General features: G+C 32.2%; 7 protein-coding genes across 7 annotated transcripts; 5 read left to right on the plus strand and 2 right to left on the minus strand.

Annotated features, from left to right (window-relative positions):
• Nucleotides 1-3,335: 3,335 nt before the first annotated feature.
• On the plus strand, nucleotides 3,336-4,508 carry TRIADDRAFT_59002 (uncharacterized protein; the record flags this gene model as incomplete). The annotated part of the gene is made up of 1 exon (XM_002114925.1): nucleotides 3,336-4,508. The coding sequence occupies one exon, from the start codon at nucleotides 3,336-3,338 to the stop codon at nucleotides 4,506-4,508; it is 1,173 nt and encodes a 390-aa protein (XP_002114961.1).
• A 4,793-nt stretch (nucleotides 4,509-9,301) lies between these two features.
• On the plus strand, nucleotides 9,302-21,121 carry TRIADDRAFT_59003 (uncharacterized protein; the record flags this gene model as incomplete). The annotated part of the gene is made up of 27 exons (XM_002114926.1): nucleotides 9,302-9,568; nucleotides 10,090-10,266; nucleotides 10,376-10,513; nucleotides 10,804-11,149; nucleotides 11,235-11,431; nucleotides 12,059-12,100; nucleotides 12,300-12,362; nucleotides 12,459-12,526; nucleotides 12,997-13,078; nucleotides 13,941-14,080; nucleotides 14,562-14,673; nucleotides 14,758-14,897; nucleotides 15,075-15,231; nucleotides 15,382-15,477; nucleotides 15,962-16,107; nucleotides 16,526-16,604; nucleotides 16,735-16,884; nucleotides 17,133-17,251; nucleotides 17,463-17,610; nucleotides 18,465-18,576; nucleotides 18,678-18,894; nucleotides 19,056-19,200; nucleotides 19,319-19,439; nucleotides 19,830-20,073; nucleotides 20,351-20,561; nucleotides 20,737-20,961; nucleotides 21,074-21,121. 27 exons carry the CDS (start codon nucleotides 9,302-9,304, stop codon nucleotides 21,119-21,121), a joined length of 3,990 nt encoding a protein of 1,329 aa, XP_002114962.1.
• A 750-nt stretch (nucleotides 21,122-21,871) lies between these two features.
• Nucleotides 21,872-25,244, minus strand: TRIADDRAFT_64151 (protein phsophatase-2a; the record flags this gene model as incomplete). Its single annotated transcript, XM_002115111.1, has 13 exons — nucleotides 21,872-22,509; nucleotides 22,598-22,676; nucleotides 22,754-22,875; nucleotides 22,956-23,023; nucleotides 23,106-23,181; nucleotides 23,288-23,338; nucleotides 23,475-23,585; nucleotides 23,721-23,783; nucleotides 23,899-24,000; nucleotides 24,106-24,156; nucleotides 24,348-24,399; nucleotides 24,687-24,758; nucleotides 25,219-25,244. The coding sequence occupies 13 exons, from the start codon at nucleotides 25,242-25,244 to the stop codon at nucleotides 22,459-22,461; spliced, it is 924 nt and encodes a 307-aa protein (XP_002115147.1). The 3' UTR covers nucleotides 21,872-22,458.
• A 3,796-nt stretch (nucleotides 25,245-29,040) lies between these two features.
• Nucleotides 29,041-33,933, plus strand: TRIADDRAFT_59005 (uncharacterized protein; the record flags this gene model as incomplete). The annotated part of the gene is made up of 11 exons (XM_002114927.1): nucleotides 29,041-29,089; nucleotides 29,684-29,765; nucleotides 31,444-31,655; nucleotides 31,887-32,119; nucleotides 32,361-32,480; nucleotides 32,601-32,633; nucleotides 32,813-32,994; nucleotides 33,165-33,210; nucleotides 33,349-33,486; nucleotides 33,653-33,802; nucleotides 33,898-33,933. 11 exons carry the CDS (start codon nucleotides 29,041-29,043, stop codon nucleotides 33,931-33,933), a joined length of 1,281 nt encoding a protein of 426 aa, XP_002114963.1.
• Nucleotides 33,934-36,559: 2,626 nt separating this feature from the next.
• On the plus strand, nucleotides 36,560-42,022 carry TRIADDRAFT_28679 (uncharacterized protein; the record flags this gene model as incomplete). Its single annotated transcript, XM_002114928.1, has 10 exons — nucleotides 36,560-36,608; nucleotides 38,960-39,041; nucleotides 39,744-39,955; nucleotides 40,139-40,371; nucleotides 40,557-40,676; nucleotides 40,770-40,802; nucleotides 40,991-41,172; nucleotides 41,331-41,376; nucleotides 41,543-41,680; nucleotides 41,837-42,022. The coding sequence occupies 10 exons, from the start codon at nucleotides 36,560-36,562 to the stop codon at nucleotides 42,020-42,022; spliced, it is 1,281 nt and encodes a 426-aa protein (XP_002114964.1).
• Nucleotides 42,023-47,720: 5,698 nt separating this feature from the next.
• TRIADDRAFT_28894 (uncharacterized protein) lies at nucleotides 47,721-49,279 on the plus strand (the record flags this gene model as incomplete). Its single annotated transcript, XM_002114929.1, has 5 exons — nucleotides 47,721-47,884; nucleotides 47,993-48,206; nucleotides 48,376-48,564; nucleotides 48,700-48,843; nucleotides 48,935-49,279. Coding segments are annotated over 5 exons (1,056 nt in total), but the record flags the coding sequence as incomplete, so codon positions are not given.
• Nucleotides 49,280-53,345: 4,066 nt separating this feature from the next.
• TRIADDRAFT_59008 (uncharacterized protein) lies at nucleotides 53,346-55,592 on the minus strand (the record flags this gene model as incomplete). Its single annotated transcript, XM_002115112.1, has 7 exons — nucleotides 53,346-53,425; nucleotides 53,665-53,767; nucleotides 54,168-54,371; nucleotides 54,701-54,814; nucleotides 55,067-55,121; nucleotides 55,284-55,390; nucleotides 55,524-55,592. The coding sequence occupies 7 exons, from the start codon at nucleotides 55,590-55,592 to the stop codon at nucleotides 53,346-53,348; spliced, it is 732 nt and encodes a 243-aa protein (XP_002115148.1).
• Between the last annotated feature and the right edge of the window lie 16,497 nt (nucleotides 55,593-72,089).

A 72,089-nucleotide genomic window follows, 5' to 3' on the forward strand; every position in this document is an offset into this window, starting at 1 on the left:
GTAGAAGAAGATTCATTTAAAGAACTTGTTGAATTTAAAAGGCCTTCGGGGTCGAATTGTCGTAAGTTAAAACGTTCTTCATTTTGAAAGGCTGTTTGGTTGTTGACAGTTTTTAAGTCTGTCACTTTTTTTATTAATACTTAACGTTAAGTATTTGTAAGGTTGTTCGGTTTATACTTCTCTTCATTTTTTTGGTAATAAATTGTTGATCGATTATTTCCCCAAATTTTATTTGGTGTCAAAGTTTCTTTAAGTCGACCGGAGTGCAACGAAAGTAGAATCAAAGTTTGTTAAAGTTTTGTAGCTTGATCTCCACACTTTTTATTTCATTGCATACTACATGGTGTAATCTAACATTGGCAGGAATAAAGCGAATCTGATATTACTGCAACAGCTAATCTCTACGGATACAGTATTTATTACTGTACTAACTAAAATCTAAAATACTTGTAAATATATTACCACGCGCAATTCAAAAATACAAAACACTCCCACCATCAATTTCCTATTACACCCTACATTTGATATTATATCTAGAGCTTTGTCTATTCTTTTCGTCGATATCAGAGATAACGTATTATGATCTCCGGTCATATTTTAATATTAATTTTGGTAATTAATTGATTTGTTAATACGACCTTGCACATCGTGATACAATGGTCTTACAGTAAGCAATAAGCCATGAATTACATTTTCGATATAATGAGCATCTATGTCGAATGCAGGGCAATCACATTATATATTCAGTAGTACAGCGTTAAAGAGCACCTAGGAAAATGCAATTCTTTCATTACTTATACAAAGGTTACAGTCGAAAGGTGATTGTTTAGTATAATACTGTATATCATAATATATGATTCATGATACCGCTTCTATCTCAACCCTATTGCATATAAACTTGATTATCGCGTATTATGTATTGTTGTACACTAACAGAGTATCCGCTACATATCCGCTTTTTTATAATCATAATGAAATTTTTAGTATTGCGATTCACAATATACGTGTAATATTAAAATTAAGGAGCTTATATCGTGCTCATCCAAAAATTAGCAACGCGAATTACTTATGATTAAAACTTTCTCAAAAAAATTGTGTCTAGCCATACACAAGCAAGACGCAATTCAGATTAGATACACAATATTCTGTAGCAATAAACGAAAATTATCGTAGATCGTAATCCAAAATATTTAATAAGATGTTCATTTCTAGATGATTCTGCGCAACGTCTCACATTACAGCTATGCTATGTCCCCTGACAATGTACAGATATGCGTTAGCATCGCACAGCGGAATTGCCTCCTTGCATAAATAACTGTAAAATGATATAATCCGTATCTAAATATATGAACCCCATGACTTGATGCATGATAATGATGTTACAGCCTATATGAAGTATTGTTAAGCATGATAATAACTACAGTTAATCGAACTATTTAAGTATCTAAATATCGTATCGTTCAAACATAGAATATCATAAATAGGAAACAATGTGGGCCAATTTCATCTCTTCCAGACATTACATTAAGCAATAATCACCTACAGTGATACTCTTGTAATATACTGCAAAAATTTAATTTTAGCCTTGAAAAAATCGGCTACCCTATAATTATAAAAGGGGCATCATAACACCATAGAAAGTGTTGTTTCACGGAAACAGTGATATATGAATCCCTGTACAAGCATTGAATGATTTCATAATTCTCGAGTACCTACAACAAAATCGTCAAAAACAAATGCATATATCGTAGTTAATATTGAAGCTTACATTGATCTGTCTGTGCATTACAGTGATATAATCTACTATATGAAATTAGGTCTATTACGCACAAAGTAATCTAAGCATAACAATAAAAAGTAAGTATTTTTGGCTTAATTGCTCTTAAAGCTTAATTGTAAATAAATAGAATTTTATACCCAAATATTTCGACATTAGTATAAAGTAATATGTCATCATCCTTTACATTATCTAGATTTAAAACTATTATTTAGTCCTACCTTCATGAACAGTAATTACCTCATTTTACGTCTTTTCTTATAATAAATTATCGTCTAATCTTGGCAATAAAAATTAACGCTCGACAAAGAAACAAAAACTATAAATCAATTTTATTTATGTTGTTGTATTGCATATATTCTATGGTTGTGTCATGATCAAAATATAACTCAAGGATTGATCGCTTGCTATTGTATACGGCATTATTAACATTGTCACGTATTTAGTATCCTTACTCATAATAAATAAAAACTAGTATTTACTGCCAATTGAATGAAGATTCAGTGTCTTAAATAAGACATTATTCACAAGTGAATCGTTTATTTTAATGAAAGGAATATCAATATGAATAAGATATGAATTATTTATTGCTTTTAATTATCGATTGTACAAAGAATAAAGTGTACGGCGTCAAAGCAACATCGAAATTATTCAGATGATATTAATTATATATTAATAATTCATCGATGAAAGAATTACTATTAATGATCAATGTTCAGACTTTAAATTGAGGACGATTCCTAATTGTGCTTAACTTATTCTTAGCAAAGTTTCCTGCTTTGAAAGTTGGCATTTAAAATCAATTACTTTACTTACTAAAAATCTATTCTTTACATAAAATACCGATAAATGCTAATTCACTGGCATAACAAATCATCTTTAATCTGGTTTCACAAGTCATTCCTTTAAAGTCAATATTTCAAACTAGAAGATCATTCCAGGTTCAAAGAAAATTATTTGTATATGCCAACATTCATGCTTATTGGTGCAGTATTTGTTATCGATTTCAATTAATTAACTGGTGATCATTTATTATTAAATTAGACAACAGTAGTTTATTGGAAAGAAAAAAAGGAATATTATATCTTTATTCTTTACTGTACAAGAAAAAGTTATCATTACTGTCCATCAACGAAAGAGAATTCAATTTTATTGTAGACTATAACCATTAGGATCACAATTCACTAGTATTTCAAGTTTGACAAGCAAATATTATTTGCTAAATATTAAAATCACCATCAAATTTGTCGTTGGTTTCTTATTGTTAGCTCATGCTAGCTAAATTTGTTCAACATATTAACTTTTCAGTTAGAATCTAATCAGATTGATGTTACAAGCGAAGCGAAAAGTGGTAAGATTGATTTAAACTATATCGTAGTATCGCTTTATATAGTACAGCGTGATACTATTTCATGAGTTAAAGTTATCTACGCATCATTTTCTTCGCCAACTTTGACTCCGGTTATAAGTTATTATCAAAGCCTTGGTCTACTGCTGGTAAATTTCATGAGATATACGTAGAAATAGGTATTCGCAGGAATTACATCGTTAAATTCCAATGGAAAGATTGGCTATTTTAAGTGATTCTCTCATTTCTAAGTTTTTAGTATGGACCTGTGGACCATTAGGCTTGATCTTCAATTTATATGTTTTTGTAAAGTGTATACGTAATTTAGCATATGGAAGGAAATTACGTGCGTTAATATTTGTCAGTCAAGCAGGTAGTCGATTAACCGATACTGGTAGAAAAGTCGGTAATAAATATTTACCCAATATTAGTAAAGTGGCTTCTTTGTTGTTCCTTAGCTTATCTATAGCAGATCTTCTATCGTCTCTTTATCTGTTATCTTTAGCTTTAGCGGATAGCTATTATTCAAGCTTAAATTATACTCTTAAATCTGATGGTTATAAAGGCACAAATCATAATTCAACTTTATACAGCCATAATCAAAGTGATACAGCTAGCCGAAAAAACGCCAGCATTATATCCCCATTGGCCAATCAATGGATAAGTAGTCCGTTATGTTTAATTTTACGCTTTCTAACAGTAACTGGACCGATAGCATCTGCTTTAACGACTTTTATGATAACAGTAGATCGATTTTTTATTGTTGTTTATCCACTTAAAGTCAGCTTGAAATTAAATTTATCAAGAGCCCTAAAATGTTGCTGTGGTATTTGGTCATTATCTATAATATGTGGTATTGCAACATGCATTATTGCTACTTATACAGTTCAAGGGACGTTTAACGATGTTAGTTGGTATAATCGATTATGCATCATAGACGATGCTAGCAATGGTTATGTGTTACCTTACGTTGTATTTCTAGGGCTAGGTATATTTTTAACGTATATATCAATTGCTATAATTTATATCATCACCCTTGCTAAAATTCATAATATTAATGCCCAAAATAAGCATAATCGGTTACTCATCGGCACCAAGCGATCTGATAACCTTGAGCTAGGGGTTATTATTACTGGTTTGATCGTGGCAGCAGGTGTATTATCATGGATGCCAGCAGGAATCTCATCCGCTCTATTTGCCGCTAGATTAATACCTTATCATCAAGAGATTGTATCTAATTTTGCAACTATAACCACATTAATAATGTCTGCTAATTGCCTCGTAAATCCAATTATTTTTATTATTTTATCCAGAAGAATTAAGTCGACGAGAAATAAGCGGAAACAGCGCCATCATCGAAATAAAATATTGCCATCCTTCTAAAATGTACTATAAGCACACCAGTGATCAACTAGTCATGAATTACATAAATTTACAACATCACTATTGGTATAGATTTTGACCAAAACATTATTTATTTTTATATTTTTTACACAAAGCTGAACTGGCATCATATGTATTGACTTGTGTATCTTATACACTATAAAATTCAAACTCAAGACGTAAGCTAAATTCATTCCAGAATATTATTGAAACCACTCATAGATCCTGCAAACTATATTATTCACTAATAAATATTCTCATGTTTTAGTATTTATTGAATCTCTATTCAGAGGATATCTGTTCTAGTTCCATATTTTGAAAACGTTATTTGTACCAGTATCGTATTAGTTACTATACCATAATCATAAAGTACGGACTAAATCGAAAAAGACTTATTCCTAGTAAGACACAAGGCTGTAAGCCTGTTTAAGCTATAAGCCAGTTTATCAAAAATAAACTTGTATTATATATGGAATAATTTCTGCATTTTTAACTATCTTTGTGGTCATGCTTGTTAATCATCTGTTGTAATACACAGTTTTTAACCATAACTACTCGCACATCGCAGCTGATTAATAGCAACATTTATTCCTATGTGACAGCCTAAGTATTTATTCATGAATTACCATTATAGACGAAGTTAAAATGTGACGAATGAAACAGATTGCTATTTATCATAAGTAGAATAATCGAAACTAACTATTCTAACTCATATCGCTTGCGATACCATTATCATTATTTTAAATTAAGTAAAATCGATACTTACTTCATAATGGTATTACATAACGTGTCATCTCATCTATTCTTTATTTATTTCAATATTATATGTTACAATAAAACAAAATTCTTAAACGTTTCAAGATAAAGAGATTAATTACTATTAAATTTCACGTAACCGATTTAGCTGTTGAATAATTTCTTGAGAACGTCTGATCATCAAATACAGTTCTAATATCTTGTCATGTTAACCTTACAATCTATCTAGTAATATAAAATACCGTCAATTTGCGTCTTCACCCTAGCGTAGAAAACTACTCCAGAAAGGAAATTAAACTATTAGTCGATCGCTTAGCCTAAATTTTGATAGTTTCGATTTTCACTTTATATTCCTATCACACAGTTGAAGTTAATAATAAAGTGATAGTTTTCCTTTAGATAAGGCCTGAACTCCTAAATAATTATCTTAAGGTGAATACATAACTAGTAGAAAGTAAAAAAGTGCCAAAGCATGGAACTTTATAATCAAAAAGAGAATTTTAAGAGAAATAACGTAGTGATCATTAGCAAGGATTTGTAGGTCGAGAATTTCGTGTCATTAGACAATAGAACACCGTCCAAAAGAATAATTTTGTTAATTTGCTTTGGTCTTAACATGTTACTAACTGCAATAAATTTAAACCCTTCATGAGTAGAGTCTATAGCTTATGATCATAGTAACGTATTAAAACTATTTATCAGCTATTGTTGCAAAGTGCCATGCTGTTATAAATGACGAAATCTTTTCATGTATATATATATATATATATATATACGTTCGTTCTTCACAAAGGTCATGCACTAGACCCTCTATGATTAGCAATGTAGACTATATATACAGTATTATACAGTATATCACTTAATACATATGCACACTATTCATCCGGAAGCTATCGTTTATTCATATTTTTAAGTCACAATCCTCTATTGTCTTACTTAGCTTCTTCACCAAGCTTCGTTTAGCTAGTTTGTTACTATTTTCCTTGGATTGCAGTTATTAATTAATGATGTAGCACCGAAATCAGTAATACTACAATTTCTATTCCTTAAGCTAGCACTGTGAAGAATTATTCCAAGATTAGTGCTCGCATAATACCGGCGTAACATTCTTAGCAAATTAAGGATAAAGAAACGTATAAAGTACCGTAATGTATTATTGTATTAGACTTTATTTAAATGGTGTTATTTACTATAAAACAACCTTGTTAGCAGACTATGGTTTAATATGGGGTTTTTGTTGTTTGAATCGATAAAATTTGCCAGAGTATGTAAGAGGTAATCTTAATTACCTTTTCGTTATGTATAGGGCAATTCGGTATGAGACAGGGGTCTACATTAGACCATAGCTTAAACTCACGATATAATAAAAAAATAACCAATAATAAAGATCAACTTGCCTCCCATGCTATACCGAACAAATTATAAGGTTACTTGGTGTTGTGCAGGTACTCAGCACACAGTCAGTAAGAATTTGTCAACATTAATATTTAATGCATGTTAGGATTCATCATTATTAGTGAATAATCATGCGATATTTCAATCCCGTAACGCACTCAGCAGTAAGTGACCTAAGGTTTAACCAAGACTCATTCATAATCGATTGTTATGAAGTTATCCCACGATAGATGGAGTTAGCGATGTTTAGTACCATAACCAGATTTAAATTCCTAGACAGTTCATACTATAGATATCTGGTGCCGTATTATATGAATGTGACTAATTTACATTAGATTGCATATTTTGACTTATGATTCAGTTCATAGGCACATTATGATTTAACTGTCTTGTAATACGTCATTGGATATCTACTCGCATGTCCTCAATAAATATTCTCTTATTAATTAGTTAAGCATCCAGATAAAAATTGAATACCTGATTTATGGGCCTTTTTGATATTAACTATAACTTCTAGCTACTATAGAAAGGTATAAAAGCCCGGTATTTTCGTATAATGAAGCTAGTTATTAAGTTTACTGCTTAACATAGAGTTAAAAGTGTACGAATCACTAAGAATCTGTCGAAATAGGGATTACTCTTTCCAAGTGTTTCTTTTAGACAGATTTATCGACCTGATATATGTATGGTTCGCGGAGAAGATTTGGGTAGAGTTAGCTTTTCATTATCATATCATAGGGCTGGTTTACGGCACTGATATTGGACAGAAACATCTTAAATGTAATGATGCATTATTAAAGAATTACTTTCTATAGTTTAATCTGATTTTGATCAGTATTTGCATTGGAGACGTCCGGAGAACCTCCATATACTCGCATTAAATATCGTTTATTGATATTTTCAATATGTACCGATCATGCGCAGTACGAGTTTCCATGGATACGCTTTGGGATATTGTATCAGACTGTATCAAAATTTATCATATTTTACAGGTAATCGATCAGTTGAAGTCGTTATTTTCGTATGGTCAGTGTGGCAAATAGGTAATCAAAGGCAACGATACTACTGTAGTATTGTTTACTAAATCGAAATCCCACAGTGTCAAGATAAATAGTAATACTGCATTGATACGAGCACGCATCAATTTGGAAAATACTAAATGTTAGCTTATTATTAATTCGCTGAAGAAAGTAGGCACTGGAAATACGTCAATTCTGCCTAAGTTAAAGATAGTAGAAGTTAATGTTCCCTTCTGGTAAGTTCATGAAAAAATTACGAATTTAACTAATTGTAACCAGGAAAGGTTAAGTTGAAATCCGTCGATTTCAGGAGCTCTTGCAACTATTAGGATCCATAGCACAATAAATCCACATATAGTATACCTCGATATTGCATGATATACGCACAGCTTTCTTACTATACAACATTATTATGTTGTATACGCCTTCCATTTTTTCTCTGAGTTGAAATAAAAGTTTAATACCTTGCTATTTCTGCTTATTCTAAGATTGATGCAGTCCGTATTTGAAGTATTTTCGTATTTAGCTATAAATCATTACATTTTTATATGGTTATGTCGCAAACCAGCTTCGTGACAAGGATAACCTAAATAAATCTTTAAATTACTAAAGTCTCCGAGACTCAGTAACCTTTAACTATCTCATGAGAATTGAAATACCTTTGCTTCTACGTTAAACTACTAGAGAATCCGGATTTTATTCAACTATCTACCGAGCTTAAATACCCTTCGGCGGCAGTTAGCATGAACGAGTCAACATAAGATTGTGAAAGTCAATTCATACTGGATAGCTAAATTAATACACAGATATTTATAATCGTAGACATGCATCGAATGATTCTAGATAACTAGACTACAGTATATCCATTCACAGAATTATGTATGGTATCACCTATGATTGAGCATCTTCAGGATATCAATCACAAGCATCACAAGACAGCACTATCATTAATTAACATCAGTTACCAAATAAGAACTCTTTCTACAGTGCAGTATAATTTACTATAACAAATAATAACTACAGTGATTCTTACTGTAAGCTATTAATAGTTATCACCTACGTAAAGTTTAGTAGCCTATATTTATTTATTCAGCTATTTATTCACGATAGTTCGCACCGTGGCAGCTTAACATAATTAATGACCGACGTACAACATCAGAATGATCATAATTGCTCCGCCTAAAGTGATAGAGTGATATCTAAATTTGATATTTGTCTGTTTTGACCCATTAAACTATGCATTTTGGATTAATCCATTGCAATTAAACATACAATGTGACTAATAGAAGTAAAAATAGGCTTAATCATTGTAGTACGGTCGGTATACTCATTTTAAAATTCTATTTAGTTACCATGAACTTAAGATTAGGCGGATCTATTATACTTTGCATCTCTAAAACTAGCAATAATAATGCTAGTGACATTTACTATCACATATATATGAACTGATGTTACTTGCAGAATATAGCTGTTGGTGTAAAGCCAATTTCACCTAAAATTATCGTATTAGTTGTATCTTGGATCTGATAATAATAAAATACTTTAACTTCTCAATATCTTCAATTTATTGATTTTAATATTCATTATACCATTACAGGAACAAATGAAGCATAGCGAGTCAAGATGAGAAAGAAGGAAGAAAGAGATACTACAGAAACTCTTCGAATCTTTTTTTCGTCGCCGTTTAATGGCATGGAAAAAGAGAGAGAAGAGCTAACTAAATTTTATTTTCCACATATTCATGATATGTGCAATAATCGTGGCTATCAATTTATTCCTGTGGATTTGAGATGGGGTATTACTAAGGAATCAACTTCTAAATATCAAACGATTGGAATATGTCTTAGCGAGATTGACAGAAGTGATATATTTGTTGGCATGTTTGGCCAGGTAAGAAATAAGTGTTCTTAGCTGATTCTTTCGAAGAGTTTGTTGTAGACGTACAGTAATTATACATTGCACAGAATCGCACTTATCCAATAAATAAATTAAAAAATTATTTAGCAAATTAAAACTTATTTGAATGCAGTAGCAATGAATTGTCTGATTCCTGCACTATTGTAATTTTTAAAATTTTCGCACTTTCCTCTGCATTTACGGATAATCATATGTCTCTCCTAATTTTATAAACTTGTAAAGCACAGAATTAGCATTACAGATCCATGAATGTGCTATTATACAATATATCATTTAATTAATCTTGCTAAACGTTGAAGATCGAATGATGTTTAATGCGGCAGATTATTAACTTTGTTAAGCAAATACTGCACGTACATAACAATAGCACGAATATATCATATAAATACTAATATCCTCTTGTAGACTACATATCTAACATGTAACTACCCGAGTAATGGTATTAGTTATTAGGGATTGCATATACCTAAAGTATTTCACTTTATAACTTATAGAGGTATGGCTGGAATGGATTTCAAGATGATCTGTTACAAAAAACTTTTGATTATGCACAGAAATCTTATCCCTGGTTAGAACACTATCGCGATCGCTCCGTTACTGAATTAGAATTCCTACATGGTCATTTAAATAATATCGGTGCATTACCAGCATGTTTTTTCTTTCGAGATAAGGTTAACATGAAAGCACGATAAATCATAGCTTGCATTAAGTGTTTACTCACACGTTGGTTTCTTAGCGACTATTAAAAATTATGCTATTCCGCCATTCGTTATTTATTAGTCGTATGATGATGAGCAATTGAAAATTTGCCAAGAAAAAGGACTAACTCAGCGTATGAATGCCTTCAAGGTGGAAAGTGATAAAACATATACGATGTTGAATGATTTAAAAAGAAGAATTAAAGAAACCGAGGACAAAGTACGGATTCAGTCAATGTCAATCTGTCGATATTTTACTTCCAATTTAATTAATCGGATAAATATTGTATTAAATTCTTCAACATGTATTTATACCATTGCAATTACTGTATTTTGTTTCCTCACGCTTTAGTGTTTGGCCGTTAATATGAACTATGCATCGCCAACCGAGGCAAGTGACGAATAAAAACCATTTATGTCCATTGCGTACTGTAAATAGTTGAAAGTGCGTAGACTGTATTTCTTGATTTTATAAGATAATTCTGATAGATGATCTGAATCAAATTATAGGGTGCCAGAGAAATTTATCTAACGTTGCATAAGTATTTGACCGAAGTCTTCTTCATCCACCGTGCCGATGAGGATGATCCAGTTAGCTCAATCTTAACATTCCATGATGCCTTTTATATAAATAGACTGTCATTAGGAGATAAATATGTTGGAAGCCATGACTATTTGAATGTTGTGAATCGGCATGCATATGATGAGGACGTACCACTTTTAGTTACTGGTAGAGGCGGTAGTGGCAAATCTGCTCTATTGGCTAACTGGTTAAAAAATCATCAGTCGAAGCAGCGAGACAAAAAATTGGTTGTTGCATATCATTTTGTCGCGAGCACAGCTAAGAACGCCCAAGGTAACTTTACCATACTGCAGTTATAATTCGTAGATAGTGATAGATGATATGATGTTCAACCGAATCTTAATTCCTACGTGTTTAGATGTTCTAGTCATCTTGACGAACATTGTTAATCAACTACGTAAAAGCCAGAAGTTACCATTAAAGGAACATGATAACGCCAAGGATGCTTCAAAATCCTTGAATAAAATCCTCACAATACTTTCAAAAAAAGAATATTCGGTCGTTATCCTTGTTGATGGATTAGATCGTGTGACCAGTCGCGGAAAGTCTGAGCGTGTAAGTAAAATTACGAAAATATGTATGTAGTTTAGTGTTCGCATTTATTCTTACTGATTATAATTCAGCGTAGCTACTACAGAAAACTAATTCATTATTTCAAAGTAAAAAGCTAAATAACCTAAACTACATTTTTGATATATTTGACTATTATCCTTACTTCGTATTGGATACTTCCAAAAATTTACTTTTTAAACGCCATCTATGCCTTTAACTATAACCCTGATATGTGGCATGTATCTTGATACATTAATATGTTACATGCATTATCCTAAAAATCTAGCAATTAAGATAATATTACCTTTGCAGACAGCTACTAAAACATAAGTTTAACTCTTTATAATATATTGACCGATTGTTTCTTAATCTTGGCTTAGATATTATATTGGCTACCTCGGGCAACTCCATCGGGAATTCACTTCCTATTATCTTGTAAAAGCAGTCATAACGAAATCACATCTGAACTTGTTGATGCCCGTCATTATCAAGTTTTGAATATACAACCTTTAGAGCCAAAGGATATCCAAATTTTAACCGAAGTATAACAGCATCTTATCATATGCTGATCAAAATTTGTTCTATTCATAAAGAACCCCAAATAACTTACAAACTTTAACATTCGAATAGGGCATGCTAAAGCTAAGAGGAAAGGCTTTATCACCGAATCAGGTATTTAATTTAATCTGTAAGCCAACATGTTTGTAAATTGATAAATAAATACCGTATTCATTGATATCTTCGAAAGTATCGAAATATTATTACTTTTTGATCAAAACCTTTAAGATGTCGCATAAAAAATGTCATGTTACAATAATTAAGCTGGATTATTAACTCTTAAACTTATTACGCACATAATGAATCGAACCAGATGGACGTCGTCTTGAGTCAACAAGAATGTAAGAATCCATTATATCTAAAAGTTGTACTTGAGGTAGGACATCTTAATTAAAATCCTTCGTAATAGGTACACGCTGCACTTTATTGAAATTTACTCCTGCTTTCTTTGTTATCCTTAATAATCGATTAGGAATTATCCGTCCACGGAAAATTTGAAACAATTGACGACCGTATAAAGGAATTATTGAGTTGTAATGAGTAAGATGTAGAATAGAATGCATTAATTAATAATATTAAATTTATATGCATGCAATAAACTTATTACTTTACAAACTGCTTACTGGAGCTAAAAGCATTTATATCTAAAGCAGACTAAAAATACCAGGACCGATAAATCATTACAAGAGAAATAAATAATCAAATTTTAATAGATTTAAGCATTATACCATTTACTGGAGCATCATCTTAACCATACATTACCTATTCATGTTTTTTACAATATATTTGATTTGCTGTGAGTGACATCAATGGTATTACTTCCAAATCCTTTTTGACTGGATCTTCTCATTTCAGTCCTATCCAACTCTTAGTTAATACAAAGCAGGGCTATTTTACATAAATAGAAATAAGATTTGTTGATGGTCTAGCATTGCGACAAAATAGGGAAATTAATGACAAATATGACTCCCTAACTAACTTTATTTAATCTTTTCTTTTTACTGATATAGCACAAAAGAGTTGTTTATCAAGTTTTTGGAACGTTTAGAGATGGATTATAACACAGACAGCTCTACTAATGTTATTAAAGATGTACGTATGATGCATTTAGTAATCTGAGATGAACTTACTTAGTTGATAGGTAGTATATGATCATCTTTATGGAACAATGTTGACATCTGAAAAGAGGAATACGTCTTGATGGATATGACGTATTTAATTACTCAAGACTACGTGCAATTAATAACAGCTATTGGGTCTATCGTACCCTAGATTTATGATATATCTGTAACTAAACAGAAATTATTTATACTGATGTTGCTCACTTGATGCGGACAATAAATTACCGCAGTAGTCACCAGGAATCAATAGGTATATTTAGAAATAAATAACGATTCCAGTTAAAAATGGTGCTGTTAACGTCAAATATCGAAAGCATACAAAACATATTTACTATTTATGAATTATGAGAAGGTTTTCTTATTATTATCTTACTCTGATATCACCGAGAGTAAAGATGGATTACTTTAATTTTTACTTTATGTGCCGTTCCGTAATTCACTCTAAATAAGTATACTGACTTTAGTATATGTATACGCAAATGATCTATATTTATATCTAAATAGAACGCAAAGCTTATTAAGAGACCGTACGTATAGATATAAATCAATTATATCATTTGCAGGCTGAAATATTTGTAAAGCATATACTTTTAGTATCGGTAAATTACAACATTTCAGTAATTGAATTTCACGACGAAGTGAATCATAAATGCAATAAATTGATCATTAGCTAAACTCCATCATCTTTTAATCCTTAGATGTCGTTATGTGGCAACTTAAACTGCTAGATAGTAATTATTATTTCATTCTATTGTAGCTCGATTAATGTAGGAATCAGCTATAGTATTAAATCTTGCTCTCTAATATTTATTAACTCTGTGTGTATATTTAAGATTATGTGCTACCTAAGTATTTCAAAAGAGGGTCTCACAGAAAAAGAAATCATAGACTTAACTGGACTGGAATCTACACAGTTAACTATGATTTATTATGCCACAAATAAATATTTATCTCATCGTTCTGTCCTATTAAAGTAAGTAGGAACAGATTAAAATTTTGTCGAAATGATAGGAGCTAGCTCTTCGATTTATTTGCATTAATCCCGTCTAAAAAAATTAGTAATTTCATATTCTGATAACATTTGTAGATATATACGTACGAAATACAGTATACTAAGATAATGATTTTGTTCATGTTTGAAACATTTCTTATTTAATTATATAATTATAGACCGACTAATATAAGTAGTTACGAAAAAAATATATCAAATGTTTCCGATACTAATGATTAAAAATAATTCCCTGATATGAACTCTTTTATGCTAGAGCAATGTACGCGTATAAGCCTAACCTTTATAATACGATTTTATTGTAAAAGAATACCCTTTTAACTGCTAATACTAGAACCTTCGTTTTGCTATTCATTTGAAATATAATATTCTACTTGTATTTGAACTACTTATCATTTTCTTTTTTCAATATCTTTAAAACCATATAACTATATCTCGAATCTAGATTCATATATGACGAACTGAATGAGGCTATTCGTAGTATTTATTTACATGATCAATCCAAGGAAGATTATTATTATGAATCGCTTATAAATTACTTTAGTAGTAAATTGATGGTACGAAAATTTTATAGTAAATCTTTTTACCTGCCTTATATAGCATACGTACTAAAAGCCAATTCTTAAATTATTTCAAATCAGTCTATCTCTTCTTCGCAACTGGATATCACAATTTTATCACGAGTTGCCACGGAATTGCCTCATTTGCTAATAAAATCTGGTCGCTTTAATGAACTCGCAAATTGTATATGTAATATCCATGTATTCCAATGGATGGCTAAGTAAGTATATCATGTTACTATACCTGTTGCTAAAAATTTTCACAAATATTTCTGCAGTATTTACTGAATATATTTTCTAACCCAAGTAATTCTAGTAAGATGCTGTAGTGCTAATTCAATATTGAAAATACGATGGTGATATCTTGCTGTAATCTTTGTTTTAATATCATTTCTTAGGAATGGTGTAATAGATTTAGCTGAATATTGGATTCAGACGAAACTTGAACCGGAAGAGATAAACAGCATGTTAGAAACCTCAATCAAAAATGAATTAGCAAGCGTATACGCTGACCGCTATGACGAATTTCACGCGCCTAATCAAGCTATTAACGAGGTAAAAAAGTGTTACTACGATAATTCCTTTTAGTTACATTTATGGATCGTGCATTCACGAAAACTCGTATTTTCTCCATTTATAAAAATCGGATTACTTCACTTTAATGTTTATTAACTAACTTATTCTTTTGAATATATGATTAAATAGATCGAAAAGGTCCTTGAAACTGTTACAGCATTTCTCAACAGGCTAGCTCAATATGAGTCAGAGGAATACTTCTTGAAATGGCGCCTTCGTCTCGTTGTAAGCACATTTAATGATAATGGTAATATTGATAGCCATAGTATTAAGTAACTTATTAGAATTAATTTAATATCCTATTTTATAGCCATATGATGGCTATAGTAAATTATATCCCGTACTTTTCGACGCTAACTTACCAATGTATTCACCAAAATTGATTTCAACATAATATCAATCTTATATGCGCGAATACTATTAGAATTTATTATACTGCCTCAGTAATTTCGCTTGCTGCTGACTTTCCCAGAAACTGGCATCTCTTTACAGTTATTCTTATTCTTAGAGTACCTGGGTACTTAGAAACATTAATATGAATTAAACGTCAGTATTTTATCCTTAGTACGGCATAATATTCCTATATCCCATATATTTAAGAAGCTAGTGAAGTTCTGATACATAAATGGAATAGAAAATTTTCGTAACATCGATGTTTGCTTTATTGTATTTCGGTTGCATTAATTTTTTTTGGTAATTGAACTGCTAGAAATCACGATTTAGCGAAGATGAGTCAGATAGCCAGTCTGAATGGCTAGCAGACATACTAAGAAACTTGGCCATACTGTATGTTGACACTAATAGATTTATTGAAGCTGAACCTTTGCACTTGCAAGCCTTAAATATCTATGAAAGGTAAGCGATAGAATCATCGTAAGATATTTGAAGAAAATTTAAGCTTAAGGTTAAAAGACTTCACCAAATTAGCTATACTGAAACTTATTACTCTGATATAATTATAATAAAGTAATTCTTTAGTATTTAGTAACCACAGCATGCTCGCAGTAACGATTTTAATGAATCTGCTTTGGGAGTAAATAATATCACTTTACGACGGATTACGTTCAACAATAATAGTAGTGATTAAGCAAAGAGTATGCATTTATTTTGCTTAACTATGCTACATTATATTTGATAATAGAAATACAAATTATATTGGGATGGATTATAGTAGGACATAGATGTAAAGCTTGATTTGAAAGCAATCAAATCAACACGAAAATTTCTTTTCTAATTTAATCTACGCGTATTCTGATATTTTGATGTTTTACAGTATTGGATCGAAACTTCAAATTGCACGATCTCTTAATGGATTAGGTTTACTCTATTTTAGTAAAATGCACTATGATAAGGTAAGATTACGACCAGAAAATATTTTATTAATTTGAACTATTCCTATATTTTATTGCAATATATTCGTAAAATTTACACATATTGAGTTAAATCAAAATTAATTGTTGAACTTTATTTATATAATTGTAGGCGTCAGAATATATGTTGAAAGCTATTGAAATGCATAAAGAACAGGAAGACAGCTATGAATATGCAGATTCTATTAATAATTTAGCCTGCATTTACATGCAAACTGACAAGTATACTGAGGCTGAAACATTATTTTGCCAATCTTTAAAAGTAAGAAATTTTCATTCCCTAACGGCTAACAATAGCACTGTGCGCGTATTGCATCACTCATTTGCTAATTTCAAGAAAATAGTGTAATCTAATATAATTTCGACAAAGTGCTATGGATTTATAGTTATACTAGTATACTCAAATGTCGTTATAGAATTTATAAGCAAAGCGTATTTCAAACTAAAATAGAAACGACGGCAGTAGTCCTTTACTACATTATGGACTAATTTCTAAACTTAAATCTTTAGATTTATGAAGAGTATTACTATGGAATACGAAATTTATCTATGTGTGGTAGTTACAACAACTTGGCTCGCTGTTATCGAAATCTTGGAATGTTAGATAAAGCAGAATTTTACTATAAAAAGTACTCATATATTTGATCTTCTATTCTACTTGGTTACTAAATGTTTAAACAATTGAATACGTCCACAAGAACATATTGCTTACAAAACATATATTCATTTCCAGTGCTATAAAATTTTTAAATGCTTATATAAAAATCTAGAAACGAAATCATTTCAGAGTTAAAATCGTCCCTCTTGAATCTAAACTGTTATATTATTTAATTATTGCAGAGCCTTAGATACAAGGTTGGATCTCATTAAATCCAATCATCCAGATATTGCTGAATCTTATATTAACATGGGCACCTTTGAATTAATCAATAAGCGGAATTATAAAACTGCAGAAGAATTTTTCACGAAAGCACTTGCTATCTATGAGGTGAGTCAAATATGACCGTCATATGTCAGCAAGAATGCAGCTAAACTACATGGATTTATTATTGCTATATCTACTGCTCTTTTTTGATATATCTACTGTATAGAATCAGTATTTATTCTTTCAAATATTTCTATTTTCGTGTTGCTCTGTAATATTGTTTTTATCCTTATTGTTCTCATGATAAAAATATGTACTTACTGCAAGAACATCTTAACAACATATGATTTATAATTTATTGTAATGATTTTAGCTAATTACAGTAGTTATGCATATGTTAGGGTTAAGAACCCGTGCACTACATTTGTATAAAGTGATATTAAAATTAACAATTTGTAGCCAATTAGGAAAAGGATAACGTCAATTACTACAAGTATTACGAATTTTCAGTGTCATGTTTGATTTTTTACTTAATATGCGACAATAAAGTTTGGCTTCTGATTACTAGCATAAATGTAATGTTACTTTAAATTCCACTTTAGCTGAGATAAAGCAATGAGGACATTTTACCGATTCCAATCGATGGAACGCGTAGTTACTTCCGTACCAAGAAATGAAAGTTGATTTTTAGCAAACATCGCCATTATTCTAACTCATGTATAACAATTTTGAAAAATTGAGCCTATTCATCATTATATCGTTACTTGCATTCCGGGCTAGATAGCATTAATTAAGAAATGTATTATAAAGAAACAATGAGCGAAGGCAGCCAATGTTTTAAACGTGAATTTTGCGGATTTATGTTATTACTCCACTACATACTACAGCATTACATTTGCCTGCGAGTAGTAAATAAAGTCCTGATATAGAACATCGTAATTGTGTTATTAATCGATAGATCGTTGATTATTTTTCAGACTGTTTACAGTGGCAATCATATTCAGATTGCCGTGACATGTGAAAATTTAGCCCTGACGCATATGTATCAAAGCAACTTAGGCGAAGGTGTTCCGCATTTTGAGCGAGCAAGTAAATTCGATTATTAATCAGACTTAATGGAATATTTATGATTATTATATTGTTATTGAATTGTTGAACACTGACTTTTAATAACTTTAAAATTATCACAGGTAAGATATTGTTCGCCTTGGACCAAATGCATGCCAGTTTAGCGCCACTAAATGCAGGCTATATTGAATATTACCTCGATAATCAGCTTTTCGATGACATTAAAGCATTAATCAAAAGGATTACTCATCGGTCATTATGTCCAGATAGAAATTTTGCTGTCTTAGACTGGATTAATGGTGGAATGCTAGCTAATCAAAGGCCGCCCTTAAGCTTAACGTAAGTTTTTTAGTTTCTTTTTTAAAACCTACAAATAGCGATCGTCCAATTAGCAAGATAGTAGTAAAACAATAAGGAAACTTTTCTTTCATTATGCTGACTAAAATATTATAATCTATCGTTTGCTCGCTTTAAGATTAACTACTCTTGATTAACAATAGGACGCTGGACATCACATTTCATTTATGCGGCGAAAAAAGTTCCAAAACAGTCGCTCAGTATATAGATATGCTATTAAAAATTTATAATAGTCACACTAAAGCCGAAATACGCAAATATTGCTTGCAATCATTGGATTATTTTGAGGTAAGCGTAATCGATATTTATTATAGATTTTAGTCTATTCTTCTGCGTACAATATAGTTATTCAGGCACTTATTAGGTAATCTTCATAGACACTTTCAATATATTATTATTTACCTAGAAAAACTTTAGTGTACAAGAAATCAATGTAGCAAAGGTTTATGAGATACTAGCGGCATTATATTCCTCTAGTAAAGAAGAAAATGACACCTTGCAATTTCTCGATTATATCGGTAAAGCAGGTACGGCAACATAACTCCTAGTTCTTGAATTTGCTGCTTAGATTACATAGCTTGTATAACAGTATGAGCAAACTTTAGTACAATGTCTAATTAGTAGTAGTTCATCTCTAAGCAATAAGCTCGTTTAATAATTTCTAAGTAATATCTACTATAGATTGTACTAGTAATTAATATTTATAAATTCCTTACCCCTATCTAATGACCAGCTCGAATAAAAAAACTTTAGCATTATCAAGGATACTATAACAATTATTTTAAGTAAATGCAATACCGTAGCTGTTAGATAATGCTACTAGCTATGTTTTATCACTCATGATAACACTAGACATCAATATCACTTGATAATGGTATTAGATTTTTCACCTACCTAATTCTTTTTCATAATTGCAGTCAGTATCTTCGAAGCCGCAAATAACTGGTCACAAGCTAATGCCTCTCTATACGCTTTTACAGTTGATTATTATCTAAATAACAATTTACTTGACCAAGCACGTTGTTTACTGAGTAAGATCACAGGGACTGAATGCAGTTCAGGAAGGGACTATGCTGCCCTAGATTGGTTAGATAGCCAATTACCTAAAGATGAGCGCACTTTGAGACCAAAACATCAATCCATTGATGCTGGCTTGCAAAAGTACATATGCAATGTTTTCATTGACAGTAAAAGTAAAGCTAGCTACTAAAATTGATATTAGAAAACTTTGTTATATACAATACGCAGGAGATAACAGCGATTACATCATTGTTAGCTAATTATGTTAAAATTACTTACTATCTATAAATACTCATGCTCCAGATTGTTATTTTAGTTATCTCAGTATGCAAACCTACTCTGGTTATTTTCTTTAACGTTGCGCTATTGTTCGTAGTAATTACTGCCTAATCAGGACAAAATTTTATAACCACTCTAGACACCCAGATAACCTAATGCTCATTTCTCGCAAAATTGCCGATTTTGTTCCTGATATGGAAAAAATTATTTCTATGCTGGACGATGCTGGTGACATTCCTAGTTCGCATTTTACCTCTGTTTACGATGTTATATGTCGTGATTCGCCAAGTTGCCGACAAGCGGCAATTAGAGTTTTACAAGCTGGGTTAAGAAAACATCCAGATAGCCCGGTAAATTTCATCAAATCTACTTTTACTTACAATTATATTGATTGCATCTTAATGTTCATATTATAGAAAATCTTATGATGTTGTCAATAATTAATCTGAAAATTACAAATTTTTAGTGTCTTGTTAGGATTCACAATATGTTACATACTTCCTGTTATTACAATGATTTCTGTAGGATATTCTATCCATATTAGCACCAACGCTGGCATCATACAAGCGATACGATGATGCAGCAAAGTACTACCAGAAGCTTGTAACAGTACTTTCAAACAACCCAAGCTTAGAGTATAGTTACGCCAAAGTTATGCTACTTCAAGAGAAACCCGATCTGGGCAAAATTCAGTTAGAAAAGGCCCTTCAGGCAGCTCAATCGAATAATGATGAAGCAATTGCCGCTCAAGTAGGTTACTATGCAAAGTATTGGTCAACGATATTGTACAAAAACAGATTTTATTCCACACTATAATACCTTTAATATATATTTATTTGTATCAATATCTCGCGATCCTCAGATACAAGATACTATCAATGACCTGGTGACCTGGATGAATAAGAAGTGATAACTTCTGGCTTATATTCAAAGTTTAAATTGCCTAATGGATGCAATGTCAATGGTATTAGTATTTCAAACCTACGTGTAAACTACAAATGCAGTTATTCCTTGTAAATTTTAAAATCATATTCGTACAATTAGGGGATAGGACTCTGTAAACTCAGATGCAATAGATTTAAACAAATCTGCGTGTAAGCTAAATTCATATTAATACAACAGACAATTTAACTGAAGTAACATTTTATGAACGGATAATGATGTACCGTAATAAATATCTTAAGTAATTGCTGCCAGCTAGAACGTCATATGCGCGTAGATACAAATCATTCATTCGACCACAGAATAGTTTAATAAATTGAAATCTTTAATGAGGCAAAATAAATTGGTTTTTATATTAATTATCGGTCAAATACGGTTTATAGTTATAATTACAAATTAACTTCGGAACACCTCCAATTAAACGCTAAGATACTTTTAAGGGTAATCATCATAACTAGTTATTAAAGATAAATCTGAAAGATAGAAGGTTTCTAAATTATTACTTTTCTAGATTATATTTAATAAGAATATACTTAGATGCATAGGATTACAATTTCCCCAGCTCGTTATATAATACTGTAACGAAAAAATTTTGGCAAACATGTAAATTTTAAATTTGGTCAAGTGCGACCAATTTGATATCGATACGTATTTTAAGAATTCGTCAATGAATATTACCATGCATATTCAAAAAATTAAAAAAGGTTAAATGTTTGCGTAATACTGTATACACAAGCTCAAATAATTCGAATAATAACAGATTGCAAGAATTACGTGCTTGCATTATTCTAAAATCGAGTAGCTAGGGTAAAGAGGAGATACTTTACATACTATATATTAGTAGGCATTCTTATTTTATACTAAAGAAATACTATCCACATATAGCAGAGTTAATGGTTGGATTTTGCGTCGGTATTTACTAATCAAACAGAAGTATAGTCGTGTACTTAAAGTAACTTCATTAGCAACATTACTGAACGAACACAGTAGCAGAATATTCAAATATTTCCGCTTACATTAGTCGCAATAATATAGAGACGTTGCTATAAACACAAACATTAATATAGAGACATTTCTATCATGCAATAGATAAAACGATATAAATATAATATAAATACATGTACACAATAAAAATTTACAGTGTACCAATAACAGTTGAGTGACAATAAGGTACATTTGCTAGTCCTCCTTCATGCTTTTTTTCCTAGGTAATGGTGCTAGATCTTATATAACAGGGTACTCAATTTATATCTCCGTTATTAATGGAACCATGTATATCGATTAGGTATTACTAATTCTATGAAATCACAAAAAATAATCAGCTTGCGGTTTTTTCGCGGGAATACCCCTTGATTCCTATTATAAGATAAACAAGCAACATTAATCATGTTTACTATTCTAGAAATCATTACTCTATCTATAGAATATACAGTAAAAGTAGTACCTGCGGAGCGGCTTCAAAAATCATGAAATTAGTTTGTAAATTTTCATCTAATCCAAGAATTGCTGCTACATTGCCGCATCTAATGTTTAATAATGTTGATTAATCATAGATACAAAATCAGTTGCAAAAACACAATGAAATAACTTAGCTAAGTACCTGTAACAGTAATTTGGAGCAGACCAAACGGTAAGTACAGTCTCATTGAAGTGCCATTTGTAGCCTTCCATTACTAACTGGTGGGCTCGACATATCATATCGAGCTTGTTTGTAATATTAAACTAATTAAATAAAGAATGATAATCCCTTAATAATTTAAAGGGCAATATTACATTATCTAACATTCTCGCAAGATCTATACCTGCTTTACTACATCACTACCAAAGAGATATCCAGCTCCACGAGGGCTAATGGCCCACCCTTCAATTTCTGTTAACCAATCAGTTTAATTTTATTAGAAATATGTAAGTTAAAATATTAGATAACCTGATATTGACATTTTAAGGTTTACCTTCAGGATCGGACCATAGCAAATCACACATCGGCCCATCGTGAGGAACTTCTTGTTTACGATCTATAGTTCGGATCTAAAGTGATGGATATATATTCACGATAAAGAGATTATCATAATATAACTTTACAAACTTTATTAACCAATCATATTAAATAAAATAATCGATTAATTTGACAAACCTCGTCTAAAGTTCTAATCGAAGGAGATAATCCACCGTGGACACAGAAGATCTAAAATTAAGTAGAAAGGTAACAAGTTTTCAGATTTTACCGTAGTATAAGAAATATGATAGCCTTCAATTACAATAAATTACGCCAGTAATCGATTCACGGCACTATTAATACAGTCCTTCTGTATATTGCCAACCTTGTCATCGATAATAGCTGATAAACTTAAATAATCGAAAATTTCGGTACAATATTTCCAAACGGTAATAGAACCATATTTTCTGAGACATTCATCATAAAAACCGTATACCTTTAAGATACACAAATAACCACAATCAATGGCAATTAAAGACATCGACCATATCTTGGTAGTTATACTACATTTTAAGATGCCAAATTAGCAAATAAAGCAATACTGTATTATCGAATGCTGACTTATACGTACTTGCGTAATTTGTCTGCTTTCGTGGTTGCCACGTATGAGGGTAATACGATCCGGATAACGAACCTATTAAGTTAGAGCAACTTTATCGTTAAAGTTGATTTAATTATACTTCCATGAACTTTCATGAAGTCATGATATTAATTGCTGTTTGAGATCTTCATATTAAGTCACTAATAACCTTAAGTGCAAGCAATAAAAGAAAAGTTTCTACGCTATAAAATCCTCGATCAACGAAATCTCCCATAAATAAGTAATTTGTATCTGGAACGTCTCCTCCAACCTGCAAATTGCGTTCATCAATCAAACAAGGTCGTCATTAAAACTACATATATTCATTATCAATCAAGACTTTAAATAAATATACCATTAACCCAGCCTGACTTACTTTAAATAATTCTTTTAGATCATAAAATTGCCCATGAATGTCACCACATAGCTACATAGGTATATTAACAGTCGCAATTTAGTAACATCTAACATCTGTATAACTATATCCTTTAAACATGATACAATATTAAACAATAATATTTTAATAGCTGCTACTGCACACCCTAAAGGTGATTAAGTCCTAAAGAAAAATATGTGCAAAACAGCTCACATTCACATGTACAAAAACTCTAGTCTTACCGTTACAGGTGCATCGACCTTCTGGACATTACTCTCTTCTGCTAAGATTTCCCTACGTAACGTTACATAGTAAAAAAAGGGCATATTTAGAAGACAGTCGAAGAATCTATCGTAATATTCTTTCAAATAGTGAGCATATCATAAGGTATTTATCTTGCGATACAAGAGTAAATTAACAACATAAGTCATCATCATTAACCATAAGGCAGTAATTGGCATCAGTGCTGCCAATAGATGCGATTATTATAATCTATTTGGACTTAAAGTTTATAAATATTACAAATATATAAAATGAGGATGCACATTTGCAGTACATTTGACAAATAAGATCTGACTTACTTAGCTTTGGAACATAACGCTTTGACTTCACTCTCAGATATAGTTTCGCAGAGTTTTAACTGCTCAATTTGTCTATATCAAAACACCATTATACAGTAGTGCATTACGATAAGATACCTTACATTCAACAACAGTATCATATTTTACAATTGCCACTACCAATACTTTTGCACACATTTACAGGTAAAAGAACTTTCTTTAAACGTTGAAGGTTCGCGTATCATATATATATATATATATATAATTATAACTAATTATTAGCATAAGCATCAACGATCGACACAACATATCCTAATCGCAGCCCGCCTACTGCACTATCTTCGCCTAAATTAGAACAATTTAATACACCCTAACGCGCATAGCACTATACGTACGTTAAACTGATATCAAAATTTTTTTACCAAGAAATTATAAAAAGGTGCTACAGCATAGCGCCAAATCGTGACTTAATCATTAAAGCGCCTACCTTTGTATCAGCAGTCACAAAATAGTGTACTAGTACAATACGTAAAATGCAATTTCGTCAACTTACCTATCAAGATCGCTGTAATCCATCATTATGGATAAGTTTTATTTCTTATTCTAGGGAACAAATCTATGGCACTAAAGTAAAAGGAACGACATAATATCCAATTAAAAGCATTGATAAGGCATGCATCACTAGGAATGTGCATCTTAATGATGAAGAATATGAATAAAATTAAAATATAAATTAAATTTAATTTAATTTATATACAGTCAATCAATAATTATAGTACAACTGCTAATAGGGCTCAATATTCGGTTAAGCTTCATACCGTACACAAGCACTGAAAAACGTACTATACTTGTCGAAAAAATGACTAGAAATATGGCGATGGTTTTTAATTTAATTTCATTTAATCAAATGATATTAATTTTTTTTTGTTACTGCAATGATGTAGACGGATGGGCGAATGGACTTGTCAATCAAAACCCGGCCGGGCCTTAGAAAGAAACGACACAGTACTGTACTATGTTGTAAGTGCACACGAAACACGGCCATGCTGTGCATAGGTTCCCTTCAAGAGTTCCAGTAGTCTTTGATATAAATCATAAATGAAATTACAGCAATTGATGTTTCATATTTTCAACGTTTTAATTCGCTTTTAACCAATGAAATCATACAGTAAATTAGCAGCTACTGTGCAATGTTTTTTCTACAGTAATATCATCAACATCGGGTCCTAAGAAGTTACAGTTTTTCTTTTACCTCCATGGTTGTCAGTGACTTCAAGCATGATATTTAAGGATAGCAAAAATGTGAAATTGAAGGTTACAAAATATGAATTGAACTATAGTAGTAATGATTCATAAACATACGACGCTACTTACAGTAGTCGGCACATAACTGAATATTTATTTAGGCAATCTATTCTAAGGTTACAGACTTAGCAAAAATTACATAGCGCTAGTCGGATGAATGAAGAGTTTACAAATTTAAGACTTGCTGAAAAGGTAAGTTGGATCAATTTGATCCGGTAAGTTACCCAAAAAAGAGAAGTGAATCAATGAAAAGCTACGATATCGATGCAACATGATTCGGATTGATAATTAATTATATATATATGAAATCAAACGGTGCAATGAAATGCGGTAAATCATTTAAGTCTTAAACAGATGAGCAAGCACTAACTGTACCATATTTTCCGTACTGTAGGGAGATTAAGGTTCATAGTACTGTACAGTACAGTATTGATATTGTCACTAGCAGTTATTCGTTGTGCTACATGCCCGATCCCTATGCGCTAGGGGCCCACTGAACTATACTTTCATTAGCAATCTCTGTTCATACACATAGGTGTAGAGGCTCAGCTTAAATACCACTTTACTAATACTCCGTATTGAATATCTTACTATAATATTGTTTTGAAACGGTGCGTAAGGGGTACGTTTGTTTTCGTACTTGTCAAGGTTATTGACAGATTCGTCTCCTTTCTCATTAAGATTGATGACGGTGGATATAATTTACGTAAACTCATTAGTCGAAGTCAACAGCAAGTAATAATAGGAATAAGCTAAGTTTAACTTTCGCATAGGGTCTTTGCAGGATCTGAAACGCCGTAATCGAGTAAATTCAGCTCGAAAAATTAGTGTTGCACAGTAACAAGATAGATGTGTCAAGAGCCTCAGAAGCATGCAGTGCAGCTGTATAGAATCTTCGAATTCTTTGATTACTGTACAACAACAGCAAGAATCTGAACATACACCAAACATCAAAATAAAATTTCGATAAATTAAAATTACTAATTACTCACCTGCTTCCGCTCGCTATTTCGGTCAGTCCAGCAGATCGAATCGTGCAGGATAACACTGTGTGAAGACTTTTGTGACAATGCTTTACGAACTAGCACACTTTTTACTGTACAGTACAGTACAGTACAGTACAGTATCTGTCCGCACATCCGATAGAGGTAAGAGAATCTCGTATTGTACAGTACAGTACTGTACGTTATACTGTACTGTACAGTACACTGTAGTGTCATTAAATCTCATTATTTTACAGTACAGTACACTGTACTGTACGGTACATTGTAAATGTAATGTACTGTACTGTACAGTAGAATTGCGTAGTCAGCAATACTGTACTGTACTGTACTGTACTAGTACTGTACAGTACAGTAAAACTGTTAATTCTATTTTAATAATTTTCCCTAAATAAAACAGGGTTGCGTCATTGCCTCTTCAAAAATAACACCGTATAGATATGCATTTGAGTATTTCTTTCTTTTATATTCCTGTATGAAACCATACAATATCTCCTGTATCGACACTGTCATTGCTATCACCATGATCTATTATTTACTAAAAAAAACTTTCGTGAGCTGGCGCGTTAATACAGCACAGTACAGTACTGTATGTTGTCTGTAGTAGATCTATACTGTGCGTCGCTTCAGCCACAGCCTTACAAGGGGTCTTCTCTACAGTACTGTACAGTGTACAGCAGAATTCATTTCTACTTAACAAACAGAAACCATGATGCCGTACTGTACAGTCAGAGACTACTCGAAAGAAGAGAAAGGGACGGGCCCGAAAGCTACAAAAAATGAGAAGGCCGACTTTTTTAGCCTTCATTTTACAATACGCTACGGCTGTAGCCGTACACCGCATTGTGCAAAACCAACCTGGCAGATCATTTGGAGCACGATCGTGCACAGTAGAGACCCCTCTCTATAGTGTACAGTATAGGATTACTGATGGTCGGTACAGCTGAAATGGCCAGCTTTCTCTTTTCTTTCGAGTAGTCCCTGGTACAGTCATGGACTACTAGAAAAAATACCTGGACTAGAAACTCCTTTGGACGGACAGACATTTGGCCTTATTTGGTCAATAAATTGTGTCCAACACTTCATTATGACCGTAGTATGCAGACAGTCGATTCTGAATTGACTGATTTTTCTGAATTAAGTAATGTTAGATAGCATTCTATTACCTGTTACTAAGCTCTGTTTAGAAGAAATAAATTTAGATCATGAATGCTATTCAAATTAATACAAGTCATTTAGAAAACAGACACGGAAGATCTATACTGAGTAAATAAATAAATAATATTATTTTTCCATATTTTCGGCCTTATCTGGTATGAAAGTCCGTCCATCCGAGGAGTGTTTCCAGTCCCAGTATTTTTTCTAGTACTGTACAGTACTAGCTGAAGCACTGTACTGTACAGTACTATATATAAATGTGCCTCTGTAAGTAATTAATTAATTAAATTAAATTAAATTAACTGTAAAAATTCTTATCATTATAATTATCTATTTTAATCAATATATAACTATGTATAATTAATTTTATGAAACGTGAACAGAAAATAACAAGAAATAAAATAAAGTAAATAAATTATTTATGGAATACAGCTTGGTCCCATTAAGTGTTCCACAATGCGGATAAGTAATACAATATACGAGTCCATGCCTTTATGTGCATACACTAACTATTTTTTATCCGCTCATCAAGTACAGCACAATGATACGCAGGATACAATATATTCCGATGGGTATTTACTGTTACTTAATACTGACTGTTGTGTATTTCAATTTTTACCATTTTCTATTCTCTTGACGTTGTTTCATTTAGAATGCGTACATTTGCAAAATTATAGAAATATATTATCAGTAGTTTATAACTGTACCTTTTTGAATAAAGTAACGTCCACGCACTACCCTACTAGCGGAAGGCTATTCGATGTTTCTTGAATAGTATTTAGTTACTTAAACTTTAGCAAATAAATTTTTAAAAACTACAGTATACTATAGGTTAAATAAAATTAAAATTAAATTACCTTTCGATAGCCTTCTGTCGAAGGCAAGAATAGATCAGAAAATATAAATTGAAGATGGGGAATTGCCATACTACTGGTCCCAATGAGGCTCTCGTGGTGTCAGGTCAGTACATTATCAGTCTCTGTAACGTTGTGAACATGATAATTACATACACGTATAATAATTAGTACAATTATTATAAACTGTAAGTTAACCAGTTACGTTCATTTTAGCAATCTATGAACTTCTTCAAAAATTTATAGTTAACTACAACATACTTTAATGTTCGTACGTATTTACCATGAGCAGTACGTCCAGTTTATATTTTAAATAGTTTATAGTAGATTTGTTAATATTCAGTTACTGCCTTATGCTTGGTAAAATATACTGTATAGTTTTACTATCGCAGTACGTGTATATACTGTATTTTTAATTTTATCTGACTAAAATCAATAAATAAAAATTACTCCGTTCTCATCAAATCACGCAAACATTACAGTTTTAACAAGTTACTGTATAATAAATAAATAAATAACATAATTAACACACGACCGTTTGTAGTTAATCGTATATATTTTACAGAATAATATACAGTATGGAACAAATTAAATTATTATGGAGTAGCGCCACTGTTGGTGCAGTATCTATTCGGATCAAATCGACTTAATTATGTTAATAATGTCAATATCTTTCTTTATCGATTTGCCTCGTTGCTAGGTGCTTGTTGCGGTTCAGGAGAGAAGAGATATGTTCATGGTGGCTGGGCTTGGGCTTGGTGTGGTATTACCGATGTTCAAAGGTATACACCACAATGTAACCTTTGTTTTTAATATTCACTTTTAGCAATAGCGATAATTTATATTTATAAATATAAATTTTGTCCAAGATTCTTACGTACTATGCTATGGTAGACAGCAGCCTAACCATCTATGTGAGCACAAATGTTTCCATTAGCGACTACGAATACGCTATTTGTAAACTAATTGTTCCATTACGATTGGCATCGTTCGGTTGTATATCTTATAAGAGATTTCCCGCCGATGCTTAGTAACTAAAAATCTGTCTAGAATGATATTGATAAAGATATTGATAAAGTTCACTTACCAATAACGTTCATTCCGTAGCTCTAAAACTTCGCTAAATAAATATTAAAGCGGGGACGAGAGAATGTGAATACTAAAATATTTCGGCAAGAATTATAATTTCTTGTCAGATTTACTTTATTACATAAATCGATTCGTTCACTAAACCTACTTATGACCTTAATTTTAAATCATTATAGGTGGTCGTAATACAGAGAAGCAATGGATCCAGTAAGGATTCATTCTACTTTATATTAGACCAGTCTATAAATCATAGTTGATTTCATATGATCGATTGTTTACTTATGAATGAAGCGTGTCTGCTATTATAGTTTTAAATTTCATTTCACTGTGATGTACCAGTTCGTCAAATATTACCAGTCACTCCTTTTCAATATTCTTTTTATTAGTAATAGTTTATTTTGTAATAAGATTACAATTATACGGGTGGCAATATGTAGTTTAATTATCCTAATGTAATCAATCTCCTTTGTCATATCCAATATTTCAGTGTAAAGCATTTGATGCCATCAGATCCTATAATCGCATGATTTATTGATTTTTTCTGTCATTTCATCGAACCGCATAACTACTGCAATTGAACTGATTCCAGATTCTATGCAAATAAAGCAGATGATATATGCTCGTATTGAAAGATACCACTGTACTTACGTGTATATCTTCCCATCTACTACTTATCCTCTATTTTCCCTCCCATTCCCCATTACATAATTTTGGTCGGCCTTTATTCCCTCCCTAAGTTATCTAAGTAAATGTAGTTTGACTGTATCCTTTTAACAACGGCTTACGAAACTGGTTTACTTTATATACATAAATTGCACCGTAATTTACAGACGAAGTATCGCAAGATTCCACCGTTAATAGTACCGGACTTATCAAGGCTTCCGTTTTATTCGATCATTGGCCAACCATTACAGTATTGCACTTTAATTCGTTAATTAGACATACGAATATGAGTATCACAGTATTGTAAAATCTCGTTCTATAGATCCTGAAGAACTATATGTAATCATTGACATCATACCAGTACTATTGTGTGCTATAGAGATTTCTAAGTTATATTTATTTTCCAAAGACTATTTATATCACATCATAACTGACTATAAATGTCTAAACGCGTACAACCATATTACCGTCTGCTTTTAGTATTTTATTACAGTGCTTTGCTTTATTTACAACTCCTTTTATAAAGTAAGCGATTATTGTAATCAACTGAAATTACTACATAGATCTAATCAAATAGCTATATCAGTAATTAGGATATATTCCCTAGTAACCATTTTATAATGCAGTAATTTGGTAACTACTAAGATAAAAGGAGAATGCATAAAATTTAATATTATCTGTATGTTAAGTTTATTACTTAATTTAAAGGATCTCTCTGAATGTTATGACTCTAAATCCGCTCTGTGAGAGCGTTGAAACGGCTGAAGGAGTCGCTCTTACTGTAACCTCGGTTACACAATGTAAAATCATGACAGGCGATCTGTTGCCTATTGCCTGTGAGCAATTTCTTGGGAGAAATACAGAAGATATTGAAAACATTATTCTACAAACTCTAGAAGGTCACTTGAGATCAATTTTGGGTAAGCCTTTTACGTTGCGATATATAATACAATCAGCGATAAAAATTGAGAATCGCATGAACTATTTTGATTACGCACACATGTCCGGTATACGGTTGTATCAATTTAGTTCATGTTAAGACTTTGCATTGTAATACAATCAGCGCTAAAAATTGAGAACCATGAAAACTACTTTTAAATGTATCCAGAATACAGTACTGATAATTTCCTTTCATAACTTCCGACATATAGGCACTTTAACAGTCGAAGAAGTATACAAAGATCGCGATCGATTTGCCACTCTTGTACGTGAAGTGGCTTCTCCTGATGTTGGTAGAATGGGTATCGAAATCCTCAGTTTTACTATTAAGGACATTATGGATAAAGTAGATTATTTAAACTCTCTTGGAAAATCACAAACAGCAGTTGTTAAGCGCGATGCCGATATCGGAGTTGCTGAAGCGAATCGTGATGCTGGAATTAGAGTATGTTTACTTTATAAAACCGTTATAAACTAGTAAGATTTAACCAAATTTGGCTTTAAACATGCAGTTTCCATAAAACAAGTACAGTTTAGAGCCACGTGTTATACTTATGGTGATTGCTTAGAGTTGTATAACCTCTGCCGATATAATTTATATACATCGAAAGTTTATAGTATATTAATAATTGTTTGATATTCGCTAATATTAAATAAATCTTGTCATATTGCTTATGATAATTCAGAAAGCAGAGGCTGAAAGAGTTAGAATGGATGTTAGGTACACTGCCGATACCAATATCGCTGATTCTCGCCGTGAATACGAAATGGCTAAAGCTGCATTTGATCAGGAAATAAATAGTATTGTATGTATGACATCGACGAATGCGTTATCAGCTTTGAAACGTAAAATACGATTGCTGAGGCATTAAAGTAACAAATTCGCCTTAATATTATTGAAACTAATGCAATTTTGAATTATATAGAGAGCCGAAGCAGAATTATCATATGAGTTACAGGTACCCTAATTGTATCAAACGTACTATTTTCAGTAAATATGATAACATATGCTACCGTCACAAGAATTATATATTTTACTATTAAAGCTATAAAGATATAAAGAAAAAAATTTAAATACTTTCACGTATGATAGATACTTCATCAGACTCAAACATACAACTAATGCACTATTATTTAGTGTGCAAGAATTAAACAGAAGATCCGTAGCGAAGAAATTCAAATTGAAGTAGTAGAGAGGCGAAAAGAGATTGATATCGAAGAGAAGGAAATCCTTAGGAAAGATAAGGAGCTTATTGCTACTGTAAAGAGGCCAGCAGAAGCAGAAAGTTTTAAAGTAGAAACAATTGCAGAAGGCCGTCGGTACTGTCTATACTGTCAACCTTAATGATAGTATTTACTTAATAAAATATTTTTATATCTTCTATATGATAGTGATTCTAAGCTATAGACCTAAATACGCTCTATGCAAAATGTTTTATAATTGAATACTAAGACACTTAATTTAATTATTAAACAAAATATTATATTAGTGCAGAGACTGTGGCTATAGCTCAAGCAGAAGCTATGAAGATTAAGGTAAATCGTGCGATTTCATTTTAATACTGTTATCTTATTTTGGCACACGAAAAATGTTGTTACTACACATCTAGCTTGTAATCTCTACGCCTATGTATCCATAATCACTACTATAAAATAGTATCACGACTACTACAGGCCATAGGTTCAGCGGAAGCTACTGCCATTGAAGCAATCGGCAAAGCTGAAGCTGAAAGAATGAGACAGAAAGCCGCAGCATATAAAAAGTATGGAGATGCTGCTTTAGTTAGTTTGGTTCTTGAGGCACTACCAACGGTAATGCACAAGCAATACAGATTGCGTGAAATGATGGTTCGATAGCAATTCAATATCTAATATTCCCGTACCGTGCGGCTTTTAGTATGATCTTGATTAATTTTAGACCATATCAATCATCACTAAACTATGTATATGTTTTTATTATTAAATATAATTATATCAGATTGCAGCAGAAATCACTGCTCCTCTATCAAAGACAGAAGACATCGTTATTTTAGGCGGAAAAGACGGTAGTATTAGAAACGAAATAACTAACTTGGTAGGACAATTACCGCCAGCTGTGCAGGCACTAACTGGAGTCAATATTTCAAAGGTATTGATGATTACTAACTATGTGCTTTGAAAATTAGAGCCTAGAAATCGGCTCTTTATATGACTATAACTAGTAAGTTTCACTTTAAATTATAGGCCGTAGCCAAGATCCCTGGAGCTCAAATAATGTAACGACCAGACAATTATTGGTTCAGTTGTTTACTATAACTACGAAGTATTAAATACATTTTACGAAGTTTTCTATCGTAATTTGAGCGCTATCATTTCATCGCAGTATATGCGATTATTCACAGTGCAATTTCGGTTCTTGTGCAAGTTAATAATATATATTTAATCATATACCCATAAGTTACTATAAATTTAAATATAAATATTAACCGCTCGGTTAATTCAATACATGCAAATTGCATATGAAGCCACATTAATTTCAGGCATTATACGGTACGAAATAATGCGGCGAGTAAAATATAAACATAAGGGAAGACCGATATTAGAAAATGCCTGTGCGGGTATATCCATCAGTATACCTGTACGCGTATACGTACGGTACGCCAATGTGATAAATTATAACTGGTGCTTGGCTAATATTGGCCACCTATTCCAAGTATCATAGAGAATAGTAAAATCAATATCTCTAGAAAATATTCTATAAATCACTTAATTCGTAAGAAGATGTTTCGGAATCTGTACAACATTATCGATAATGTATTGCTGCAAACTTTTCAACTTTGTAGCTATTCCCTGATAACTAGTTCCAGTCCGATTTAATACAGGAGCAGTATCTATGATTCTAAAGTCATACCGGTACGTAATGCTATGACTTTTCACTATCGTAATATACTGATACTGGTAAAATATTACATCTGTTTGATCTATACATTGCCCGGGCAATCTGTATATTACCAACTTACAGTATAGATCTAATCTTCAGGAGTTCTAGTAGCCTATGGTATTACTTTCCCTGTACTTTAAATACTTTGAATAATAAAAATTTGGCTAATTATAATTATAAAGTAACTGCAATACCAGGAACTACTCAAGTAAAAATGCTACCCCTTTTCTACCGTAGTCGTCTGTCTACATTCTCTAATCCCTTTCTCTAATCTACTCCTCTCTGTTGCGATATAATCCCCGGTAATACGTTCACATCAGGGACCTTCATTTGTACTTTTTCGAATCTATTATTAATTATCGTACTCTGCTGATTACTGTAGCTACAGTATACGTTACATGTACACTAATGTGAATACACTATCTTAAATTATATCCAAATTAACCCCAAAATAAATAAAATACAATACTGTACAGCAATATTATTTTCGTATAAGATATTTTAATAAAAGTATAAATAACATGTATTGCTATCTATATATAACAATTTCTATATATACTGTACGTTAACTCAAAAGATTATGTCGGTATAAACTACTGCATTAGCTCGTAAGTTTTAGTTATAATTTTCCTAGCTACTGTAAAGTACCGTACAGTATCTAAAACGAAATTAAAGACGCCCTACAGTACTGTACTGTACTGTACAGTATGCTATGTATGATACCTAATAGCTTTGTCGTCATAGCTACACGGGTCCCTAGCAACGAACAGACATGATGGGAACGAGTGGACGGTACAAAAAAAAATCCTGCCTGCGATTGATATCCCGCTGCTAACGCGATACTAACTTGGTTTTGTGCAGTACGATACACGGTGCTATTGGTACCATACAGTACAGTATAGTAGAATTCGACGGAAAAATGATAGGCCTCCGCATTATTTTGCACTGACGGCCACTTTACGTCGATCTTTCTTTGCTTTAGTAGTCCCTGACCGCATACAGCATTGCAGTATTCCGTCAGTAGTAAAGACTCAGTTGCGTATCATTACGTACGATTACGAAAGTTGTATATTCAATACAGTATAATAAAATTATCCTGGAGTTAATGATGATCATAGCAGGGACTACTAAAAGAAGAAAGAAACGGGACTGCCAGCGGTTGTTGACTAATAAATAATTATATTATATTCATTTTTTTTTGCGCCGGGATAATTTTTGGTCACGCTGTACAATATGTAAATATGGACGCTTACTTTTCTGGTCATTCTACAGTACTGTAAAGCCTAAGGTAGTGTACACTCACTGTACAGTACTGTACAATACTGTACAGTATAACGTTAAGGTTAAACATGCTGTACAGTCCAGGACTGTACTGTATCATCAACAACGCTGCAGCGCAGTACAGTACAGTACCATGTGTTACAGTACATGTTGTATCGTACGGTACACTGTACACTGTACAGTACAATAGGCAACTGTCGGACCCAACCCTGGGCGTTCCCTTTCGATCTGAAAAGTTAGCACGATTACAGCATATTGTACAGTACTGTACATGTATAATGTACAGTACTGTTAAAACAGCACAAAAGAAGTTCTGCTGTACTGTACGAGTGTACGTGTCTATCATGCGGGCAAGCGCATTAATCAAGGTGTACCTTGTACAGCACAGTAGTTTGCATGTGAGTTCGAGTTTACCACCTTTTTTGTTTATGTACAGTATAGTATTGTTACTGTACTGTATAGGATATGATACAGTACAGTATATCATACTGTATCCCGCAACGTACTTGACTTGGTGAACATTATTGTATATGTCACGTTTACTGTACTGTATATTGCACGCGTATATGTATATCTGATGCACAGAGAAGAATTTTGCAGTAGTACTTCTTTTCACGTAGTGCGAATCCGGAATCTGTGAGAACGAAGTGAAGAGAAGTCGTAGCATCATTAAGTTGAAAGAAAATGGGAAATTGTCATACTGTCGGACCTAACGAAGCGCTAGTTGTATCTGGTAAGTAATGCATACTATTCTGATTATTTTAGTATAATAATTTTCATTTTTTCTTCTTTTTCCAATGTAAGAAGGTTTTTTACTCACCGTGATACTGTAGTCTACACAGTGATTAATCTCGCCCAGTACAACTATTCGGCAAATCGTTAATGATAGCTTGTGGCCAGTTGTGCTGGAAAAGTTGGTGTAAAGACTGTGCAGTACATTGACATAGATACACCTTATACAACTTAATAATTGCGATTACAATAAACCAGCCCATTTTCGTGTTTTGCAACACTTACACACTACTGCATCATGATCGCCCGTACTTACTTATGAAATCAACTGACCGTATTTTCGTAGTGAATGCGGTGTAGCCGTGTGTCAAAAATTTGTGTTAGTACTCAAACAACTAATACGAGTATTAGCCTAGGAAATGAAGCTTTCAGAATTTCTTATGTTAAATATTGTCGATTGACGGCCTGTAAAATATGTGTCCTGATTTTAGTATTAACATCAAAAACGTGTCCAGTTTATCTTTCAATACACTTGATCTGCAAAACATTTTAAAGTTAAGCCCTTTCTACTGTACGAGATAATTCGTTTATGGAGGCATCAATGCCATGAATCTACTGTAAATTTTAGAGTCTGTTATGCGTCAATATTGGAAGTAGATTTAGGCAAGCCCTTCCCTTAGTTTAGTTAAGTGCAAGATTCGCGAACATGTTTACTGTACACTCAGTGTACTGTAGTGTAGAGATGAGATCTCTGCTGCATATATCTCCACTGCGCTACGATATGATCATTTGCGGATAATATCGTCAAAGTTCAAGTGCGTACCATTACTGACAGTGAGCAGACTGCAAGCTTAGAGAATATTAGAATAGAGTCCAAAATTTTTAAAGCATGTTGAGATGGTTAAGATAAGTAACACATTTCTACATGTTATTACAAAATTTTGACATCTTTTGATAAATTAACGACATTGATCATCCTCCCGTGACTGCGCTGTATTATACAGTTGTACAGTATTGGCAGTATTATAGACTGACATCTCCCTACATGAGTTATGTAAGCATACGAGCGTCTTTCAGATTAACGTAGGTAATGTATATCTTTTTTACAGTAATTATTACAGTTCCCGAGTCTGTCATTGCTAGTCTACTTGCGCGTTGCGTGATGCAGTTATGAATTACTTATTGTATAAGAAGTAGTGATCACTCTAACTGAACTTCTCTTTAGTCATGAGCTACTTGTAAATACTGTACCGGTGTATTTTGCATATGCTATCCAGAGACTGAAGCTGCTCTTGATTCTGAGAAGCTGAATACTTGATGATATTACCATGTAGCATAGACTATATCTACAGTTCATCCATAAACTTGCTCATCCTTTATTATTTATGGTTACGCCGCCTTGGTGATTTTTTCTACTGCCGTGTTACTATAAGTTACAACGCTTATCAAACTGAATATCACTCGCCATATCATTGACAATGTCCGATGGATTATAGTTATGCGGTATTCAATTTCGATCCTTCCATATGCACATAGATAAATTATCACCACGATAAATGCGCGCATTCACTAAAACTGACCACAGCAGTAATTTTCTATGCGCGGTAACCGAGAATATTTTTTTATAAATCTCAACTTGTCTTAAATCAAGTCAGAGATATAAAGTTAATGTCGATTTTCGTCATGTGCTTTATCAAGTGCTTTATCCTAATTGACGTACAGTACTATTCGTGGACATCGTATTCGGCACAAGATGCAGCAGTACTATTTTAAATGATAAGGACAATCTGAATAGGAATAAAGATCATTTTCCTCATTTTTAACTGAGTGTAATCAATACTACGCCTTTAGCCTAACTTTCGAGGGATAAATGACGCTATACTTGTAATGTTTACAATACTATACTATACTATACTGAAGCTCTATGTCACGGACTACTATAGTATACAGTACGTGACCTTCCCGAAATTGCTTTGAAGGTGAAATCGTAAGATAAAAGGAAAACGTATGAGTAAAATGTTGGATCTATAATATTATGTCAATCTTTTCCTATCGCTCTACAAAAGAACAGAATTGGGGAGTACTCACGAGTAATCACTATTGGAAACAGCTCCAACAATACTTCAAATTTACAGTATATTTGCAATAATTGTGCATGTTGTACAGTACGGTGACTACTGCTTGGATATACAGTACAGCAAACATCTAATAAAGATTCTAGCTATTAACATCTTGAATACAGTAATTCAATAGTTAGTATCGTGTAATTGATAAGCTGTGAATGATTACAATTTCGGTAAAATGAGTAATCTTTAATTCGATCGTGATAACATTTCAAATTAACTTTGACAGGTGCTTGTTGTGGCTCTGGTGAAAAGCGATATATCCATGGCGGCTGGGCATGGGCTTGGTGTGGTATTACTGACGTACAAAGGTATAATGCTACTCTGGTAATAGTACTGGATCAATGTTGAATAGTTTCTACAATATCGTACATTATATCTGTTAATTGTAATTATAGATCCCTACGTGAAAGCTAAATAAATACGAGTAACTTTGTAACTATTGAAATGATAACAACGTATTTTATCTATTATTTCTTACTTTTATATGCCAGTGAATGGGTTATATTGTTTTGAATGTAATCATGTATAAAGATTGTTATGATCTGAAACCAGGCTGAATCACTATTTTATTTGCCATTAAATTTACTGTATCTACAAAAAATTTACTCAAGCCCATGGATTAGATTTTGGAAAGTATAATTGAGTTTATCCTGCAGCACTGCATATATTATTATTTACTAAACGTGGCAATTTTATTACCATCATCCAAACTATTTCGCTTATTGACCACGAATTGCAGTATCTTTTAATCCTGGCCAACAAATAAGTCATTTATTACGAGATGTCTTGCAGGAAATTATGCGATTTTGTTTAGCTAAAGTCAATACTCTAACTGTAATAATGTATCGGTCCAAAGATGGTATGGCATCAGTTAAAATCCATCTAATAATGATTAATGTATACCCATTTTTGCTCATGATCCTCAAAGCTATATTGCATTATCGAGGTGATATCTCTATTCCACAATTACTACTTTAATTAAGAATTAAAATTATTTGAAATTTTGCTAGGATTGCTTTAAACGTCATGACATTGAATCCTCATTGCGATAGCGTCGAAACTGCCGAAGGTGTGGCTCTAACTGTGACAGCGGTGACACAGTGTAAAATTATGACCGGTGATCTGCTAGCAACTGCTTGCGAACAGTTTCTTGGTAGATCTACACATGAAATTGAAGGCATTATCTTGCAAACATTGGAAGGTCATTTAAGAGCAATCTTAGGTAATGACTATGATGATTGACTACTTGTGATAAATACAGTCGGTATTACTATGTCACGATAAATTATAATTTGCTATATTTCGTCAGAGGATTTGGGATAGGATATGTTTCATTAGAATAGTACTATGGGAGATAAGAAATTTACTGCAGCAGTCACACGTATTTATTTATATTCTGGGATAGGCACACTGACTGTTGAAGAAGTCTACAAAGATCGTGATCGATTTGCTGCACTCGTGCGTGAGGTAGCTTCTCCTGATGTTGGAAAAATGGGTATCGAAATTCTAAGCTTCACTATTAAAGATATTATGGATAAAGTAGAGTACTTGAATTCACTTGGAAAAGCACAAACAGCCGTTGTCAAGCGCGATGCTGACATTGGAGTTGCTGAAGCGAATCGTGACGCTGGCATAAGAGTAAGATCGTAATTGCAAATAACTATAACAATAAATCAGCTCGTGTCATAGAATAACCAAAAAAGATGACAAGAATTCATTATATACGAACTGAGTAAAGATATTAGTTAAATCTACCAGAATGAAGGATTTAAAATTTTGCGATCTGAAACTATTGTTTTCATAATATATGTACTATATTACAGAGAGCTGAAGCGGAAAGGGCACGATTGGATGTCAGATATACAGCTGATACCAGCATTGCAGATTCTCGTCGCGAATTTGAAATGGCTAAGGCCGCATTTGATCAAGAAGTGAATCGTGTTGTAAGTTTTCGTATTCATTACATACGCGAATGGCAATATGAATTTTATGATTACAGGTCTAAAAAATATTATATCCTTATCATAAATATTTAGCGGGCAGAGGCTGAATTATCCTATGAATTGCAGGTACAATCTACTAAGATTAACGTTAAAACTAATAAACTGATATCTTTTGGCGCGTATCTTGAAATTACATCTCATCGAAATATATAAATGAGCATTTTATGTGTCGATTCTAGTTATTGATTCTGATATTAGACCTTTATTATCAGTGTTGACATCATTCTCAGTAATATTTAACAACTATTATGTAGGCTGCAAAGATTAAACAAAAGATTCGCAGCGAAGAAATTCAAATTGAAGTTGTTGAGAGAAGGAAGGAAATTGACATTGAAGAAAAAGAAATCCTTCGTAAGGACAAAGAGCTTATCGCCACAGTAAAGAGACCAGCTGAAGCGGAGAGTTTCAAAGTAGAAACTTTAGCTGAAGGTCGTCGGTAAGATCAAAATTTCCAAAGCTTTCGCTTACTTTGTTCATGTACAGAGAAATAGTTTTCGTTGTTGATGTTAATTAGACTATTAATCTCTATATTGCCTGGCATAATATGGTACGCTATAAAAGTTCTTATTACTGATACCGATACAATTTTTTTAGTGCTGAGACTGTTGCCAGGGCCCAAGCTGAAGCTATGAAGATTAAGGTACTGTGGATTGACGGGTGTATCTTTCAATGAACTACGAATTCGTTCAGTGTATTAGAAGTTATAATTGCTCGTAGTAACTATAAATAGTAAACAAGTTCAGTGGGGATATCTTTGAGTTTATCTCCAAAATTATCATCTAACTGTTAACATTTTACTCGCATAGGCTGTTGGTTCAGCTGAAGCTAGTGCTATTGAGGCAATCGGTAAAGCTGAAGCTGAAAGAATGAGACAAAAAGCTGCTGCATATAAACAATATGGAGATGCTGCTTTGGTCAGCTTGGTTCTTGATGCATTACCAAAGGTATAGTAGTTATAGACCGACTATTTCATCTAAATGATATAAGAAACGAGCGAATAGAAGCTGGACATATTATAGTCTGGCGATTTTAAACGTTTTATTTCCTAATTTTTGCAAATTAAACTAGAGATAACATCTTTTCAACCTCAATTATTTCAGATTGCGGCAGAAATTACTGCTCCTTTATCCAAAACGGAGGATATCGTTATGCTAAGTGGGAATGGAGAAGGTCTTACAGGCGAAATAACGAAACTAGTTGGACAACTGCCTCCAGCTGTTCAAGCATTGACAGGAGTAGATATTTCGAAGGTGGGTGCTAAAGTCATTTATTTACTTCGAAACTAGCGCTTATCCGATGATAATTTAATACCGAAACTTATTGATCCTAACTTTCAAATTGTGATCATATAGGCTATTAGCAAGATTCCCGGAGCGCAAGTTGCATAGATAACAAATGATAGTTTATGTAACGTGTTAGTAAATCATTCGGTTGTCCTGTAAAATGATTTTACAAATACTCTGTAGGTGATATATACGCTGCGCATACTTAATAGGATATTTATATTTTAGTTGAAATAATGTTTCAATTTTAAATTAAATTGCTGTTATCGGAGGTAGTATAATTAACCATTATCGAATAATGTATGTTAGTAAAATATTGCATTTTGTTTTCGTTATTGGTTTCTAATCATAACTTCCTTAATATGTTTGCCAACTGTTAATTCATAAAACGTAGTTATAGCAGCTACGTACTACCTACTTACGTGGCTGGGATTGTATTTGTAAGTTATGAACTATATATCGTATTACTGTATTACTGCAGTTCAAACTCAAGCAATTAATTATCCTTGAATTACTATTAAATACCGGATTAGTATCTGTTTCGAGATGGTTTTCTAACTGATAAAATGTATTTGAAGACTATCACTTGTAGTGTATGTAAAGATCCAGGATACATGGAGTATAAATACTTTACACTTAATCGGATTCCTCCTGTATGTGCATAGTAATTTCGGTACTAAAACTTATTCCTTAAAAAAGCAACCATAAATCATGAAGCGTCAGAAGGTATTTAGATCATGATGTGCTTAAGGAGGGGCTAAAAAGTATCGCAGGAGCTCATCGTTTGATTCAATAGAAAAAATTTCGAAACTACTTGAAAGGGGGCGTTTGATACGCGTTAAGAAGTGATTACTGTCTTTAAAATGCTGAAGGGCTTTGTGATAGTAACCTGTACACTGTACAGTAGATATTAGTAATACAGTAGATGTAATAGCAATTATGACTATGCTGTTTTCACTAAAATGTATAGCAGTGAATTGCCTTTCCCTAAATCAGTATTGTAAGGCATTTATATGACACACGGGTATTCTGTATACGCATGATATGATTGATTACTACTATCGTGTCCCCAAAATTATAAATACAGATACAAATGGACAATGCACTACCTGTAAAACTTAGCAAATACAGTATTATGATGTCTACTGCTTTTATTTAAGATACAGTACGCCATACGCTAACGTTGGATTTTGCCCTGAAAGACGCTGTACACTGTACAGTCTAGCAATTTTTGACTCGGATGCAGTTTTGTGCAATAAAGTGAAAAGGCAACCGAACCCGATCAAATTGTTGATGTCCTAACTCGAAATGAGTGCAATCGCCATACAAACACTGTACTGTACTGTATCACCACAGAAATTCTTAACCCGAATCCCGCCTTCGACTCGGGTTTCGGGTGGACTTTGCACCTAAGTCGAATGCGATCCTTTTGTCCACGAGCCCATAGTCTGTAGCCTACAGTACTGTGCACTAGAGACTCTCTATTAGGGTCTCCACAATACTGTACTGTACAGTACAGTACAGTACAGTACAGTACGCGTAAAGTGCAAAACAATGAGTGAAAACAACGCCGCACCAACTACTGTACTGTACAGTATGTACAGTACAGTATACCGTACTGTACAGTACAGTACAGTGTACAGTACACAGTACTGTACAGAAGAAGGGGCGTTGGACCTTTTCGTCCTGTGAACATTTAGCGTGTCAGTTAATACGGAGTGACCGTAATTTTTAATTTCTAGAATCAGGATTGAGTTCGTTAAGTCGTTAGCTCATGAATTATGGGCAATTATTAAGAGTTTATGCTAAAAAGTGTAATATGCTTTGGCTTGTTTCATGCACAGGCAGCATAGCACTTGCATAGTAACGCAAATGCAACTTTATCCTTTTTTGTCGTTAAAACTGAAGCACACATTGCACGTACAGTGTATACTGTCAAATGGAGTGTCAATGCAGAAACTAAGGGACTACTCAAATTAAAAATTCTCCCTGACAAGCCGTAACTAAAAAATTTTTCCCCTATGCTATACTAAAAATATGCGGGACTGGCAACGAATCTATCGTACCAACAATGTGGAAGCCTAATATAATAATCCCACAGTGATTAGTGCAGTAAATGCATAAAACGTATGGCAATTCCGTGTATTTTTAGTATAGGGGAAGAATTGTTTAGTTACGGCTTGTCAGGGAGAATTTCGAGCTGAGTAAGCCACTGGCGGAAACCATAGAGATTCTTTTTTTATTTTTTTATTGCTTTTTATCTCTATGACAGAAATCGATACAGTACAGTACAGTACCGTACTGTACTGTACACTGTAGACTGTGCAGTTATAGTGAGTGCTGTACTGTCTACAGTACAGTACTGTGCGGTCATTCGAGAGACTTGGTTGGAAAACTCAACGTACAGTACAGTACAGTACAGTACTGTGCTTTAGTTTCGTTTAGTTTATTATAATACCGTACGGTTATATAAGATTATGTTGAGTCGACTGCAATTTTCTTAGCTATTTTTTTTTCTTATGATTACTTGTCATTTTCAGAAAATACCTGGTCAATTAATCTTAGTTTGGATTCAAAAATCGTCAATATGCCAAATGATAAAGATCGCCCTGGCTATCCATTAGCATTGGATGCTGATTCTGTAGCTGTTATGAAAGAATTTTTAACCTCTTTTGTAGCTGAGCATCCTGTTACAGAATTTAACGAAGACAGTTCATTACCTATTTCGGTCGGCTGTTACTATTTAGTGGATAAAGAAGTTGAAGGCTGCTGTATTGACTGGTCCAGGCGCTATTTGAGCACATGGTATGATATATCCTAGAAATTTCTCTTAATGTATAGCTTATCCTTGAATTTTAATTTCGTAGTTCCGTGTTATGTTCACTCTGTTTGGATAAATTTAAACTCTATTGTGGGTATCAGGGGGTAGTCCCTGATTGAGATACTACTGTATGTTCGTTTTTGATGTCAAATCATGCTAATTTCTTGAAGCCAAGATGAAGGCTGAGACAAATCGTATCGAAAATGATAACATTAGTTACTCCTTCTTATAGCGTAACGTACATGGATAATACGATCGTAAAGGCGGCGTTGAGTCATTTCTTATAGCATACTCATCAAGATTGAATGCATCTTCATCAAATGCACATTACTCTATTATGATTAACAGCTGATGATTTATCTTTAGTTAAGCATTATTAATAATAATTATTATTCAATACAACAATATGTAAAACAGTATTAAAGTTAGGATTTAAGCAAATTTAGCTTAAATTATTGTACTGTATATACTTTTTTACAACAATGTTGCGTTAATCATTCATTTACATTATAGATAGTTATCACTTGGTTATTAACTGATGTTATAATGATTTGTCCATAACTTACATTTAGTTATACGTATCAGTCTGTAACGAGCTGATGTCGGTAGGATGTAGTGGTACTTACTAAGTATATTAGACTATTCATTAACGAATTAGTGTCATTGTTCAGTAGATCCGTCCATGTAACTAAGTACCTGTGTTGTTGATACAATCTTAAATGATTTTGATTATCATCCATTAATGGTGTTGCTACAGTATCAAACTACTTTGTTAACAGCTCACTGCCTCTAATTGTACTCTCTAATGACAAGTTTACCAAAAAATGAATTGTAACTGTAAAATTTCATCAATTTAATTTTGTATGGCTGACCATAGAATATAGTGACTCATTCTATAATCGCACAAATTGTAAAAATGAACTATTGATTACGTGATAACCGATAATGCTTCCCCTCACCCACTGTACAACAATAGTTGAATATGTTGACAAACCCCACTTGTAATTAGTATCTCCTGATTGATTATCCCAATTAAGATGTAGTAATATGAGTATTATTGTAAAACACAAATTATGTGTCATCTTAGCTATCAGATTGAGATTAAGCATAGAAAACGTTCCATTTTCAAATCATGCTCAAGTAACCCACGAAGAAGAAGAGAAAATAATTTTAATCGCGACTGCGATGCCATCATATTTTAGCAACGCTCAATGAAACGAAAAATTATCTTCTCAACGAAGCATAACAAACACATTTATCACTTGGCAAATCCCCGCATCTACTTGTATCAACTATGGTGTAGTCAATAGTGTATTTATTATTATTGTTATATTGTAAACTGATTTATGGCATTTGTAAGACTGCCTTCCCACAAGCTTTTGTTTTTTATCTCGCTATAATTGATTGTCTGTGTAGTTGCATGTAATACATTGTTTCCTAGCTACTTTCTCCTACGCTACTGTCTTATATTTAAAGCAAATTATAGATTTGTGACGCTAAAAACTTGTTTTTATCACTCACGAGTTGTAAATCCAATTAAATGCTTGACTACCGGAAAGTACGTCGTATAAATTAATGCATTCCGTCGATATAGTACAACCCTGTTGTGTGGAGTACTGTACTGATATATAGCGGCGTATGGCATTTAAATTTTCAGAAGGGAAGTTAAAAAATTAACTGTACAATTTCTCACGCGCGTTCTAAAACATGATGACATTGCGTTATTTGAAGCCAAATTATGGAAGTTATTTTCAGAATTGATCTACTTCGAAAATATTAGACGCCTGAAGAGTGATCTCATCACGTTCTATAATACTAACGCTACATATGCACCACTAGAAGAGAATTTTTACGAAGTTGCTATGCTAACAAAGCAGGCTTGAAGGAAAAAAGTGCTCTTTTTTATTATTTCTAATACAGTACTAAAATATGGAGGTTATTTATGCTTGTTATCTAACTACTTATTCGTTATAAACTTTCGTAGTGAGTATAAACGTGAAATCATAATTATTATAATAATTACTAATTTTAATGAATCAATTGTTATTACAATAATTAATCACGTAAACACTCCACAGTCAATGCTAAAAATTATCTACGTACTGTACAGTATAACCATACGACCATTCGTACTGCAATGTTAATCGCTACTAATTCGTAACGTTAAACCGATACCTTAGTTTAAAATTTTAACTACGAAATCATTAAAATAATATTAAGCCTAGCAACGGTGATGATTTCAGCATTTTGTTGCCGTGAAATTTTTCAGAGTATGATTAATTCAGGGTTAAGTGATATTAAATCAATCTTTCGATCGAATCGATATCAAGGATATACTATAAACCAGCAAATAGTTTATGTAAACGATCATTCGCCGATACAGTAAATGCTCATTGCTAATTAGCTTTCGGATAAATAGCTCCACCAGTAAGGAATTACACATGACGTCCTTGTCAATCAGATATCGTATCTTACTACTGTACTGATCAATTTATTTACACTTTTATTGTGAAGCGGCGTCACCCTATGAGTATGCCGCTTATTAAAAACTAGCATTTCGTACTGCGTAAACTCTTATTTGTTCTTTGCTTCTAAAAACGCAAGAAAAATCAAATTATACAGCTATGATGTTTATATGGTACGATCGGTAATAAATTTTATGAAAACTCGACGCTTTTATGCACCATTATGAAAAATAAGATATAATTATAATCATTATTATATACACATTGAGGCAACATCTATTTAATCAGGCAGTCAGTATCATAAACTTCTAGATATAATAGATACAGCTGCTTCTAGCAGTACATGTCCGTACTGTGCTTATATTCATTATAAGTTTGGTGAAAATCGCTTCCACTCTAAGTCCAACAGCCACTAATGTTCGTCTTACTTATTCCTAGTTCAGCACCAGAAATCCTTCAATGCAGTATAGCAAGGCATGCTACAGATGAAATGCTAGCCATAGATCTGTCTATTTTTCGAGAAAAAACGGCAATAGAAGATGACTCCGATAGCCCAATGAACGAAGACGAACGTCGTAAGTTGCTCAGATTTTCTATACCATATAGTTATATTACTTTAGAATGTTTTTAATTAATTTTGCTATCCTACTATAGTAGTGCAGTATCATCTTTAACGTGAGATTAAAGCTATTACTTGATAGATCTACTAGGTAGAAATGTTGCCTGTCATCTACTTAATGTCGTCAACCAGTATTGCCATCGCTGGCATCAAGATATGCCTATTTTATACAAGTCATCATTTGAAATGGAAACCTATTCCAAGGCAATAAGAAATAGAAGAAAAAAAATGGAAGATAAACATACAATCGTCAATCAATTTAATACTTTATATGGTTTAAAGGTTAGACTTAATTATTATACGAGCATTCCATGTTGCATGTATTGTAAAAAATGTAAAAAAGTTCAAGAATAAAGAGATGTAGTTATTACCTAATTTAAAGAAGTTATATTACTTCAATTTATATCATGATATGATTAACATTTAATTATTGTTTCTGAATGAATTAAAGGATACACCCAGTTTATCATTTTATGGTGTCTATGATGGCCATGGAGGCACGGACGCATCCAGTTATGCCTTTGTCCATTTGCATACTATTATGGCTCATAGTTTATGCTCAAAGGATAACATTCAAGAAGCATTAATAGAGAGCTTTGAAAAGACCGATGAACAATTTGGTATTAAATCAAAGCAAGAGGTATGTGCTAATGAAATGTAATGATATCAACATGTCAAATGAGCAGTTGTAAACCTCTAATGAAATGCATTTACAATAGAACGTTTATCAACTACTTAACATATAACTAATGATATCATTTAATTATTGTCTTAGAACCTACATAGTGGTACCACTGCTGTTGCAACTATTGTAACAGCGGATAAATTATATATTTCTTGGCTTGGAGATTCACAAGTGATCCTTAGTAGAGGTGGAAAAGCTGTCGTTTTAATGAATCCTCATAAACCTGAACGCGAGGTTGGCTGTAATTTCTTTGATTTTAAGGTGTTTCTAGGAAATTAAACGCTACTTGTCATTAAGTTATCTTCTTGATCAATATCGGAACTAGGATGAAAAGGCTCGTATTGAAGCTTTAGGAGGATGTGTAGTTTGGTTTGGCGCATGGCGAGTCAACGGGACGCTCTCCGTGTCTCGAGCAATTGGCGATGCCGATTACAAGCCATATGTAAGCGGTACACCTGATACCAATGAAGTTAATCTTGATGGGAACGAAGATTTCATTTTACTTGCTTGCGACGGCCTATGGGACGTTCTAACTCCCGATGAAACCGTAGAAATCATAACTAATTATCTTAATGAAGCTGATGGAAAAAAAGAAAACGTACCTGAATTAATTGTCGAAAAAGCGGTTGATAAGGGTTCTAGCGATAATATTTCAGTTATTGTGTCGTTTTTTCCTCGAAAAACCTCTAAAGTTAAAGAAACTACTTTACCAATCGAAAATGCAGTTAATTTAACTACCTCAGATGATCATACAGATACTTACGAAAACATAGATAACAAAACTGATTCAATAGCTACAAAATCAGAAGTTAATATTCCATCGGAGAAAAATAATGAAGGAAAGCAGAGTACTTTATATTCTAAAGACAGCTCTGAACAATTATCCAACAATTTAGGCAAAATTGATAGTATTAATACGAAAGGATCGAATAATAGTGGCGCATCATCGCCATCACTTAAACCAATAGTGATGGGATATCCTCTTCGTTCAAACTCACGCTCAACTAGCAGTCAAGATGCACCCACAGAATTGTCGCCTGGAACGAAATCGTTATCACTTCGGCAACATATCTTAAGTAATAAGCCTCGACCAAAGAGCTACACGACATCTGTTTTAGATACTTTATCAATAAATGCACAAAATAAAACTATTATCAGAGCTGCATTAAATGCGACTAAAGGTAAATCTTTAGTGCGTAAAGTAAATGGCAGTGAATCCAACAGCATCGGACTTCCTAAAGTTACGGATACTAAATCGGAGAAATCTTTGACATCGCATTCGGTTAAAGAGCACCCTCATAGGTCAGGTTCAGATCCGAATATAAATTTACCAATGTCAATAAAAGGTATGGGTGGAAATCAGGGAGCATCAGTATCACCAACCCCTCGCCACTCTCGTGTAATACTAAGACCAAGTGTAGATATCAACACTCTCAAAACTGGCGAAGAACAAGAATGCCCTAGACGATATTCCATGCCATCGAAATTAGAAGGTGCAATACATGTTAGTAAGATGGAAACTGGGTCAAAAAATTCTTCGGTATCGCAACAAAAAGTATTGCTTAAAAAGACCAGAAGCATGAAGAAGTAATGGCATACACTAAACGTGTGTCTTCAGGCTTAAAATAATTTATTAATATTGTTAACCTTACTAACTCTTGCTTAATACTGGTGCTGTTCAAAGCCTTATTTGCCTATGGTAATGACTGCTAACGTTTATTATATACTTTATCTGATCGTGCTTCTAGGCAATTTGCAAAATAGCTATATATATATATATAGACTGGCCTATAATATGTATATATATATATAAAGTGAATCTATCAATAATGATAATAATATCCTTTGTATATATTACCGTAACATATCATATTCAGTGCATTATCATCACTTAAGAATTACCTTCACACCCGCTTTAAAATGTTATACATACAAGTATAAGGCTAATTTAGTCTGCAGTACAGTATATATATATATATCGTAAATGTTATGGAATACAATTTATTGCTTAAATCGTTTTTAATGCTCATATTTTGGATATTATAAAAGCATAACGTATATTACTAGATTATAAAATCATTTATGAAACATGTTTATGTCATCTAATACGTTTTGAAGGCAATGAGATAAGGCATTGCGCTATCTTTTACCGTATTAAACCTCGTTAGTACCGTAACACTATTATGCATACTAGAAGATAAGTTCTCACTTTTGTCTTTTCAATCTTAACTTATACGTATATAATATATATATATGTTACTATATATTATATTGACTTCTTACATTGTTTTATAAACTATTATTATTCCAGTTCTTGAGTATGTAAATAAATATACGAAAACTTACTGTAATAATTATGCGCAAAAGGTCAACATGTTCATAACCATGATATGATCGTTTGGCTATTTTCAATGAACAATCATAAAATTATTGTTATTCTCAATTACTGTCTCAATAATACTACTCGTAATGACTTACTCAGAAGATATGTTTCTTTTATTAAAATGAAGGATAGAATATCTATAATTTTTTTAATTTCTGATGACATGCACATTGTTAACTGTTCCTAATATTGAAGACTTGGTATATAATGCTAACCAAGTAATAATAGCAATATTTTTTTACACAGTTTGCTTGTTTAACACCTTTCCTCACATCTATAGAATAAAATAATACACTGTTATAGGGATGTTACTGAAAGCACAATAGAATTATGCTGCTAATTCTTAATATATTACAATAACTTTGACTATATTGCAGATATATATCTGCTTATCTGGTTAATTTCTATTTGTCATTCCAGAACTAAGTCACTTCTACCTATTGCCATTTCAATTTGCTAAGAAATAATTATTCATTGTCATTCTACAATTTATGATGATTGTAAGAGTAAATGTCATTTTCGATAAAACTCAAGTCATTTATAATTGTTGTTGCTAAATAGGTTACGCTGATGCAACAGATTTCCTGTCGTACTATACTTTATGTTGGTAAATATTGGAATATGAGTAATAACACAGCATAATTAAATTATGATTCTACATATAATGCTTAACGGTAGTAAAAAGGACGATAATTAATACTGGTAAGATAGTAACATATCAGCAATTGATGAAAAGTGCTGATTTATTGCATCAACAAATGGCTATATCGTATGCCGTAGAAATAACTCAGAATCTACAGATTTACGCTTAAAATATAAGTCTTTAAATGCTATTGCGACTTTAAATGTCGGTAGTTTCTAAAAATTAACTTTCTCTGTCGTACTTAGTCTTCCACATTGATAATAATACAACTATTATTGCAAAATGCATGTTATATGCCCTTTTTATAGCTTGATATACAGTATTAAAGTAACTAATGATTTTGCAACTAAAACATTATAAATAATTATTATATAATATGCTATAGGCTTCAGGTGTCCTTTCTTAATTATTTAGAATTAGAATTGTGCGACGAGATCTTCACGTTTCTCATGCGATTAATATATATTGCATCTCTTAATTACCGAACTATGAATTAATTTTTATTTCATCTTATACGAGTGTCACAACTCAGTAGTAGCAACAAGAAAAACAAAAATTAACTTAAGACACAAAGTCAAGTTTTGAACTAAAGTCGTTATCAATATTTATCTTTATTTTAACAGAAACTCTGGTTATATAGAAAACATCTAAGCGTAAACATGTTGTTATTGCTATCTCTAACTCTAAATTTAGTGTTCATCACCCTAGTAAATATGTAAACAGATTTTCCTATGTTATCCTACTTTTTCTAAGACTTGTCCAGAACAACGTTCGGCGACTAAACATTAAACATATAATCATAACCATAATATCAAAATACTCTAATAATAGTTTTACTAAATTTAGTATCAGTAAAGTATTGGTATACTAGCAAATACATAAGGATCTTCTATAAACATAAATGCCCTATTTTAAGACTTATTTTATTCAAATACATTTTAATGTCCAAAATTATTAAATTTATATTTTATAATACTACCATTATTGTAACCAACGGGCAAGACTTATTTTAAGCTTGTACCAACGCTCTAACTACTGTACTTACACATATGTCTCTGGATCCGATACTGCGATCATAAGATACAAGTATTAAACGCAACACTACTTTACCAGCATTTAGATTCTAACGTCGCGCTAGATAACCTATAGTCTATCCGGTATTTTTAGGTGTTACAGTTTGTTTATTTATTTTATTAATATATAACTTTAACGTCAGTCAACTTGCTTATAATAAGGCGAGATAGCAGTAATATCTTTTAATAAATATCTAAAATAAATGTTTAGTTATAATTTATCATAACTGTAATCTAATAACCTTTCCCAGTATTAAACTGGAGAATGCCATATACTTTAATTCATGATTATCGTACGATTAAACCGGTTATGTATTTACATTAAAATTTCTAATAGGCTATTTAATATACAAAATCAGCCTCTAGCTCCAAATTTAGAGAAAAATCTTACTTATGCATCATATACCATAATACAAAGTAAATTAAGTACAATTTGCATTGATACCATAATAGCCAGAAAGGATTACCTCTGAGATTGTCAAAATAGGTTTCGAAGTTTGCACTTAGTTTAGCATAAATAAAGTAAAATTAATAATAATAATAGTTGTCAATCTTTTTGTACATAATCGTAAGCTTCTATAACAGTTTTACTTAAGTTCTATTTTGTTGTATTTATTAGAGTATTTATTTATTTCATTTAAACATAGACCATATCACCATAGTGAATTTGAACTCCATTTGTGGTACGCTCGATCTGTAATTTCTTAAAAACTTTTTCTGCAAATTTGAAATATTTTAAAATTACCTTCATATGTAAATGATTTATAGCAAGCAAATAGCTTAGTTACAAAATAGGTCGATGGAATGATGTCGGATATGTTTGGGTTACAAATTTTACAAGTATCAAATCCATTATCTTATTGAATTAAATTAACCTAATGCAGATTGAAAGAAAATCCAAAATAGTCGTTGAATACTTCTTATACCATTAGTTGATGATAATTATGTATACTTACCCAAAATATTGCTTTTACACAATGGACAAGTATAGTTTTCTTCGAACCATAGATCTACGCATTTTTTATGGAATTCATGTTGACAAGGTGTAATTCGAATATCCTATTAGTATAAAATACAGTTTCTGTGATAAATACTCTACACTGATGTCTATGATCTAGCTCTCTATAACTTGTGAGACAAAGAAATTATTCTATTTTCATGCTATAAATGGAGTATCTCCTTAGCTTAATGATTACTAATTTAACAACGCTTGTAAAGCCTCAATCTATCGTGAAGCTAACAATATTTAAATTAATTAAGCATAAGTTAGAATGGCATCTGGAAGATATTCATTTAGTGTGATATAATTACTTCAATAATATTCTTATGAGCGTTTATACCTTTATATAACTAATATTTACTTTAATAACAACCCAAGTTAGATATACGTATATGTATCATATCAACATAGCTATGATGTACGCGTATGTACTTCACGGCCTTGAATAAATCAACTTACCTCGCCTGAGAGAAATGTTTCCAAGCAAATGGGACACGTGGGTTCATCAACTGCTACTCTTGTAGTGGTATGAGAATAATCGCTATTATCGCTTCGAATTAATGTTTGAAGAGAATGTAGCGAAGACTTAACTAGCAACGCAGATTCATATTTGTAGACTTTCATGGTATTTAACGCTTTATTTGTTAATTTTCGAATTTTTCCCTACCGCGCATTAGCACAAAAATAAAGTGTAGTAGTTGATTAAATCGATATGCTTGAGCCTTACTTCCAGTAAAACTATTATACCGCTATCACTGATAAATTTTTAGCGTATAACAAAGCAGGAAGCTACATACAAGAAAATAACATGAACTAATTGCCTAGAATTGGGGCTCATAGAACTATTGCATAAAAAATATAGTGTAATTCCGATTAAATTAATGTCCTCATTTTTAATAATAGATATTCGGAGATAAATTCGTTGCGATTTATCTATAATTACTTGATTAGCTAGATCTAAAGCATGACCGATTTATTCTGTATTAACTTACATAACGCTTAGCTTGTAACTTCATTCTTATAAATAATCCCATCATAAAAATGAAGAAGATAATTAAGAACGAAGATAAAACACAAACTTCGATGAATCCGTTTAGGTTGAAATACTGAATTAGGGGAAAATATAATACGCAATGATGAGTTAGTTAATACCAGGTTAATACTATCAATTTTTTCTAAGTTCTATTACATAAAATTATCTTTACTTCAGAATATTACTTTGGAGGCTACTTAATTTAAATTAGTAGAATAAAGTTTATTCAAAACAGCTACGTTCAATGGAGTACTGTAGACAAGAGCAATAAAGTACTATCTAAACACTGTATACAGATTAGATCATCGATCATATGATTACATACCACTTCAGTTTTAGGATTTTCGACGCGATCAATGCTAACTTGAATTGATTTTGTCCTAGCAAAAGTTATAAGTGAGACGCAGGCAAATATTAATGTGGAAGTGAAATTTTATTTGTACTACTATAGCAACGACGGATATACCGGCACATACATTGTAAATGATGCTGATACATATTAATAGCAAGAGGGGAAAGGATAACGAAGAGCTTAAATTTACCGGACATACTTTTCTTGCAGCTTGCTGTAGATTAGCGATAAATCATTTCCTTGGTATCCTTTGACAATTAAGATCGGCTTTTTAAACTGATTAGCTGTATTTTGAATCTAAAACATAATACCAAGGACTTTAGTCCATATAATACCCTGCTCAATGGCTTCATCATGAACCATGAGACTATCATCAGCAAACAGAATTAATTATAGCGGTGACTTTTATATTATTTAGGAGAAATTCTACCTCGTTTGTTAAATATTCGTTATCTCCAACATTGATTATAATACCAGCCACACCGTTAGTGATTAGCATCTCGCACTAGTACATATGAAATCAATAATTACTCCTTAAATCTGATCCTTTCAATGCATAATTTAATATCATCTGCCTCATCAATAGTTATTTTTGCTATATATGAGATATAATCATATAGTAAACAATTCTTAACATCTTAAGGACTAATGTTACGATAAGAAATATTGTACCAAACGCTAATTGTGTCACAAGAGGTATGGCAGCAAGGAATGTCATATTAAAGTCTTGAACTAGATCATTTTTAACTTACCATGTAAACAAGCATTTGTGTAGTCAATTTTTGGGATGGTAGCTCGATATAAGCAATATTCTGTACGTCTTTTGATAATTGAATATTCTTGTAACCGTGTCTAGACCAAGTAACCTTAATTAATTTTTGAATAAAAATTAGAATTTTAACCACACTCCCTTATTACAATAGATTATAATCCGATGATAGAAAAATCAACATATTGTAAAATATTATAGTATCATCTGATTTAAAATAAGTTGCTGCTAGTATTCATTGCCATACAATCCCTTTTTAGAACTTTAATTCGCTAATGGTTTAATTATAATTGTTTGCTAGACATTCTTGCCTGCTTGTACAGCATAGGTATTTTTTCGGTCGTCATAACGATTAAAAATTTTCAACCATACTCGAGCGATACTCATATCATCGCATCTTAAGGTAGTATTAAGAGAATACAAAGCAAAACTAAACCTATTGGTGGAATGAGATTCTATGGTAATGGTAAAAAAGATCAAATTTTTATCATTTTTAATATATCCTTTAAAAACATTTATTGTATTATTAGCAGCTTAGATAGAGCGACTTAGTCGTAAGGCCGTAATGATGCTATCGAAGGCAAGATTTAATGCTGGCGAAATGAATTTAAATGGTACGGTTACCGTTCTGTATACAATGTACACCACTGAACTTTACTTTGTGCATATACGAGTATAGACATAATTTAGGCTTATATTCCAGTAACACGCAGTAGCTTTCTCATCATTATAACGTAATTAAAGTAGCAAGATGGTTAGAAAACAATCCAGAAATGATAGTTAGCAGAGCACTTTCAATCTTCTTATCTCTACGTAATCATGATTGCATAATTACTGAAAGAAAATGAATTTAAGATAGATACATAGTGCATGATGCCAATTTATCATTATTTTAACGCTTACAAGACTGCATTTATGTTGAAAATAAACCCCATTAGGGATACTGGAGTATGCAATCAGTTTTCCTGTTATACAGCGTTAATGCCATCGAGGCTCAAGATGATTAGAAATAGGCTACTTAAATTCATCGATATCGCTAATTTTCCTATTAATGCTATCAAGGGTATGCAATTATCGGAACCGTGTTTAGCTCAATGTATCGATAATGTATAGTTAATTTTATTTAAATATGGACTACATGACCATTGAATTCATAGAGTAGATTAAACTGCAGTCTAGAGGGCTCTATCTTTATATGAGTTCATTAATCCAGACAGTGAATATGATCAATGGAGTTTTAAATTGAGTTTTAATTGTCTGGAAAATTCTATTTACTGTAATAACATTTTCTGTCGTCAGGAAGAATTATTCTAGTAAACAAATCGTAAGCTAATAAATTAGAAAGTGCTGTGAGGAAATTGTCCTTCATTCAAGCGTGTAAAAATATACGATTTATCCATCTATACAAAGACAGAGTCAAAATTATTCTATACATAACCTAAGCCCTTATCCAATATTTATTTCAATTTAATAATGAAAGTAAACCGTATTTGTATTAGACGTTCCCGTAAATCTTATGTCTTAATTCAATCCATAGATTGTAGTAGCAATATTGAAGGATCCTATATGGTAACAGAACGTGAATTGCTTGTTACAGTGCAAAAGCTACCCTATCCTATATCGTTCAATTTGTAGTCAGGGAAATGCCAGCGAATAGCCAGATATTACCATAGCATATAGCTATTGAGCTTCTAGGTAATAAAAGTAAATGAAATCAACGGTGTTTATTTAATATCAAGATCTTAAATTAAGGTTCATGGTGAAGATGGCGGCTTGCATCCAGCATCATCAATTACTAAGAAGATAAAATTAGATACAGTAATACAGCTTAGTGGTAATTTAGCTTCATTCATTCAGTTTGTGTCCACGGTAGATTAAATCTCTTGGTTTACTGACAAGACTAAACTCGTATTAAGATCTATACACGTTGAACAGCATGTATTTTATTAGGGTTTTATTTAAAATTTGTTACAAAATATAGATATAACTACAATCTGAAAGCACTAAGAGGAGAAATGCATACCAGTAATTTAATTAATTCAATTTATGATATCCTATTGGTGTAGTTATTGCCTTAATGAGTTGGCGTAAGAGAGTAAGAAAGTTAGAAGGAATACTGCCAAAGGTAATACTCGAAAGTTTCTCACTTCTTGGAATAATTATAAAAATATTAGTTTAATTCGGCTATGTTCGACCCATTATTAAGAAAAAATTTGATAAAACCTTTTAGCTAAGAAAGATTTAACTTTAGGCGAATCGATAATAGCGAACTTCCGGATTGTAGCAAATATCACTATAATATGAAACTTCCTAAACCAACAAACCCGGGAAGGAAAATAGGCTACATTGATCATTGAGATTAAGCTTCGCATTATGCTATGCCTATAGGCTTATAATTTAGCTTGAAAATATCACTAGAGTAAATGACAATAATTTAAGCCAAGACCATCGTAAACTTTCATATCCTAATGAGCTATATCCAGCAAAATTCAGTGACTATAACGTGCTATGTTCGAAGTTTAAAATAACTACCGTGAATTTGAAAAGGTAAATGTGTGATCCTATCAAAGAGAAATTGAGTAACTATTCCATATTATGCATGTAGTAAAACAACCTTAAATCAATCTAAAATTATGACCGAGTCATCGATTTATTGACCGGGAAAGTATAAATTTTTAGCGATGATTCTACCACCAATTGGCTCTATATTATTAAATTTTCAAATATTTTTGTGTAATAAATAAGAGTAAACCTTCTATCATAGCTTGAGCATCAGTTACCGGCCAGTGCTTATTGTTATTTTAGCATATAGTAATGACTTTCGCTAGCAGTAGTTTTATTAATCAGATAGCGGCAAGGATAGCTATAAATAAGAAATTATCAAGTATTACATGTGAGTTTTTTCGTAGCTCGATAAATTTTTTTGTTCTCGCTGTTTTTGTATATTGGAGACTCAATTTCGATTTTTATTATTCAGTATTTGCAGTATTCGATAAGATTAACAATTTTGCTATTGTTCTAAAGAATTTCTCATTACCTTCATTGATATCTTTTACAAATGTTATGAAAGAATTTGGGTGACATCAATAATAGTAATAGCCATTGTAAGATCACGAATTCAATTTTAGCCTAATTCTATCACTTTCAAATTGTAAGCATTTACCTACAAATTTGTAATATATAATCCGTTGAAATAGAAGTAAAATTATCATCGATTAGTAGAATTTACAAGTATTGTTCGTACCTTTAAAATTTAATATACTCATGGCCAATTTTATACGACTGTAAAATATTTTTCATGCCATAAAGAAATTAGTGAATTTGCGATGGATGTACTATATAAGGACAACGTGTACGTTTCATTTAATTTCTAAATATCAGAGTGCATTCATTGTCAATAATTTTTATGCTAGATATTCTGGAACAATAAAGCAGCAGATACGAATACAGCAATTCTGCCTACACGTTGAGTACTTTAGAATATTTTACTACTACGTGAGCGAAAGCGTTTGCAACATGAATGCAGCAGTCCAATTTTGCATACACGCTAAAATAAAAATGCTTGTTCTAGGGAAATGGTACGGTGTATTATGTGGCTATTCAGAATAAACTAGGTTATGGAGTGGCATCGTAATAGTCATTATTTAACTTCCGGAAAACGAGTTGATAAAATCTTATTTCATATATCATTATGATTTAGACAAATCAGGTTTTGGTCTATCGTGAAAAGATGAAGTTTCCACTTTACAGCGAGCACTCAAAATCATTTACTGGTGAATTTAGATCATCTTCGTTAAGTAAGCCGATTACTCCTCTATCACATTTTGACAGATAAGACTAAGCCTTTGCTCTAAATTTAGGTATACGATTTTGCGGAAGACTTTAATCTTTAGCTATGGATTTTAGTCTATCATGAGTGATAGAGGAGAAGGGCTTAATGTATCATCCGTTAAGTCACAAATTTAACCCAACTAGATCACTAGGCAGAATCAGCAGTAATCAGCAGTTTACTGTTAGAGCATTTTTAGGCGTTGTAATTGCTTCTTGCAAAGTAGAAAGCCAATAATTTGAGAATTTTAATATATTTTACTTGCTATGTGCTATAGAGCTCTATAACCTCCTCCATATAAGTTTATGTGATAAGAAACACTGTTATGTAGAATTTTCCACTATTGACAGTTATCATATGTTAGTTCAATACTAATAAAATAATTAGTTTGTTTGTTCGTTTACTACTGCATTATGTGTATCTTTAGGGTGTAGAAAGCGCTTTAGATATGCGCTAAAGTTTAAGCACTATCACACTATATAGTATAAGTGTTTTGAATACAATCGTATATAACTTTTCCCATTGCTTGTCGACATCTATTCCTTTCGAGACGATTCACAACCATTACTTTCTCGTATGTACGAGTACAGCATATACATAAGTAGCGGCGCCTAGCCACATTATTTTAAGACAAAGTGTATGCCAACATTTTTATATTGATATATCTTACATGCTCAGAAATTGCCGAACACCACTCGTATACGACTGTTTTTAGCGATTTGAAACTCATAGGTAGTAACAAAAGGTAAGACAAAAAATTAGAACCTCAATGTCAACAATTTGTTATATAACTAATGTAGTGAGTTACTCAAGTGGTAACGTTATTTTTAGTGTTATAAGCAGAAAAAAAGTTATACAATTACTTCAAATTATTATGACTAACTCTGACTTAATACCGTAAGAAATCTAAAACTTCTGAAGCTTAGTTACTTGGAATAATTATTTGGTTTCGATAAAAAGAAATGACTGCATACTCATATCTTATTAACGGTTTTTGATCTACACTAAGTGGATCTCCAGAATACAATTTACTACTTAGGGAAATGGTATATACGCCGTATCTCTTAGTTCATGGAAAAGAAAAGATATGGTCTCATTTGCAGTCTACGTCGTAAATGATAACAAAATTTTAGTCTTTTAGATTCTTAATTTGGTCAACATTCCTCGTTCCATACAATACCTTATATTATACCCTCGATTGTGATTGAAAATGGATAATGAGATAATTTCGATGATATAAGAGTAAATTTACTAACAATGTATCTCCTACTTTTTTCTAATTTCTTTAAATATTTTAAAAATCTTCAAAGTAGATCAATTTTATCAAATAAATAATGTGATGGTTCATATTGATCTCTAAAATGGTCAATTTATAAATAGTTTCTGATCTTTCACGTGTATAGAATTTAATAATACAGCTAACCGCATTTATCTGATCGGGTTTAGTTCAAGAGATAATTAGTATTACATTAGTCACGTTATCATTAAATGTAGTAAAATTGGTAATCCTTGCACTCAAATGAATCGATCAATCTTTTACAACTATACATAGCAAGATAAAGAGTAATTAGATTAAACTTATAGACGATCTTCTCTCTATTATGATGCCCAATAATGAATCTCAATAGTGCTGTTACTATAATCCCAAGGATCAGAAGTAGTTATTAAGCAAAAGATAAAACTAAGTTCTCTAGCTGTGACCGTCTTACAAATAATTGAATTCCCTAAGTATAAGTTTCAAATCAAATGACAGTACTTCAATTCTTACTTCAAAAATATCTGTATTTATTTGAAATAAAATTGATAAGTAAAATAGATATAACGTCTGAATTATAATGGCATGTTGCTGATGTGGACGAATATTTTAATGGCGGTCAAGTCATAATGCAGCATTTGTGAATATTTTGATTACACTATGAAAATGTAACTAAAATGAGAAATAATTTTTTTGGCTTACCTTAAATAAATTTCCTACAGTCTTTAAAACACTACCCATTGGTGAATAATACCCTTGGATTTTCGAAGAAGTTAACATTGGATCAGAATTCGTTGTAGGCGAGCTTTTGATCGAAATCGTTGCTGCGGTGAATTGTTTACAAGATATTGTAGGTAAAATGATCATTGCCATAAAAATTAAGAATATTATCTTATCGCAAATCATATTACTACAATCAAGAAAAAGCGGTAACTTTTGATGTAGAAAGGAAAAGGAAGCAAGTAAGTAAAATTGATAAAATTATTTTGTAGGTGTTATTGACTAAAACTGCAAAATGCACATATTAGGCAAATATGTAAAAAGAAGCTGTAATGGCGCCTGGTGAGCGGCCAATAATAAATACCGTAATAAATAATCTAATAATGGCAACTGCGATCAAATAAGTATAAAAATCGAACCCAAGCACAAGGCATTGATAGATACGGTAATTGATCAATAAATCTACTTTATACAATACAGTACACCGACAATACGCAAGTCTAAGGCTAGTTCTGTTATTTTCAATCTCTTTTTTCCCTTCCTCTCTCTTTCGCTACTATTCTGTCTAACTATTGTCTAATACGCTCATACCTAAAACAACCTCTACTCTTTAATACAGTTTGGTTTCTTTTATTTAGCAAATAGCTATTTTGCTCGTGTATAAGAATAATCTTAGAGATAACATTAATAAAAGATAGATAAACAAAGAGATGATATCCTCCAATGTTGTTTGAATATCTTGCAATGACGGCAAGATGAAATTATTGACATTACTGGAATGTAATGGTCATATGATCGATTAAAAGGTCAAGGTATTGATCCAATGTAGGCAAGATAATTAAATAGTATAATAGATCGACAGTTACAACAGCAAGTCTAATTTCAAAAATAGATTTATTAATAATGCGACTTTGAAAGGGTTAACCTGATTTATCAATACGGTTATGCTGTTGAGTAATAGTTACGATTGTTAAAGTTATACCAATAAACGGACTTTATTGATTATACGTCTTATGAAAAGTTCGCCCTATTGATAGCCGTTTATCTCATCTAGTTGATCATTTTCTCAAAGTTAAACGTATTATGACTATTGATTCTATGGCATTCCATACTTAGATATACATAAATTGCTCTTGTACCAGCATTTCGGGATTAGATTCACATCTCGTATTTACGACGATTAATCCCTTTGTTGATTTTAGTTTTTTCAAGCCTTTTGTTGACTACTTTCATGACCCAGTGGTAAGATGACGAAACTAGGATGCACTACTACTTTATTACCATTGCTGTCGCAGGAAGACTAAACTCAAAATTAATTATTTTTGTAAATTTGCTGTAACTTTTTCTCTTTTTCTTGTCAAAAACAAGCTTTATTTTAATTTAGTTGTTTTTACCATTCAGTTCCGTATTGACTAATCTCATGATATCGACGATGAAACTTTTAACAAATAATACTAAAGCTATTGCAGCTCTAAAACGATAATCGTAATTCTAAAAATGATCCAATATTCACCTTCTTAAAATAAACCATAGTCTTCTATGATACCGAACTCTTTTTTGCTATTTCAAATTGATTAGATAATATAATAATCACTAGGATAACTCGTGATATCAGTGCAAGAGATGGAGTATAGCATGTAAGATAGAAAGGTCTTTTATCTACTGTGAATACTTATTTAAGTTTATTTACAGTAGTCAACATTGTGCATTCATTCTTTAATTAGAGCTGAAGAGATTTTAATTTATTTCTTGATTGACAGGAGCTAGTAAATTCTTGATTATCTCAAAAGTTGAATAAAGAACCTTGTTAAGGATAGAACGATATCATAAATCTCGAAAACAAAATAAAATCTTGAACAGAAGTAGTTTATAAACTCAACGATATCAAATTAACTGATGTTTGATGGTAATACTCACCCTTTTGCGATTACATTGTATCTCTATCGGATCAAACATTAATAAGAATTATTTTATGCGTGATTAGGATTATATGGCTCATTTATTATTTGACATAATGAAACTGTCAGCATTTTATTTGGAAAACAAAGGCACTTGCTAAGCGTTACAAAAATATTACTACTGGAAAATTTAAATCATTTAAAAAGGACCCAAACATCAACACACTTCAATTAAAAATACATACTCAATTTATACCTCTAATATTATCAGGATATTATACTTAGCGTAATACTTTATTGATTAAAATGATGGTTTCCAATTTTTGAGTAGCTTTACGGGTATTTATGCTATATATGTATACTGTATGCATACTCATATATTTTAATAATAAGAAATGCAAGCGTCGACGAAGAATTTAAAATAAGTATTTTAGCTAGCAAGAAATTCAATTCAATTGCTATAATAACTTATACTCCAAGAGGAAAGGAAGCTAATGTGAGAAAATATTTCTATTAGTGTATTATAATTTGCTTTGCTACATGAAATAATTTCAACCTCTATAACGACAGAAGTTTGTGGTGGCCCGCATTGTTAGTTATTACTATTATTATTAATTTATTTGATTGTCATAGTAAAGATTTCAAATCTCTAAAGGAAGGAAAACTAATGTCGAAAGTTATTTCTATTATTAAAAATTTATAATTAAATCTAATTCACTTCTCTCGACCCATTATAATGTTTAATAAACTATCTATAGTTTTTTAGAATATTCTGTCATGAGAAAAAACACTACCTGTAACACTACCTGTAATACTGTAAAAAGGTTATAATATGTCAAATTTTGACCTACTATTTACCTTTACACATCGTGACAGATCGATAATATTACTGAGAAAGATATCTTAGATTTCTGAAAGATATACTTGTGCTGGTAATATTATCATAATATATAAATATATTAATATCAGATCTATCCTCCCATCGTACATTATTATCCCTGCATATCTATAATATCTACTCCAACGCGAGTGCAAGTGTAAGACTTTAGCTTTCTTTAATTTATAAAAATTTTCAAAATAGACAAAACATTATACAGCAAGCTGTAGATTTAGAGCATAAAAGTGTTATAAACTAGGTGTACTGATTTATAATTATAGCATACAACCGCAGATCGAGTGTACTATCTGAACTATTTTGTATTCATCCTATTTACAATTGGTAAAACCGTTACTGTAGAATATAAATACCGAATTAATAGCATCCTTATGTAATTGATGCTTTATTTGCAAATTTACAAGCGAGTCATCTACAGAATAAGGAAATGTTTACGATAAATATGGTAGACATCTCCTTACATCGGTGACGATGGTCAAGATTTCATTAAAAAAAATATTCCATTAAAATCATAGTTGACTATCGATTGATAGCAGATTTATAGGTACTACTGGGTGATGTTTGTGTAATAATCATAAAGTAGTTTATATTTAACTGCAAAGAAATAGATACTTCTACGTAAGGAAAAATAATATAATATTGATAAGTATATACTGTATTAGTAGTGCTAATTCATGACACCTGGAAGATAATAAAGGAAATTATTCCATAATATACCTAGTGAGAATTGGTTGACTAGTGGGATACAAAGACTATGATGGAATAAGTATAGAAAAGCGTGAATTCTTCATTAGCTGTAAGCAACAGATTTAAATAGTAGTTGCTACATTCAGATTTTACTAGCAATATGTACGTAAGATGGAATGGCTGGAATAGAATTTTGCAAAGCAATTTAAATTCCTGTTATGACTAGTCTATCCTGTAGGAGTAAGTTTTAATTTTAATTTTACTGAAATATCATTATTGCTGAACACAGTGTTATCGGAATATATTTTTCCTTTATACATTCGTTCCTTGACGTATATTAAATGGCGTAAGGGATATTTTTAATAACATTGAATCTTAAAGTCTTTTTGGGCTTTTAGTTTCACAATCAATGATTGCATTATTCGATTTAATTTCTTGACGAACCCAACAACACCGTTCTATAGCTAATTAAGTCAACTCCATTACAGATTTAATCTGACGTATGATTGCTAGGAGCTCGCTGTGCTATTGTTCTTTTGAACCAATGTATTGCGTAATGGTGGACTACAACAATTAATTAGAGGAAGTTATACGTGCTGATAATTTGCTCCTACATTATTCAGGGATCATCTCACAGAAGGTATTAGATGTTACCATATTCGGTATTACGTTAAGTTTTGTTGATCTAGTGGTCATTACTATAATTATTTATCCAATATATAAATTTAAGAATTTTCCCAAGTTTCAATGTATGACCACAGTTATACCGAGTACTCAATTGGCAAGGTCATGTTTCATGGCTACCATGCTTTATGAACTCTATAATATTAGCTGTACATCAAATCATCACGCTGTGAAAGTTTAATTTGACCAATGATCATGTCCATTTCTTCTTACAAATGGATCAAAAGCTGCGATAATTCTACAGGGATAATTTTAAAATTAAACCTGGCCGTTTACAATAGATTAGAAGTAAAATGGTAACTGTAAAACGAGGTAGAAAACTTTCATATCCATTTATTGCTTGTTGTAAGATAATAATCCAGGTAAGACTGAAGAGATCATTTTGATTTACCTTCGAAAGTAGCAATTGAAGCAAAATTTTGCATGGTTTTGAGCAATAATCAACTTCGTGATAAAAAAAAATGAAGCAGATGGAAGAGTCCAGCTGATACTGGGGATAGAGCTAGACAGAAAACTTTTGTGTTATGTGGCAAATTTCTAAGCGTAAATTTTGTTCACGATTACATCAACGACTATCTATCAGAGCTATTCCATATCGTCATTGTTCTTAAAGTAGGGAATAGGATGAGAAAAGCGCAGTTATAAACGTAACGCATTAAAACATCGATATTAATCCTATCATCCTGATATGTTTCCGACTAGTAGTATTTTATACGAGTAGTATGTACGATTTTGTAATGAATGCTAATAAACTCTTTTAGTTATTTATATATTTACTTACATAACTTGTTTAATCTACAGTAGCGAAGGAAAACATTTAATTATACTATCAAAAATAGCCTTCATGAGAGAAAAAGAGCACGTTGTTATAGCGCAACTGATTAAATTCTTAATAAATTTTATGTAACATATTATCAAAAGAATCAGTTTAAAGTTCATCACCCTGGCATAATTCCAACTAGTAGTATTTTTCATGATCAGTTTATATGATTTTGCAATAGATGTTAAGAGATAGTATGAATACTAAAAACTTATCTAAAATCGATACTCCATGAAGCTACAATTCATCTTTCATCTTAATTATACTATGTTAGCGTGATTACGGGTAAAATCCGATTTATGTAAAGCCATGTACAGTATATTGGTGTTTAAATTTGGTTTTCATAAATATTATCACACGTACTACGAGTAAGAATACTATATATACTACATAGTGTATAGTATATTCGAATCATATGTTGTAGACTTATAGTTATTCTTTTATTCATTCCATAGACAGTAGTAACGAAATTATGCATTAAAAAGCTTCCATGATAGAATGGAGTTAATATAAATCTGAACTGGTCGCTACAAACTCGTTATACTGTAAAAGGATACGTGATGAATTACCCGGCATATTATTTAGCGTCAATTGAGTATTGTATACTGTATAGATGTGAGGGAGTGCAGACTCCGTGAGTTAGTCGTAGCTTTAGTGTGATTAATTAATTAAGATTTTTATTTGTTGTTGATAATCTTTATTAATTGATATAGACGGTCGGCTATACAAATCTATATATTTTTTAGGACTATTTATCTAAGTTGTCACCGGGTACGGCCGAGCCAGGGTATATAAAGCCCGGTGTTGTCGTTAGTTAGTTCAGTCGATGCTTGGTGGTGTAGTTGGAGTAGTCTTGGATGACAAGACTACTTTCGCCGAATAAACGATTTTAAAAAGAGACTTCAAGTCTAGTCTACGTGTAACCCGTTTAGGGTCACATTTGGCTGTTTGTAGCCTTAGTACTGACGCTCATTTTTTAGAGACCCAGGTTTGCTTGTCGTGAGTTGAAGGCGACAATATATCAGTTGAAGTTAATTTCGCTTAGAACGTAGCTGACAGATGTCAAAGAATTAGTATCTAATTACTAGATTAATGAATTGTATAATTATCAGCGATAATGAAGCTTGATTACAGCTAGTCATTGAATAGAATAATAGTCGTCAATTTGAGCGAAAATCGGAATATTTTTTTGAATTACAAAGGAACAATTCTTGATAGGAATACTATGCGTTATAAGGTGTAGCGCAATCGTAGTACAGTGCATTGATTTTCATGTCCATGGCCAATTTGAGTGACAAGTATTGTTGGAAGTACCACCATTTTTCAGTATAGGAGTGATTCATGAATTTGATTCATTTCGTTATGACTAAAGTATCGATTTTAATAACTATAGCGCAGGCCTAAAGATGGCAATCTTTGCATTTGAAGCAATATTTTTCACTACATAATAAACGCTGTCTTAATCGACCGAAACTTTGCTACATAAGTTGAATCGTTTCAGTCAAGAATTTAAGGGAGCAAATATGTTCTTGACGGGGGGGGGGGGGCCCAGTGGTGTTAAGCCAGCGTAGTCATGGTCTATTCCATAGGCTATCTGATATGGATTGTATTACGAATTAATTATCAGATGTCGAGTATTTACTTCATCCAGTGGGTAAAAGATTCTTCTTCAACTGCATATTAAAGGCTTACCGTGGTCAGTACCATCACGGTGATAGAAGCAGTGCGTTAAAGTGCAATACTCTTACAACCGTTTTGAAAGCACCGTAAGCTAGTCATTAATGAATTCACTAATTACAGTAGATGGTATGATGAATTAATATAGCAGTAATCATCCAGTGGGTAAAAGATTCTTCTTCAACTGCATATTAAAGGTTTACCGTGGTCAGTACCATCACGGTGATAGAAGCAGTGCGTTAAAGTGCAATACTCTTACAACCGTTTTGAAAGCACCGTAAGCTAGTCATTAATGAATTCACTAATTACAGTAAATGGTATACTGAATTAATATAGCAGTAATGCTAGCCTCTTATTTGTTGACAGTCAACATGCGCTCACAGGTTAGTTCAGGATGGAGTGCAGCAGCCATCACGTCCAACAAATTATTCAGAATTGTGCAAGCGCATTGCATTGCACCCATTGGCGGTATGACCCCAGTACGGTACGTACTCGTAGCGCCTGACACCTTTGGTGTAACCCAGCTGCTCTTCTTGATGGTTATTGTGCAAACATCAAGCATTCCTGAGTTTCCATTGTTTCTGTACAGTGTACAGTGTACAGTACAGTGGACAGACTAGTGAGTCACGACTGCACGCACATTGACCTCAAGTCTTTTTTCTCCTACCCTTCGTACTTAACCAATGTACGACATTCTTTTCGGCCATCAATCTTATTGACGTAGGAATAAAATCGACTCTGTACGTGTGTATTGCAAAGTTGGCCATTGCTCTCCTTCTTCGACTAAAACATCAAGTTCATTTCAAAAGTTTCTCTTTGGTAGTTATGTCATCTTTAACCAGAAGATTATCCGAAAGCCTGGGTATTGGCTACGATAGTGCTGAAAGATTCGACCGTGAACATGTAAATACGCGTAGCACTAGTGTACTTTAATTCCACTAGCATTGAATGCAAAAAACTCTCTCTCTACCTTCTTGCCATTGCTACTATAGTACACCTAATGCAACAAAAGTAGAATATTGCCTGTTAGTGATCGCTTGGCAAAATAAAAATACAACTATTTTATTTTGTTATTGTACTGCAATGAAATCCAACTGATTCCTTAATCCATAATTAACATTCACCTACTATTATTTAAGTGCTACTGTCGTAATTAAGTCGAAAAATTCATTCTGTACTTGACATTGCATCTTTCGTCTTCAACAAGGTTAACGCATGCTGTACGTACTGTAACAACATTAAGCCACGAGCTAGGTTCTAACTTTTCAATAAACCATGAAAGTTGAAATGGAAGTTAGACAGATACAGCATTCAACATGATTTCTTTTATAGATTGACTGCAGAGATAGACTGACACAATTGTAGAAATTATGTAAAGCAATTCTCCGTATACGTATCATAACCTTGATGGAAAGAAAAAAATAAACAGGGACATGAATATCTTACATAGACACTGCTAGCGATAGTCGTACGTACTCGTATAGTGCAGATTTAAGAAAAATAATGATACTAATTTATAAGAATTACACTGGAGACATTTTATTGCGATATTCATGACGGTGAAGTCTAACCTAGTAACAAATGACAATTTCTTTATGGTATGGTCTTGATATTTTGCAACAAACACATTCTGCTTTCACTGTAAAATCTCGTTTACTCAAGACACAAGGATGATTTATCGTAAAACGTAAAAGGGATACTGCCTTTCATTGCTACCGTAGGCTAGCAGTTCATTATACGCGTATGCGGTGCTGTACGATATACATGAGTGTACAACTACAAATACATCTTGCATAATATTCTTTTCCTTTCCTATTTTCCCTGTGATCCTACATTGACGTAGAAGCCGCCTTCTGTACATGATTAAATTTGACTTCGAATTAAATTGAAATCAAATACGAAAATCGGATGAATTGTAATACGATAGTATCGGGCCGAGTCTTCAGGAATCGAGAGGAAAAATTAAACTCGCTTGCCTTACTAAAAAATTTATCTCCCACAGTATTTCCAATACTTGACCATATTGCCCGGTGGCAATGCACAGTAGTTTCGTTATACGCCTTTTAGACGTTAGCTTGTTTTTGATTGATTGCCAATACTTTATGAATGCAGTTAACTTTATCATTTTGCATCAATAAAAATCGATGTTATTTGTCAATTCTATCGAAACAGTTTTAAAAATTATTTGAGTAAATATTGAATGCACTTATAAAAATAGATTCTCTTGATTGGTATCGATTGTATCATACATAGCATGATATAGATGCAAGAAAGTTTTATTCTTATCCTAAAATGTTGTAGTGATCGTTTTAATCTACTCTAATGTAACCTTTGTAGGGCAAAGATATACGAATGATTAGACTATTTGTTATTTATTATTATTACATGTTACTGAGAGCATTCACGTATCATGATAACTACTATTTGAATATTTTCTTAATTAGTAAGATACTTTTCTATAAATTGTTCTCGTGTGACTACTGTTCATTTTGGATGGAATCAATCAAAGAAAATATGTGGTTACCGACGAAAATCGCCTTATATTGACAGATCCGAATCAAATATTCACTTTACTCATACATTAAGGACGAGAATTCAAAGTGGGGGTGGATTTGCATTATTGTTCTGAACAGGTCTTATAAATGGAATCTTTTATTCTTTTTGAGCCCCATCCTGCGATTTTATATTTTACTTGAATTTAATGATATGCATCATCACTTTTTAATGATGATATACAGTAGTAATTTCTCCAGTATATTTAATCATCACTAGTAAATCTCTAAAGCACTCCCATGAGGATTAATTCTATACGTTGATTAGAAGGCCAGATTGGTTAATTATAATTATCAATATTTGAAGTTTTATATGTAATGTACTACTTCTAATAGTATTGATAATTAGAATTGATTCTACTAGAGCTATTTTGCATTTCATGTATTTAAAGGTGATTGGTAAATAGGCGTTAAATAGTAGCCTAAGCAAGATTAGTTCTATTTCTATATTATTCATAAAACATCTTGATTAATTATCACTGCTAAGGTGGATAGGTATGAAATGATATCGATCATCATCCCTTCATAATATAATTAATTAAGCAGTTTTGCAATCTGGTGATTACGCGTATATTATCCGTTGTAAATCTACAAAAATATATTATCGTACTAAGGATAAGATCTTTCTGAATTGTCCCTAAGCCATCCTAATTGTCATTAGAAGTTTTGGATGCATGAAAACAGTGATAATGGCTAGGATAGCTTGCACCAGCATGCCTCATTGATTATCGTTTAAACAGTTTCTTAATCTTATTTAATAGCAAATGACGCTGACCTTTACATTTTTTAATGCGACATCCTCTATAATGGATTAAATTATCAGATAACATGTAAAGTTTAAATGATTGGCTATGTGGTATTAATGTGACAAGGGTTATAACTTGAATTATGTCGACGTATTATGGCTCTAATATCAAATCATGCATATTTTTATTGACATGAACTTGCAAACCCACATAAATTTTAACTAATGGTAACTACAGTGTATAATTCAACAATAGAATCATATACGATGTGCATAATTACATACTATGTCTTGCTATTAAAAATTCCAATGGTGGATAGCAATTATAGGAACATACCGTTAAAACAAACTTCGAAAAGGTTCAGCTAAAACGGATATAATTACGTATCAATTACGTTGTGTATATGCGATCTTCACTAACGGTCTCTACAACATCACTCCTTTCAATTTTTATAGCGGTAATAA

Source organism: Trichoplax adhaerens, genomic scaffold (assembly GCF_000150275.1).
Source record: "Trichoplax adhaerens TRIADscaffold_9 genomic scaffold, whole genome shotgun sequence".
Taxonomy (NCBI): domain Eukaryota; kingdom Metazoa; phylum Placozoa; class Uniplacotomia; order Trichoplacea; family Trichoplacidae; genus Trichoplax; species Trichoplax adhaerens.